The sequence below is a fragment of the Drosophila obscura genome, unplaced genomic scaffold (genome assembly GCF_018151105.1).
Source record: "Drosophila obscura isolate BZ-5 IFL unplaced genomic scaffold, ASM1815110v1 contig_31, whole genome shotgun sequence".
NCBI lineage: Eukaryota > Metazoa > Arthropoda > Insecta > Diptera > Drosophilidae > Drosophila > Drosophila obscura.
In genome coordinates, this window is record NW_024542819.1 from 664,583 (window position 1) to 725,530 (window position 60,948).

The following is a 60,948-nucleotide window of genomic DNA, read 5'->3' on the forward strand; positions in this document are numbered from 1 at the left end:
GGGCTTACGCAATAATGCCAACGAAATTCCTTTCCCACGGTACTGGTGCACACCGATCACCTTACCTGGGACATTGGACACTATTGGGAGGCTATTGCTTAGGTAACTCTCGACTACCAAGCAAAACCCCCCACATGCGCAAGCCAGTCAGCAGTCTCCAACTCGGACATTGACTGCAGGGCAAATGATTAGGTAACCTTCTGTTACCGATCAGCCCGTCTACACGCGCAGACTATACTTTGGCAATATATATTTATGTAAGAACCCTTCCCACATTCTGGACATTCATGGGAAAATCGAAGGCCGGCCGATCTATAAAAGGCACTGCCTTGCATGAAGAAAAGGGCAGTCCACCAGCCATCGTCGGAGGCAGTCCACCAGCCATCGAGGGAGGCAGTCAATCAGCCATCGCGGGCGGCAGTCGAGTCAAACTACCATACGCGTCGTAGCACAATTAAAACATAACATAACCGGGTAGAATAATCATACGGAAGAAGACGGAAGAATAAAGAAAACCATTAAAAATTAAAAGAACCAAAAAGTGTTGTGATTTCTATTTCAGTTTCTGGCAAAGTTCCTGGTTTCCCGATAAAGTCCTCGTGAATTAGAAATATCTTGTAATTCAGGACCCTGGACAGGCTGATGCATACCTCAGCCTGAAATAGGACATTACAAGTGGCGCCCGAGCAGGGACTTTAAAGGATTTTTCGTGGAAACTTCAAGAAAACCGAAATCAGGGACTTCGTGGATTAAAGACCCACTGCCATATAAAAGAAAATTGAATCAATAACAAGTCCGCGCACTTACATAATCCGGGCGCGAAAACAAACGCGAAAGTATACGCAGTGCCGATCCTAAAAGTGCCGTTTAACAGTGACTCATTGCCAAAAATCAACAGAAATCAACATGGAACATCACGACGATGAACAACCAGAGGAGGCATACCCTGCGGGACACTTTTCCAACCCAGGGGTCAGCACCGGCTGGATCCACAAACTCCGTCGGGACGAACTAGAAGTCCTCGCCGAAGAATTCGGATTCGGCAGCGAAGGAACGGTCGATGAACGCCGAAGGAAATTTGCCGCTCTAGTCGCCGGGCCACTCGCGCAAGAAGCCTGGGTCCGCCTAGGAGAGTTTGAGAGGCACTATGCCAAGCCAGCCTCACGCTCTCGTTCCAAGTCACCACTGCCCACTACTCATGGACCATCCGACACTCGCCAAATGGATCCTAAGACCGGACTACGAGTCCCCGCAGCCACCGAATACCGCACTCCTGCCGCCCCGTTTCCAAGGCCCCTAGCTACAGAGACCCACCCAGCACCCGTACCGAGGGTCTTGCCAGCGATCGACCGACCCATGGAAGGGCACCACTACAACCACGCTGCACCAATGGCGGAACGCATCCGGAAGTGGGGAATCCAGTTTGACGGCCAAGATGACCCTCTATCATTCATCGAACTGCTCGAAGAACGCGCGCTCTCGTATGGGGTGGACACAAACCATCTGCCGCGGGCCATGGCCGAACTTCTCACAGACCGTGCCAGTCGTTGGTTCCGCACCAGCCGCCTACAAAGTTCCTCATGGGAAAATTTCCGCCAGGAATTCTTAACGTTCTTCTTGCCACCACGGTATTTTGAACAATTGGAAAACCGGATCCTAGCCCGGAAGCAAGTGGCTGGGGAACTGTTCAAAGATTTCCTCATCGAGATACGTCTACTTATGCGCCACGCTGGGTACGACGCAACCAAGGAGCTAACCAGGATCTACGACAACGCCCTCCCAGCCTACCAGATGTACGTGCGCCGCCACGAACTGCAGGACCTGTCACAGCTAACACTGCTGGCCACGGAATTTGAGAGTATTCAAGAGCGGACCATCCCGAGCACTCTCGCACCGCCACGACACACGCCCAGATACGCACGGCCGGCTACAGATCAGAGGAGCGGCGACTCCAATCAGACACCATTCCGGAAGCTCCATTGGGACTCGGCAGACTCACCAAGAAGACAGCCATCCAACCCAGTGAGTACGGCAAAGCCCGAGGTAGCACATCGCATGATTACGACCCCCATCGCCAACCCACGCGCAGCCTGTCGCCGGTGTGGTGAAGCAGGGCATGCGGCATATGAATGCCAAAATCCCTCGATCCTGTTCTGCTGGGAATGTAGCAAGCGCGGCACCCGGACCATCGATTGCTGTCGCCAGAACACGTCGGGAAACGACTCGCGTCCTCGACTGACACGGGATCAGCCGGGAACGACGTCTGCCCCGACCCACGAATAAAAACCCCGCTACACATGAACGAGAACCGGATAGTGGCAATGGTAACCATAGGAGGACAGGCAACGGAAGCCACCGTCGACACAGGGGCATCCCGAAGCTTTATCAGTGGAAACCTCGCCCGACAACTAGACAACAACACCAACCTACAAGATGCATGCGTCCGCATACGCCTGGCCGACGGCTCGGACAGAGAGATCACCCAGATTCTACTGGCGCACATCAGACTGGATCAAAGAGAAGTTCAAATACCCCTCCTTGTCCTACCAAACAGGTTGGATCAAGTTATCGTCGGCATGGACTTCCTATGCGCCATTGAAACAACGTTCCAGTGTGGTACCACACTTCTACAATTACGAGATCAGTGCCACACACCACATATCCACACCGTTCCGACCAACAGAGTACAAGGCAACGAACCCCGACACCAGAAACTGAAGCCAACGGCGGCCGTCATACGTCCGCAACCTATCCCAACAATTTCGGCACCCAGCCACGCCAACATGACACCCATACAAACCTCAGCGAACACACGACCACGACCTACCCCAATGAACAAAACGACCCAGATCGCCACGAAGAACACGACACCCAGCCCAGCCCCAGCAGAGGCAAAGCGCCGGCCCACGAACATGAAGCCGAAGCCAACAACACGAAACAACAATCAAGCAACCGGGAAAACGAGTCCCACGGTCACTACGGAGCAACCGCGTCCTAGGCCAACCACAGGGGACACATACCCCAAAGAAACTACGAGAATCTCACCCACGAGACAAGCACTAACGCACTGGAACCCGGCGCTCGACACAGGAAGCCCAGGTCCAAGTCCAGCAACAGAGCATGTAAGTACCCTCTCCTCCCAGGAGAAAGTGAACATAGAAACACCCTCAGAGACGACAATCAGCCCTGAACCAAGACAACAACATCGACACCGACAACGGCATCAACAGATCAACAGCCCAGCAACAAGGGAAACAGCCACGCTGACCCCACCCTGGTCGGGGCCCATAATTGAACTGATATCCACAGAGCCTCTCAACACGGGCCCGGAAACCAGTACGATGGCCCCACGATACACCGACCGCAGCCCTGTCGTACCCACGGCCGACGCCACACCGATCCTCGCCCACACAATGGAGTACCTTCCGCGTACTGACATGATTTTTAGCGTCATGCACCGAGCCATGCCTAGAGCCATGTCCGAGATCTTCGTCGCCCATACAAGTCGTTGTTGTGATACCAGAGGCGTCATCGCGACTCACCTGTTCACGTACCAGTCTGGCTGTAGTATAACACGAGTACTACACCCGGCGTACCAAAACATCGTACCCATGGTCGACACCACACCCATCGTCGCCCACATAAGCGACTACCAACGGAGGATCGAAACGCACAGCTCCTTCGACACAACCCTCTTACCCGAAGACCCCAGCCAGCCATTTGACTCCGAAGCCGCCGATCGAACCGAACATGAGCCCGAACCAGTCCCGGAGCCGTGGCCGCCGGACTTGGCCCCACAGACCCAAGCATCCGTCGCCCAAACAAGCCATTGGTCCAACAAAAGAGACATCGTCGAGACCAGCCAGTTCATGCACCAGTCTGGAGACAATACCACCCAAGTGTTCCGCCAGAGCTACAAAACTACTCTACCCACGTCCAACGCCTCCCCGATCATCGCCCACATAAGCGATTACCACCGGAGCATCGATCCGTCAAGCACATTTGACAAACCCATCCTTCCGAAAAACCCGAATCAAACCTTTGACCCCGGAGCCACCGAACCCACCGAAGACGACCAAGAACTACCGATGGATCCTTGGCCACCCGACATAGCACCGCAGATTAGAGAATGCCTGGACAAATAACTACCAAAGAAAACTGCCGTGAAAACCATCGTCATATGGGAAATTCGACCCACCAAGCACCAACTACACCAACTACAAAGCACCCAGAACAGCAGAAAGGCCACGATCACAACAGCAGTAGAAAATATAACGTTACCGACGCCACGCTAAAGTGACGAGATTAACAGCGACGAATCCGGAGACTCGGCACAAGCCAAAGGACAGGATAACCCGGAAAAAGGCGAACCTCAGCACCCGCCAAGCGACGCCACAAATCTCTCCATCACCCACCCGGAAGAAAGGGGGGGTGTAACGAACCATGGATCCCATGGTTCGTCACAAGCAGATGAAGCAGCCAACGCTACTCCCAGGTGAAGCGATCAACACCCAGCAAAAATGCAAACTCAGCACAAGCCAAAAGACAGGAGACCAGCAGAAGGGGCTTACGCAATAATGCCAACGAAATTCCTTTCCCACGGTACTGGTGCACACCGATCACCTTACCTGGGACATTGGACACTATTGGGAGGCGATTGCTTAGGTAACTCTCGACTACCAAGCAAAACCCCCCACATGCGCAAGCCAGTCAGCAGTCTCCAACTCGGACATTGACTGCAGGGCAAATGATTAGGTAACCTTCTGTTACCGATCAGCCCGTCTACACGCGCAGACTATACTTCGGCAATATATATTTATGTAAGAACCCTTCCCACATTCTGGACATTCATGGGAAAATCGAAGGCCGGCCGATCTATAAAAGGCACTGCCTTGCATGAAGAAAAGGGCAGTCCACCAGCCATCGTCGGAGGCAGTCCACCAGCCATCGAGGGAGGCAGTCAATCAGCCATCGCGGGCGGCAGTCGAGTCAAACTACCATACGCGTCGTAGCACAATTAAAACATAACATAACCGGGTAGAATAATCATACGGAAGAAGACGGAAGAATAAAGAAAACCATTAAAAATTAAAAGAACCAAAAAGTGTTGTGATTTCTATTTCAGTTTCTGGCAAAGTTCCTGGTTTCCCGATAAAGTCCTCGTGAATTAGAATTGCTGTGCGTTGACCAAATCCATTTAGCTTCGGGATTGCCATTGCTGCAAAAAACACTCCTTGGATGGTTGTTCTCGGGAGGCTGCAATCGACTGCCACAGTCGTCATCGTTTGTTGCATCGCAAAGATCAACGCCTGCGTCTACCCCAGTTGTCCAGTTAGATGAGTTGGTTCGTCAGTTCTGGGAAGTAGAGCCAATCTCAAGGATGTCCGCAGAAGAGCTTCATTGTGAAGAGCACTTCAAGCAGCACTACAGTAGGTTGCCTACGGGGGAATACTCTGTTCATCTGCCGATGAAGCGTGATGTAGGTCTGTTAGGCGATTCGTATTTGCAAGCCAAAAGGCGATTTGAGAATCTTGAGCGCAAGTTTAGTCGAAATCCAAAGGTTAAGGAGGACAACGCAGCATTCATTAAGGAATATTTGGACCTCAAGCATATGTCGTCCGTGCCTAGCTCGCAAGTACATGAGTGTAAATACTTCTTGCCGCACCATTGTGTATTGAAAGAGGAGAGTTCGTCCACAAAGTTAAGGGTCGTGTTCGATGGCTCAGCAGTGACGTCGTCTGGATTCTCGTTAAAGGAGCTACTAATGTTAGGGCCCACAATTCAGGCGAAGCTCTTCGCCACTCTAGTGCGTTTTCGTACATTTCCTACTGGAATTACTGGAGACATTTGTAAGATGTACCGATGTGTACGCGTGGCAGAGCCAGATTTTCTGTTACAGTGTATCCTGTGGCGTGATTCACCCAAAGATGACATCCAAGTTTTTAAGTGGAAAAAAGTGGAAAAGTTTTATGTGGAAAAGCAAGTTGGACTGGGATGAAAGCTTGCCGCAGGCGTTGGAGAGTGAGTGGACCCAATTCTGCCAGGAGTTTCCTCGCTACATTCTGCAAGTTGGAGCCAGGTTCGAAGTGCATGTATTTTGTAATGCCAGTCTCGCTGCGTTTGAACGCGTATTTATACGCGATCGGATTTGGAGTTCAGACACATCTACTTTGTTCGAAATCTCTTCTGGCATCTCTGAACATGATCGGCATTCACAAATTAGAGCTCTATGGTGCCGCGCTTCTTGCTGGCTTAGCTCGCACAGGTGGACTTCAATACTCAACGCTTGATTATGATGCTCGCCATCCAATTATTTTAGCGAAGGATCATCCGTTGACGTTTGCCGTCGTTGAGCACTTTCACCGAAAGAATCACCATGCAGGCCCGCAGTCACTGCTCGGCTTGATTCGGTTGCAGTATTGGCCGATAGGCGGAATAAAGACGGTTTCTCGCGCAGTGCGGAAATGCATTATCTGCAGCAAATATCGGCCTCATCTCGTGAAGCACATAATGGCAGATTTGCCAAAGGTTCGAGTGGAGAAGTCACTGGCATTCACTGTGACCAGGATTGACCACTGTGGACCCTTCTACTACAAGACCGATGTACGCAAGAAGTCCCCACAGAAGTGTTACATATCGGTGCTTATTTGCTTCGCCACCAAAGCAGTATGGCTGGAGCTTGTAAAGGATCTGACGACAGCTTCGTTCTTGGCCGCCCTCAAACGTTTTACGGCCACAAGAGGCATTTCAAGATGCATTTGGACGGACAATGCGACCAACTTCGTTGGCGCAAGGAATGAGCTGGAGAAGCTAAAACGCCTGCTCTTCAGCCAAAAGAACATCGACGATATTCATGCGCATTGCCTGAACAGTGGCTTCGATTGGCGTTTCATCCCACATCGATCCCCGCACTTTGGCGGACATTGGGAGGCTGCTGTCAAAATGACTAAGCGGCACCTGTACACTTCAGTCGGAACGGGCGTCCTTGGTTTCGAAGTGCTTCGGACCTTGGTATGCCAAATACAGGGAATAATAAATTCTCGCCCTCTTGTTCCCCTTTCAGAGAATCCAGATGATCTTGGCGTCCTCACACCGGTCCACTTTCTCATTGGTCGACCCCTTGTAACGTTTCCGGAGCCGGACCTATCGTCGTCGGCTGGATCGTTGGCAACACGTCACCCGCATTCAGCAGATGTTCTGGAGAAGGTGGAGCGAGGAGTATTTAACTCCGCTTCAAAAGCGCTCAAAATAGCGGTCCTTGGAGCCGTCTGTCAAGGTCAACGATATCGTTTGCATCAAGGACGAACGGCTGCTTCCATTTAAGTGGCTGCTAGCTGGAACCATTTGAAGCAATTGCAATAGAGGTAATCAAATTCAAAATAATCGGCTCGACCCTCTATAGAGTCCAATATGAGATTACTATCAACGCATTAATCAAAAAATTGCAGCTAAGAAAACACTTCCCTCACAGCTCAAATCGCAAATAACGGAATTATGTTCCAAATATAGAGTCATATTTGGGCTGAAACCTAATCAATATCAAACGAGAAGGAACATGTGAAACGCTTCTTTGGACGCGACTCTACTTTTATACCCGTACTCAGTGAGCTTATGATTTATGTAGAATTTCAAAATATTTTATATTTCACATTTTTTTGCTACATCTGTTATCTGCATCTACAATGTCGATTCCACATATAAAATGTAAATTATACATACACAGTGTAGGTTCTACATATTCTCCGCAAAGGTAGCGCGTTGCGCATTGCACAGGGCAGAGTGTGTGCGAGCGATAAAGAGAATGAATAGCGTGGAGGAGGCGGGGGAAGCAACAGAAAATGAATTTATTCTGATATATGTATATGGTCATTCTCTACGATTCTGCGTTTTCAGTTTTATCGTATCTTTAAAAATGTGCCTGCCACAGATTTTCGTTCTTTGATGGGTCGAAAGGGGGCGGGGCGAAATTTTGAAATACACTTGTAGCAGTGTGATATCACATGAGTCTGGAAACCAAATTTGGTTGCCCTAGCTCTTATAGTCTCTGAGTTCTAGGCGCTCAACAAGACGGACAGACAGACAGACGGACAGACAGACATGGCTATATCGACTCGGTTATTGATGCTGATCAAGAATATATTTACTTTATGGAGTCGGAAACGTTTCCTTCTCTGCGTTACACACATCCACTTTTACCACAAATCTAATATACCCCTTAACTCTTTTTTGAGTACGGGTATAATTAATCTCCGACAATATAGTCGAACCATCCGTATCAGAACACAATACTTCTACTTGTTCCAAAGAAAGCCCTTCCGGGTACAAAAGAAACGAAATGGCGATTGCCAGATAAACAAAAAACTCTTGTCTGATAAATTTCAAATCCGTAGAATTGATGATATTTTGGATCAACTAGGTATAGCTAAATCCACATGTTTCTCATACCTTGACTTAATGTCAGGTTTTCATCAAATTTAACTAGAAGAAACTTCACGTAATATAACGTCTTTTTCAACGAGCAATGGTTCATATCGCTTCACGCGACTACATTTTTGTTTAAAAAATTCATTTCTGAGAATGATGACTATTGCATTCTCTGGACTTGAAGATTCTCAAGCATTCCTTCATATCAGTGGACGGCACACACACACACACACGCATATTTTTTGCAGTTCGATTCGTGCGTATAAAGCAGCCAAAACGGAACATTGTATTGATGCCAAACATGGTTAGCAGCAGCGCCATTTCCTAAGCACAACAAACACAAAAAACACAAACTAAAATTACATAATTTTTTATGCATCAATCCTGATTTTATTCGCGCTCTCTTTTTCGGATCTGAGTACTAGGCTCTAACAATTGAAACAGGTAACGAACCTGAATCTACAGTTCCAGAAGCATTTGATCTTATAGACCCAGAAGAGCCTGGAACGGAAGATAAACAAGATACCGATTGTTCGGAGCAGCCGCTGCCAACAAGCTCTTTGCGCTCTTAAATCTAATGCACGCTCGCTTTTATCATCAAACGCTCGCTCACTAATCGTAGATAAAGCCTGAGAGCATAGCGTTGAGCGATCTGAGTGATTTGCATTGCTCCTGAGAGCGAAAGAGTCGAAAACTTGAGAGCAAACGGAACGGATTAATATAGTCTAACGACCCTTGAAAAGTAGGTATATATGTTTAGTAACCCTTCGCCACGAACACACGGATTGAATTTGTCGCTATTGTAAGCTCTGTTTCGTGGAGAGTTTACCGTGAACTAGATAATCACATAAATAAACTTAAAATTAAATAAAAATGAGTGACGACAATATAAACATCACGCCATCCGAGGCACGCCTTCGCCTTGTAGATGAAGCAGATGAAGCAGCCAACGCTACTCCCAGGTGAAGCGATCAACACCCAGCAAAAATGCAAACTCAGCACAAGCCAAAAGACAGGAGACCAGCAGAAGGGGCTTACGCAATAATGCCAACGAAATTCCTTTCCCACGGTACTGGTGCACACCGATCACCTTACCTGGGACATTGGACACTATTGGGAGGCGATTGCTTAGGTAACTCTCGACTACCAAGCAAAACCCCCCACATGCGCAAGCCAGTCAGCAGTCTCCAACTCGGACATTGACTGCAGGGCAAATGATTAGGTAACCTTCTGTTACCGATCAGCCCGTCTACACGCGCAGACTATACTTCGGCAATATATATTTATGTAAGAACCCTTCCCACATTCTGGACATTCATGGGAAAATCGAAGGCCGGCCGATCTATAAAAGGCACTGCCTTGCATGAAGAAAAGGGCAGTCCACCAGCCATCGTCGGAGGCAGTCCACCAGCCATCGAGGGAGGCAGTCAATCAGCCATCGCGGGCGGCAGTCGAGTCAAACTACCATACGCGTCGTAGCACAATTAAAACATAACATAACCGGGTAGAATAATCATACGGAAGAAGACGGAAGAATAAAGAAAACCATTAAAAATTAAAAGAACCAAAAAGTGTTGTGATTTCTATTTCAGTTTCTGGCAAAGTTCCTGGTTTCCCGATAAAGTCCTCGTGAATTAGAAATATCTTGTAATTCAGGACCCTGGACAGGCTGATGCATACCTCAGCCTGAAATAGGACATTACAAGTGCCGGGTGGAGGAGGAGGATAAAGATATCGTACCCTGGAAAACGTTGATCACGCCCTCCATTGGAATTCTGGTCAGGTTAGCAAAGCAGTTAAGTCCGTGAGTACGTATCCTAAAAAAAGCGCGGCATAAGAAGGCCAAGCGACTGTCACTGTGCATTAACTGCTTGCATAAGGGCCATTAGATGCCTGATTGACGATCACATCCCTGCCGTACCTGCCAATCAAAGCACCATACGCTGCTTCATTACATGCCTTCGCCCGTATCGCCCGTTGTAGCTCCGCGGATAACAGACCAGCAGCCTAACCATTCGTTCAACATTGAATCTTGGAGCGTACCGTCGAATATACAGCTTGCTGATCCATCGTTTTTCATACCACAGCGAATTGATTTGCTCATCGAAGCAGATTTATTTTTTGAATTGCTGTGCGTTGACCAAATCCATTTAGCTTCGGGATTGCCATTGCTGCAAAAAACACTCCTTGGATGGTTGTTCTCGGGAGGCTGCAATCGACTGCCACAGTCGTCATCGTTTGTTGCATCGCAAAGATCAACGCCTGCGTCTACCCCAGTTGTCCAGTTAGATGAGTTGGTTCGTCAGTTCTGGGAAGTAGAGCCAATCTCAAGGATGTCCGCAGAAGAGCTTCATTGTGAAGAGTACTTCAAGCAGCACTACAGTAGGTTGCCTACGGGGGAATACTCTGTTCATCTGCCGATGAAGCGTGATGTAGGTCTGTTAGGCGATTCGTATTTGCAAGCCAAAAGGCGATTTGAGAATCTTGAGCGCAAGTTTAGTCGAAATCCAAAGGTTAAGGAGGACGACGCAGCATTCATTAAGGAATATTTGGACCTCAAGCATATGTCGTCCGTGCCTAGCTCGCAAGTACATGAGTGTAAATACTTCTTGCCGCACCATTGTGTATTGAAAGAGGAGAGTTCGTCCACAAAGTTAAGGGTCGTGTTCGATGGCTCAGCAGTGACGTCGTCTGGATTCTCGTTAAAGGAGCTACTAATGTTAGGGCCCACAATTCAGGCGAAGCTCTTCGCCACTCTAGTGCGTTTTCGTACATTTCCTACTGGAATTACTGGAGACATTTGTAAGATGTACCGATGTGTACGCGTGGCAGAGCCAGATTTTCTGTTACAGTGTATCCTGTGGCGTGATTCACCCAAAGATGACATCCAAGTTTTTAAGTGGAAAAAAGTGAAAAAGTTTTATGTGGAAAAGCAAGTTGGACTGGGATGAAAGCTTGCCGCAGGCGTTGGAGAGTGAGTGGACCCAATTCTGCCAGGAGTTTCCTCGCTACATTCTGCAAGTTGGAGCCAGGTTCGAAGTGCATGTATTTTGTAATGCCAGTCTCGCTGCGTTTGAACGCGTATTTATACGCGATCGGATTTGGAGTTCAGACACATCTACTTTGTTCGAAATCTCTTCTGGCATCTCTGAACATGATCGGCATTCACAAATTAGAGCTCTATGGTGCCGCGCTTCTTGCTGGCTTAGCTCGCACAGGTGGACTTCAATACTCAACGCTTGATTATGATGCTCGCCATCCAATTATTTTAGCGAAGGATCATCCGTTGACGTTTGCCGTCGTTGAGCACTTTCACCGAAAGAATCACCATGCAGGCCCGCAGTCACTGCTCGGCTTGATTCGGTTGCAGTATTGGCCGATAGGCGGAATAAAGACGGTTTCTCGCGCAGTGCGGAAATGCATTATCTGCAGCAAATATCGGCCTCATCTCGTGAAGCACATAATGGCAGATTTGCCAAAGGTTCGAGTGGAGAAGTCACTGGCATTCACTGTGACCAGGATTGACCACTGTGGACCCTTCTACTACAAGACCGATGTACGCAAGAAGTCCCCACAGAAGTGTTACATATCGGTGCTTATTTGCTTCGCCACCAAAGCAGTATGGCTGGAGCTTGTAAAGGATCTGACGACAGCTTCGTTCTTGGCCGCCCTCAAACGTTTTACGGCCACAAGAGGCATTTCAAGATGCATTTGGACGGACAATGCGACCAACTTCGTTGGCGCAAGGAATGAGCTGGAGAAGCTAAAACGCCTGCTCTTCAGCCAAAAGAACATCGACGATGTTCATGCGCATTGCCTGAACAGTGGCTTCGATTGGCGTTTCATCCCACATCGATCCCCGCACTTTGGCGGACATTGGGAGGCTGCTGTCAAAATGACTAAGCGGCACCTGTACACTTCAGTCGGAACGGGCGTCCTTGGTTTCGAAGTGCTTCGGACCTTGGTATGCCAAATACAGGAATAATAAATTCTCGCCCTCTTGTTCCCCTTTCAGAGAATCCAGATGATCTTGGCGTCCTCACACCGGTCCACTTTCTCATTGGTCGACCCCTTGCAACGTTTCCGGAGCCGGACCTATCGTCGTCGGCTGGATCGTTGGCAACACGTCACCCGCATTCAGCAGATGTTCTGGAGAAGGTGGAGCGAGGAGTATTTAACTCCGCTTCAAAAGCGCTCAAAATAGCGGTCCTTGGAGCCGTCTGTCAAGGTCAACGATATCGTTTGCATCAAGGACGAACGGCTGCTTCCATTTAAGTGGCTGCTAGCTGGAACCATTTGAAGCAATTGCAATAGAGGTAATCAAATTCAAAATAATCGGCTCGACCCTCTATAGAGTCCAATATGAGATTACTATCAACGCATTAATCAAAAAATTGCAGCTAAGAAAACACTTCCCTCACAGCTCAAATCGCAAATAACGGAATTATGTTCCAAATATAGAGTCATATTTGGGCTGAAACCTAATCAATATCAAACGAGAAGGAACATGTGAAACGCTTCTTTGGACGCGACTCTACTTTTATACCCGTACTCAGTGAGCTTATGATTTATGTAGAATTTCAAAATATTTTATATTTCACATTTTTTTGCTACATCTGTTATCTGCATCTACAATGTCGATTCCACATATAAAATGTAAATTATACATACACAGTGTAGGTTCTACATATTCTCCGCAAAGGTAGCGCGTTGCGCATTGCACAGGGCAGAGTGTGTGCGAGCGATAAAGAGAACGAATAGCGTGGAGGAGGCGGGGGAAGCAACAGAAAATGAATTTATTCTGATATATGTATATGGTCATTCTCTACGATTCTGCGTTTTCAGTTTTATCGTATCTTTAAAAATGTGCCTGCCACAGATTTTCGTTCTTTGATGGGTCGAAAAGGGGGCGGGGCGAAATTTTGAAATACACTTGTAGCAGTGTGATATCACATGAGTCTGGAAACCAAATTTGGTTGCCCTAGCTCTTATAGTCTCTGAGTTCTAGGCGCTCAACAAGACGGACAGACAGACAGACGGACAGACAGACATGGCTATATCGACTCGGTTATTGATGCTGATCAAGAATATATTTACTTTATGGAGTCGGAAACGTTTCCTTCTCTGCGTTACACACATCCACTTTTACCACAAATCTAATATACCCCTTAACTCTTTTTTGAGTACGGGTATAATTAATCTCCGACAATATAGTCGAACCATCCGTATCAGAACACAATACTTCTACTTGTTCCAAAGAAAGCCCTTCCGGGTACAAAAGAAACGAAATGGCGATTGTTAGTTGACTATCGTCAGATAAACAAAAAACTCTTGTCTGATAAATTTCAAATCCGTAGAGTTGATGATATTTTGGATCAACTAGGTATAGCTAAATCCACATGTTTCTCATACCTTGACTTAATGTCAGGTTTTCATCAAATTTAACTAGAAGAAACTTCACGTAATATAACGTCTTTTTCAACGAGCAATGGTTCATATCGCTTCACGCGACTACATTTTTGTTTAAAAAATTCATTTCTGAGAATGATGACTATTGCATTCTCTGGACTTGAAGATTCTCAAGCATTCCTTCATATCAGTGGACACACACACACACACACGCATATTTTTTGCAGTTCGATTCGTGCGTATAAAGCAGCCAAAACGGAACATTGTATTGATGCCAAACATGGTTAGCAGCAGCGCCATTTCCTAAGCACAACAAACACAAAAAACACAAACTAAAATTACATAATTTTTTATGCATCAATCCTGATTTTATTCGCGCTCTCTTTTTCGGATCTGAGTACTAGGCTCTAACAATTGAAACAGGTAACGAACCTGAATCTACAGTTCCAGAAGCATTTGATCTTATAGACCCAGAAGAGCCTGGAACGGAAGATAAACAAGATACCGATTGTTCGGAGCAGCCGCTGCCAACAAGCTCTTTGCGCTCTTAAATCTAATGCACGCTCGCTTTTATCATCAAACGCTCGCTCACTAATCGTAGATAAAGCCTGAGAGCATAGCGTTGAGCGATCTGAGTGATTTGCATTGCTCCTGAGAGCGAAAGAGTCGAAAACTTGAGAGCAAACGGAACGGATTAATATAGTCTAACGACCCTTGAAAAGTAGGTATATATGTTTAGTAACCCTTCGCCACGAACACACGGATTGAATTTGTCGCTATTGTAAGCTCTGTTTCGTGGAGAGTTTACCGTGAACTAGATAATCACATAAATAAACTTAAAATTAAATAAAAATGAGTGACGACAATATAAACATCACGCCATCCGAGGCACGCCTTCGCCTTGTAACGAACCATGGATCCCATGGTTCGTCACAAGCAGATGAAGCAGCCAACGCTACTCCCAGGTGAAGCGATCAACACCCAGCAAAAATGCAAACTCAGCACACGCCAAAAGACAGGAGACCAGCAGAAGGGGCTTACGCAATAATGCCAACGAAATTCCTTTCCCACGGTACTGGTGCACACCGATCACCTTACCTGGGACATTGGACACTATTGGGAGGCTATTGCTTAGGTAACTCTCGACTACCAAGCAAAACCCCCCACATGCGCAAGCCAGTCAGCAGTCTCCAACTCGGACATTGACTGCAGGGCAAATGATTAGGTAACCTTCTGTTACCGATCAGCCCGTCTACACGCGCAGACTATACTTCGGCAATATATATTTATGTAAGAACCCTTCCCACATTCTGGACATTCATGGGAAAATCGAAGGCCGGCCGATCTATAAAAGGCACTGCCTTGCATGAAGAAAAGGGCAGTCCACCAGCCATCGTCGGAGGCAGTCCACCAGCCATCGAGGGAGGCAGTCAATCAGCCATCGCGGGCGGCAGTCGAGTCAAACTACCATACGCGTCGTAGCACAATTAAAACATAACATAACCGGGTAGAATAATCATACGGAAGAAGACGGAAGAATAAAGAAAACCATTAAAAATTAAAAGAACCAAAAAGTGTTGTGATTTCTATTTCAGTTTCTGGCAAAGTTCCTGGTTTCCCGATAAAGTCCTCGTGAATTAGAAATATCTTGTAATTCAGGACCCTGGACAGGCTGATGCATACCTCAGCCTGAAATAGGACATTACAAGTGCCGGGTGGAGGAGGAGGATAAAGATATCGTACCCTGGAAAACGTTGATCACGCCCTCCATTGGAATTCTGGTCAGGTTAGCAAAGCAGTTAAGTCCGTGAGTACGTATCCTAAAAAAAGCGCGGCATAAGAAGGCCAAGCGACTGTCACTGTGCATTAACTGCTTGCATAAGGGCCATTAGATGCCTGATTGACGATCACATCCCTGCCGTACCTGCCAATCAAAGCACCATACGCTGCTTCATTACATGCCTTCGCCCGTATCGCCCGTTGTAGCTCCGCGGATAACAGACCAGCAGCCTAACCATTCGTTCAACATTGAATCTTGGAGCGTACCGTCGAATATACAGCTTGCTGATCCATCGTTTTTCATACCACAGCGAATTGATTTGCTCATCGAAGCAGATTTATTTTTTGAATTGCTGTGCGTTGACCAAATCCATTTAGCTTCGGGATTGCCATTGCTGCAAAAAACACTCCTTGGATGGTTGTTCTCGGGAGGCTGCAATCGACTGCCACAGTCGTCATCGTTTGTTGCATCGCAAAGATCAACGCCTGCGTCTACCCCAGTTGTCCAGTTAGATGAGTTGGTTCGTCAGTTCTGGGAAGTAGAGCCAATCTCAAGGATGTCCGCAGAAGAGCTTCATTGTGAAGAGCACTTCAAGCAGCACTACAGTAGGTTGCCTACGGGGGAATACTCTGTTCATCTGCCGATGAAGCGTGATGTAGGTCTGTTAGGCGATTCGTATTTGCAAGCCAAAAGGCGATTTGAGAATCTTGAGCGCAAGTTTAGTCGAAATCCAAAGGTTAAGGAGGACAACGCAGCATTCATTAAGGAATATTTGGACCTCAAGCATATGTCGTCCGTGCCTAGCTCGCAAGTACATGAGTGTAAATACTTCTTGCCGCACCATTGTGTATTGAAAGAGGAGAGTTCGTCCACAAAGTTAAGGGTCGTGTTCGATGGCTCAGCAGTGACGTCGTCTGGATTCTCGTTAAAGGAGCTACTAATGTTAGGGCCCACAATTCAGGCGAAGCTCTTCGCCACTCTAGTGCGTTTTCGTACATTTCCTACTGGAATTACTGGAGACATTTGTAAGATGTACCGATGTGTACGCGTGGCAGAGCCAGATTTTCTGTTACAGTGTATCCTGTGGCGTGATTCACCCAAAGATGACATCCAAGTTTTTAAGCTGGACACGGTCACGTATGGCACCAAGCCTGTTTCATTTTTGGCCATTCGTGCAATGCAACAACTCGCCATGGATGAGTCTTCGTCGTATCCATTGGGCTGGAAAGTCGTTTTGCGGGACTTCTATGTTGATGACATGATATCAGGAGGCGATGCCGTCGAAGAAGTGCGGAAGGTCATGCATCAAAGCACAAAACTCCTTGGTCGTTGTAATTTTCGTTTAAGAAAGTGGTGCTCGAGCTCTGTAGAAGTGCTTCAAGATGTCCCAGAGGCCGACAAGGAAACCCTTCTAAAGTCTGACGACGGGAGCGACATTACGAAGACTCTTGGACTGGTTATCAGTAATCGCAAGGTGCTACGATACCCTCGGTTTAATCGGACCAACGTTGACAAGGGCGAAGATAATTCTTCAGCAGATGTGGAAAAGCAAGTTGGACTGGGATGAAAGCTTGCCGCAGGCGTTGGAGAGTGAGTGGACCCAATTCTGCCAGGAGTTTCCTCGCTACATTCTGCAAGTTGGAGCCAGGTTCGAAGTGCATGTATTTTGTAATGCCAGTCTTGCTGCGTTTGAACGCGTATTTATACGCGATCGGATTTGGAGTTCAGACACATCTACTTTGTTCGAAATCTCTTCTGGCATCTCTGAACATGATCGGCATTCACAAATTAGAGCTCTATGGTGCCGCGCTTCTTGCTGGCTTAGCTCGCACAGGTGGACTTCAATACTCAACGCTTGATTATGATGCTCGCCATCCAATTATTTTAGCGAAGGATCATCCGTTGACGTTTGCCGTCGTTGAGCACTTTCACCGAAAGAATCACCATGCAGGCCCGCAGTCACTGCTCGGCTTGATTCGGTTGCAGTATTGGCCGATAGGCGGAATAAAGACGGTTTCTCGCGCAGTGCGGAAATGCATTATCTGCAGCAAATATCGGCCTCATCTCGTGAAGCACATAATGGCAGATTTGCCAAAGGTTCGAGTGGAGAAGTCACTGGCATTCACTGTGACCAGGATTGACCACTGTGGACCCTTCTACTACAAGACCGATGTACGCAAGAAGTCCCCACAGAAGTGTTACATATCGGTGCTTATTTGCTTCGCCACCAAAGCAGTATGGCTGGAGCTTGTAAAGGATCTGACGACAGCTTCGTTCTTGGCCGCCCTCAAACGTTTTACGGCCACAAGATGCATTTGCCAACTTCGTTGGCGCAAGGAATGAGCTGGAGAAGCTAAAACGCCTGCTCTTCAGCCAAAAGAACATCGACGATGTTCATGCGCATTGCCTGAACAGTGGCTTCGATTGGCGTTTCATCCCACATCGATCCCCGCACTTTGGCGGACATTGGGAGGCTGCTGTCAAAATGACTAAGCGGCACCTGTACACTTCAGTCGGAACGGGCGTCCTTGGTTTCGAAGTGCTTCGGACCTTGGTATGCCAAATACAGGGAATAATAAATTCTCGCCCTCTTGTTCCCCTTTCAGAGAATCCAGATGATCTTGGCGTCCTCACACCGGTCCACTTTCTCATGGGTCGACCCCTTGCAACGTTTCCGGAGCCGGACCTATCGTCGTCGGCTGGATCGTTGGCAACACGTCACCCGCATTCAGCAGATGTTCTGGAGAAGGTGGAGCGAGGAGTATTTAACTCCGCTTCAAAAGCGGCCAAAATAGCGGTCCTTGGAGCCGTCTGTCAAGGTCAACGATATCGTTTGCATCACGGACGAACGGCTGCTTCCATTTAAGTGGCTGCTAGCTGGAACCATTTGAAGCAATTGCAATAGAGGTAATCAAATTCAAAATAATCGGCTCGACCCTCTATAGAGTCCAATATGAGATTACTATCAACGCATTAATCAAAAAATTGCAGCTAAGAAAACACTTCCCTCACAGCTCAAACCGCAAATAACGGAATTATGTTCCAAATATAGAGTCATATTTGGGCTGAAACCTAATCAATATCAAACGAGAAGGAACATGTGAAACGCTTCTTTGGACGCGACTCTACTTTTATACCCGTACTCAGTGAGCTTATGATTTATGTAGAATTTCAAAATATTTTATATTTCACATTTTTTTGCTACATCTGTTATCTGCATCTACAATGTCGATTCCACATATAAAATGTAAATTATACATACACAGTGTAGGTTCTACATATTCTCCGCAAAGGTAGCGCGTTGCGCATTGCACAGGGCAGAGTGTGTGCGAGCGATAAAGAGAATGAATAGCGTGGAGGAGGCGGGGGAAGCAACTGAAAATGAATTTATTCTGATATATGTATATGGTCATTCTCTACGATTCTGCGTTTTCAGTTTTATCGTATCTTTAAAAATGTGCCTGCCACAGATTTTCGTTCTTTGATGGGTCGAAAGGGGGCGGGGCGAAATTTTGAAATAAACTTGTAGCAGTGTGATATCACATGAGTCTGGAAACCAAATTTGGTTGCCCTAGCTCTTATAGTCTCTGAGTTCTAGGCGCACAACAAGACGGACAGACAGACAGACGGAGACTGTCTCCGCTAGGGGTTGCTCGCGCACTGAACGCGGCAGAGTGTGCGAGCGAGAAAGAGAATGAGAAGCTCTCTGGCTGAAGTACACGGGGGAAGCAACAGAAAATTAATTTCTTCATTCTGGCTATAATTATGATCCGATCTGATTCAGATTCGGAAATCTGGTAGATATGGGCATTCTCTACGATTGTTTAGTTTTATCGTATCTTTAAAATTGTGCATGCCACAGATTTTCGTCCTTTGTGGGGGCGGAAGGGGGCGGGGCGAAATTTTGAAATACACTTGTAGCAGTGTGATATCACATGAGTCTGAAAACCAAATTTGGTTTCTCTAGCTCTTATAGTCTCTGAAATCTAGGCGCTCATCAAGACGGACAGACGGACATGGCTATATCGACTCGGCTATTGATGCTGATCAAGAATTTATATACTTTATTGGGTCGGAAACGTTTCCTTCTCTGCGTTGCACACATCCACTTTTACCACAAATACAATATACCCCTTTATTATACCCGTACTCAAAAAAGAGTTAAGGGGTATATTAGATTTGTGGTAAAAGTGGATGTGTGTAACGCAGAGAAGGAAACGTTTCCGACCCCATAAAGTATATATATTCTTGATCAGCATCAATAGCCGAGTCGATATAGCCATGTCTGTCTGTCCGTCCGTCCGTCCGTCCGTCCGTCCGTCCGTCTGTCCGTCTGTCCGTCTTGTTGAGCGCCTGGATCTCAGAGACTATAAGAGTTAGGGTAACCAAATTTGGTTTCCAGACTCATGTGATATCACACTGCTACAAGTGTATTTCAAAATTTCGCCCCGCCCCCTTCCGCCCACACAAAAGACGAAAATCTGTGGCATGCACATTTTTAAAGATACGATAAAACTAAAAACGCAGTATCGTAGAGAATGCCGATATCTACCAGATTGCCGAATCTGAATCAGATCGGATCATAATCATAGCCAGAATGAAGAAATTAATTTTCTGTTGCTTTCCCCGCCCCCTCCGGCAAGAAAACTAACCACTGATTCTCTTTCTCGCTCGCACACTCTTCCGCGTTCAGTGCGCGAGCAACCCCTGGCGGAGGAGATGTAGAATCTAAATGGTACATGTATAATATACATGTTAGATGTAGAATATACATAGTATATGTAGATGTAGATAACAGATGTAGCAAAAAAATGTAAATTTTTATTTTTTTTCTAAAATTCAAAAAAATTATAATCTCAAAAATTTATATACTGACTGAGTACGGGTATAAGTAGAGTCGCGTCCCCAGAAGCGACTCACACGTTCCTTCTCGTTCTTTTTTGATTACGGGTATAATTAATCTCCGACAATATAGTCGAACCATCCGTATCAGAACACAATACTTCTACTTGTTCCAAAGAAAGCCCTTCCGGGTACAAAAGAAACGAAATGGCGATTGTTAGTTGACTATCGTCAGATAAACAAAAAACTCTTGTCTGATAAATTTCAAATCCGTAGAATTGATGATATTTTGGATCAACTAGGTATAGCTAAATCCACATGTTTCTCATACCTTGACTTAATGTCAGGTTTTCATCAAATTTAACTAGAAGAAACTTCACGTAATATAACGTCTTTTTCAACGAGCAATGGTTCATATCGCCTCACGCCACTACATTTTTGTTTAAAAAATTCATTTCTGAGAATGATGACTATTGCATTCTCTGGACTTGAAGATTCTCAAGCATTCCTTCATATCAGTGGACGGCACACACACACACGCATATTTTTTGCAGTTCGATTCGTGCGTATAAAGCTGTTACGAACCTGTTTTAGTGGTGGGGCAAGGCCGGCTAGCCAGTCATCTCAGGAATAGGTTTTTCCCAGGCCCCCAGGTCGCACAACAAACCAGCTGTTCGGGCATCTCGAACAAATATGACAACAAAACGACGATTCAAAACAAACCAACGGACTTTACACTAAACCTCACGGACAATCATCTCTCCGACGCGGAACAACTACAAATCTTCTCTTTTCCTCAAGTGTAGCGGCCGATCTCCATTTCGTCGCTGTGGTCCCCTTTCCCCCCCCATACTAAACACACTAGCAATTCATATTAAACGTTATAATTTCACTTTAAATAACATTTTTCACACATTCTTTTTGTATTCTATAACTCCTAGCTGGTTTAGGTCGACCTCCTAATCCCCATCCTAACCTCTTCCTTTCTGTGACCTAAATTATGGGCATGGGCGTATCAAATTAACTATGATTAAATAAATAAATAATTATAAATAGTGACAATTACATATATAAGAACAAATAAATAACTATAATTAACGGTAAATAAATAAATAAGTGTATACACAGATATGCGACGGCCTAGTGGGTTCTAAATTATATGTAGGTATTTAAATAGGGTTTAATAAAATCTTTGCTGGAGGACGGGGACGATATTCCGGGGTCCACTTCCAGGCCGGGCGAAGGACCATGCCGCTGTGGACAGGACGGCGGAACTGGGCACAGTTCTTAGCAAATTTACAAAAAAAAAGTGGAGTGTAAATTGGGATTTTTCTCCCCCATTGGAGCGGACTCACTTTGTTCCTTTTTTTTCAGCTTTTCTAGTCTATCCGCATCGGTCCCGCTAGGCAGCTCTACTTCCTCCTTGCTATTCGAGGAAACGTAAAACAAAAAAAATTCACTTTGAGTGATGACCACTACCCATCCTCATTTCACTCACTTTATAAATATTTTTATTTATTTTTTTTTTTATTTTTTTTTTTTTCTGAGACCCGATCCGTAAACGATTTTTTTTTGTACTATCTTCCGCCAACGATTTTTTTGATCTGTCCTAAGCCTAAGCCTAAGCTTCCCATACCTCTATCGTTGGTCGCCAAGCCCCATCGATCTCTTCTATTGCCCTTGAACCAGGTTCAAGGGCATGGCCTACTCTTCCTGTAACCGCTCTCTCTCCCCTTAAGCGTGTGTGGGTGAATTGGCTCCGGGACACCGGCTCTCCTCTCTCCACAAGGGAATTCAAGAGCGCGCGGATCTCATAGTTTTAAGATCGCCCGACTAGGGGGCGCCACTATCCGCTCACCACTATCCCTTCAACCTCGGCCTTGCCACCCTGTCTGGAAACCTTCCTCTCTACCATGCAGATTATTTCAATCGATTACCCTGAAATGCAACACCTAGTGAAAATTCGGGGGACCATGGACGCGAAGAATTATTCACCAACATTGAAGGACCTATAAGTTTGCGTCGGCCTTGCCTACAGCGCCCCAACGTAGGCTTACACCCACTCTTCTACCAGTTAATACGTGAGTACATCTTGGTGTTAATTTTGCTCCTACAATTTTAGGTCTTTGGCGTGAAAAATCCCCACCGGCTTCCCCGCCAGGTCTTCAAGTTCGTAGGCATTATTTCCAACCGGGCGTACGACTCGGCACTTCAGGAACTTCCGGGCGAACTTAGCGTTGTAGCTCTTCCCAAAGTCACTGAGGGTGAAGTTGCGCCTGTATACTTCTTGCCCAGGTTTGGCGAAGAATATTCGGGCCCGTTTGTTGTAGCGCTGGCTGCTGCGCTCATACGCGTGGTGAAGGTTGGCCTTAATACGTTCCCGGATGATGTGGCATTTATCCGCGGGGTCCAATGCGTGCACCTCATGCTCCGTCAGCGACTGCAGCTTCCTCGCCAACTTATAGCAGTTCCCATTAAGGAACATTTGCTGTCCAAAAACTGCAAAAAACGGCGTCACGCCTGTTGCTTCGTGCACTGAGTCACGGATCGACACTTCAATCTCCGGTAGGTATATATCCCAGTCTCGATGATCCTTCTCTAAATACGTCCTGATTGCAGTTAATATTGTCCGGTTCACCCTCTCGGCGGCATTGCTCTGTGGTGAGTAGACTGCTGTGCGCAGATGTCGGACGCCAAAGGTGCTGATCATGTCCTGGAAGATCTTCGACAGGAACTGTTTTCCGTTGTCGGAGTGGATCACCTCGGGCACCCCAAACTTGTAGAACACTTCCTGTACTAGGAATTGAACTACGTTCGCCGCGGTCGCCTCTCTCATCGCTTTCAGGAAGGTGAATTTAGAGAAGTGGTCTACGACGACAAATATCCAGGCTTGTCCCCTTTTTGACCGGGGATACTTTCCCAGAAAATCGATGTATAATTTCTGGAACGGCCTCTCCGTTACGACTTCCTGACCGATCCCTACCTGGCTTCGATAATTGGGAGCTTTGGACTCCTTACATGCATCGCAATTCCGGACATACTCCCGCACTTGTGTCGTCATCGCTGGCCAGTAGAATTGCCTTCTAAGCCGATGCAGGGTCTTCTTAAGTCCGCCGTGTCCAGCTGTGTGGTCTTCGTGGGCCTTGGAGATGAGAGTTTCCGTCAGTGACGCGGGAATCCATAATTTCCAAAAGGACCCTTCCACTTGGTCGTCCATTTGCGTGAAGGCTATCCGCTTGAATATCAAATCCCCTTCCACTCGTAAGTCGGGCAACATGTCTTGATTCTTGCCGATTTCTCCTTTCAGCTCCTGATATTCTGAAGACTCAAACTCTGTCGTCTGGAACCCGAGGATCTCCGTTGGATCTATCACCACTTCGTCGATGCAGCGTGAGAGCGTATCCGCCACGACGTTATCGACTCCTTTCCGGTGTTCGATCCCAAAGTCAAACCTCTGCAGTCGCAATGACCACCTCGCAAGACGTCCGTTTAGGTCCTTCAACGACATGAGCCATTTCAGGCTGGCGTGATCCGTGATAACCGTGAAGGGCATCAATTCAACGTATGGTCTGAATTTCTCAATGGCCAACACCGCAGCTAAACACTCTTTTTCCGTTACAGAATAATTTAGCTGATGCTTGTTTAACTTGGCGGAGAAGAATGCCACCGGACGCTCGGCTCCTTCGACGTCCAACTGAAACAACACCGCTCCCACTCCGTAATTCGATGCGTCGCACTGTACGTAGAAAGGCTTCTTGAAATCCGCATGACTCAATACCGGAGCCGTGGTGAGTGCCTTCTTCAGGGATCCTATCGCCGTTTCGGCCTCCGTGGACAGGAAAAACTTTCCACGCGGATGCTTCTTCAGCGCGTCTGTCAGCGGCACTGCAATGGAAGCGTAATCCTTGATGAAGCGCCTGTACCATCCTGCGGTTCCTAGGAAGCTTCTTAGTTCCTTCACTGAACTCGGATTGGGAATCCTTTGAATGGCCAAAACTCTCTCAGGATCCATCTGCAACGTGCCACCTCCGATGATAAATCCCAGGTATTTCAGGGACCTAAAGCAAAATTTTGATTTTTGTAAGCCTATTGTTAAATTTGCTTTTCGCAGGCACTGGGCCACCAACCGAAGGTACCGGAGATGTGTCTGGAAATCGGGAGCTATCACCAAGAGATCATCTAGATAGACGAAAACGTTTGATCTCAACTGCGTCGGGATCACTTTGTCCATCACCCTGCATAGCCTCTGTGCAGCGTTACACAGACCGAAGGGCATCATTACAAACTGGTACAGCGGACGACCTGGAACGGTGAACGCGGTACACTTCCTGCTTTCTGGATCCAGCTTAATTTGCCAGAAAGCAAATTTGAGGTCTACACTGGAAATGTAGTGCGTCTGGTCGATCCTGGACAGTATTCCCTCGATGCTAGGAAGAGGGTATGCGTCTTTGACGGTGAGTTGGTTCAGCTTTCGCGCGTCCAAACAAAATCTGTTTTTGTTAGGCTTCCGCACTACCGTCGTCCTGTTGCTCCACGGACTATCGCTAACCTCTATCACTCCCAGTTCCAGCATCTTGTCCACTTCGGTCCAGACCACTTCCTGCATCGCTGGGGATTGAGGGTAGTGTCGATCTTTAAAAGGCTCCGCGCCCTCTACCAACTGGATCCGATGCTCCTCTACCGTCGTTGACCCTAATCCGGCATCTTCGTAAGTTAGGAACTCCTTCTTCACCTCCTCCAGTTCTTCAGCTTCTTTCTCTTCCAGGTCCCACGCGTCCACATGTACGTTCTCCTGATGGTCTTCGGCATATTGGCTGATCTGTGACATCTGGACTTCGGATATCTTGGCATCGCTGGGCGAACTTGGATAAGCTCCGAGGACTGTGGGAGCCAACGCGAACGACCTCCAAAAATCGACACCCAAGTACATGACTTGCTCCAGGTATGGACAGATGTAAAAGAGAATGTCCTTGCTGATTCCTTTGTACTCCACAGGGATTCTCGCCTTGCCGATTATGGTCCGGTCCTCTCCTGCGGCGGTTTTGACGATCGAGACATAGTTGTCCATCTCCACCCCGAGGTCGTCTAGGAGCTCACGACTGCCCTTTCCGAGGACACTTACGGATGCCCCAGTATCCAGGAGTCCGGAAATCTTCCGTCCTAGGATTTGCACCTTGGCAAAAACCCTTGGGTCACGTCCTGCTCCACGCCTGACTGCTTCAGCCACCTCCTTGCGAGTCTGTCTCCTTTGCCGGAAGCGTGCCCGGGCCTTCTGGAGTCTACGGCTGACACCTCGCATTCCACTCAGCTGATGTCCGTCAAAGATCCTATTTCGGACTTGTGTATATCTCCTCATCCTCTCTTCGGCCGGTAAGAATTTTAAACTATATTTTTCTACACTACTTGGGTTAATATGCTTAATTTTTACAAACTCCAACAGCGCATCCTTCACTTTCTCGCGGGCCTTCGTCCCGAGCTCTGATGTCCCGCCTTTATCAAGCCCGTTCTTGCGTTTCCCGAGCAGTTGGGACACTTCGGCGTGTACGTTTCGGGCTTTCCGCAGAGGTAACAGAATACTCTGCGTTCCTTTGCCATACACTCTCGGAACCCGTGGTCAACTTCTCCGCAATTCCAGCAACCCAGCCTCGGCTTCGCTGTCAGGTGGGTTTCCCCAACCATCAACTCTTCCTCTCCTTCCAACAGCTCCGAATCTGGCTCTATCTCCTCGACTCGCTTCCCGGATTGTTGGAATTTTGTCGTCGGGCGAAAAGCTGACCTTCGCTCACGTCTGCGTAAATGGTATTCCACCTCTACACACTCTTCCCTCAGCTGCTCCAGGTTCCGGACTCGGATCGCGTACACATACCGAGCGATCTCCTCCTCGAGTCCCTTCTTGACGACTCTGACCATCTCGGAATCCGCTATCGGTGTGATAAGCCTTGCGTCCAGCCTCCGCATAGCTCGGAAGTAGTCTTCCACCGATTCTCCAGGTTCTTGGCGTCGCTCATGCAACGCACGCAGCCGCTCGTACTGCCCACCTACTGCACGGAATCGGGTCACCAACTCGTCCTTTAAGTCCTCCCAGACTTCTGGAGGCCTCTCTCGGACAAACTGCCAGTACCACTCGGCAGCCCGTCCTCTCACCAGATGGTGAAAATTATTGAGGACTTCGTCCCACGAGCGTCGACTCTGCCTCTGGAGAAATTCGACCCGAAAGACAAAATCCTCCACCGTCAGTTTGGCTGGGTCTGGATCGCCGTCGAAATGGATGTCCCACTTGTCGACGCGTCCCCATCTCGGCTCTCTCCACTCGTCTCGCCTCTCGTAGGGCGTCGTGAATCGCCGAGCTCCGCCGTCTCCTGCTGGTTCCCGTGCCAGTTCCATCGGTCTCGTTTCCAGACCGCCATCTTCCACCATGTGGGCCCAACTTTGGCTCCGTCTCTCCGGCTTCCTTGGAGGCGCTTGTGGAATATGCTCCTGTTGTTCCACGGAACCTTTGGGTCTGGTGCCGGTACTCTGTCTTCGCCATTCTGGAGCCGCTGGACCGCCTTCTCTGCCATTTGGACCCTTCTCCCAGCCCAGATCATGGATCAATTCTCCCTTCTGGCGCAGGGGCGTCATTGCCTCCGTTATGGCACCCATCAGCTCCATAAATCCACGACGGATCTCTTCTTGCAGCGTCCTGCTGATGGTGTCCGCCATAGCACCTCTCTGCGTCTCCTGCGCTTGTGCTATGGCGACGTTTATGCCCGAAAGAATTTCCGACGGCAATTCTTTTGGGGTCTTCGGCGGGTTCCAGCTGTCGTTCTCGCCTCCTTCCGCGCCCTGACTATCTCCTCCTCGCATCTGTTCAGGCAGGTTTCCTGGCGGAGGAGTCCTGTGAGTCATTTTCCCTTTTGACCGTAAGTTGTAGCTGCTCATAAACTTTTCTAACTACCTAACTTTCCTTTCTTTCACAGATAACTACCTAACTCCAACAAAACTCAACACAAAAAAAAACAAATAAAAAAACTGCAAGATCAACCACAAGAGGGGAAAGTAACCACAACTGCTACTGGAGCCATCTGCACTTGGTTCCCTACGTCTTTGCTTGTCCAACGTCTACCTTCTTAGTCGCGAGCGCTGTTGACTTCTCATCTTCTACAGAAGATTAAGTGTCAAGGGCGCTCACTCTTCTACCTAGCTGCTTCTGTCCCACTACTCTACTGAAGGATATCCTCGGGATCCTGTAGCTGCTCCAGGTGCATCGCGTGACCGACTAAATGTCCCCACGGGCCACCTACAGCAAAAATCTCTACGAGATACTACCTTCCCGCCTCCTCCAGCGGTAAGTAGGGGAAGCAGCACAAACAAAAACTACTCGACCTTAACTAACTTTGGGTATTTTTTCTTTCCAGGCTCTCTTTCGTCCACCAGGCAACGGGTCGGTTGCTAACTGGCTTGAGGATTCTCCTCCGTCAGTGCCAACCTCACCCCCTTGAGAGCTCCGGCTTCCCTCTGTCAGATAAGTTTAAACACAAACTAAAAAAAACAATTTACTTTGTGGATTCCTACAATTTCAGATCCCTCAGTGCCGTGCATCTGCGAGCCAACCTTCACAGCTCCTCCCAGGCCACCGGAACACAGACGGACCCTTACTGCAGACTACCACTCGAGATCGTTCCTCTCGGCTGGACATTTATAACCTCCTCGACTTTTGTGATTCGCAGCCGTACTCTCCCACTTTCGTGTTCGAGAACGGACTGCGACTCACAAATTTGTCTTAGATTGGGCGCCATTATTGTTACGAACCTGTTTTAGTGGTGGGGCAAGGCCGGCTAGCCAGTCATCTCAGGAATAGGTTTTTCCCAGGCCCCCAGGTCGCACAACAAACCAGCTGTTCGGGCATCTCGAACAAATATGACAACAAAACGACGATTCAAAACAAACCAACGGACTTTACACTAAACCTCACGGACAATCATCTCTCCGACGCGGAACAACTACAAATCTCCTCTTTTCCTCAAGTGTAGCGGCCGATCTCCATTTCGTCGCTGTGGTCCCCTTTCCCCCCCATACTAAACACACTAGCAATTCATATTAAACGTTATAATTTCACTTTAAATAACATTTTTCACACATTCTTTTTGTATTCTATAACTCCTAGCTGGTTTAGGTCGACCTCCTAATCCCCATCCTAACCTCTTCCTTTCTGTGACCTAAATTATGGGCATGGGCGTATCAAATTAACTATGATTAAATAAATAAATAATTATAAATAGTGACAATTACATATATAAGAACAAATAAATAACTATAATTAACGGTAAATAAATAAATAAGTGTATACACAGATATGCGACGGCCTAGTGGGTTCTAAATTATATGTAGGTATTTAAATAGGGTTTAATAAAATCTTTGCTGGAGGACGGGGACGATATTCCGGGGTCCACTTCCAGGCCGGGCGAAGGACCATGCCGCTGTGGACAGGACGGCGGAACTGGGCACAGTTCTTAGCAAATTTACAAAAAAAAAGTGGAGTGTAAATTGGGATTTTTCTCCCCCATTGGAGCGGACTCACTTTGTTCCTTTTTTTTCAGCTTTTCTAGTCTATCCGCATCGGTCCCGCTAGGCAGCTCTACTTCCTCCTTGCTATTCGAGGAAACGTAAAACAAAAAAAATTCACTTTGAGTGATGACCACTACCCATCCTCATTTCACTCACTTTATAATTATTTTTATTTATTTTTATTTTTATTATTTTTTTTTTTCTGAGAGCCGATCCGTAAACGATTTTTTTTTGTACTATCTTCCGCCAACGATTTTTTTGATCTGTCCTAAGCCTAAGCCTAAGCTTCCCATACCTCTATCGTTGGTCGCCAAGCCCCATCGATCTCTTCTATTGCCCTTGAACCAGGTTCAAGGGCATGGCCTACTCTTCCTGTAACCGCTCTCTCTCCCCTTAAGCGTGTGTGGGTGAATTGGCTCCGGGACACCGGCTCTCCTCTCTCCACAAGGGAATTCAAGAGCGCGCGGATCTCATAGTTTTAAGATCGCCCGACTAGGGGGCGCCACTATCCGCTCACCACTATCCCTTCAACCTCGGCCTTGCCACCCTGTCTGGAAACCTTCCTCTCTACCATGCAGATTATTTCAATCGATTACCCTGAAATGCAACAAAGCAGCCAAAATGGAACATTGTATTGATGCCAAACATGGTTAGCAGCAGCGCCATTTCCTAAGCACAACAAACACAAAAAACACAAACTAAAATTACATAACTTTTTATGCATAAAGTGACCTTTCTTGGTCATAAATGCACAGATAAGAGAATCTTGCCAGATGACAAGATATATGATGTCATAAAAAACTATCCAATTTGCAATTATTACTGACTGGTTATTAAAAACTGCGCCGACTACTTCCGAAACATAACTAGATTATGTAAAAAGAAGGTTCCTTTTGAGTGGTCATCGGAATGCCAAAACGCATTACGGTTAGAGGTGGAGAAACCTCGATGTTCGTGGACATCGATGTTTTCAAATTAAACATCGATGAAACATCGATGTTTTAATAAATAGAAACAAATTTTTTTTTCTGTAAATTAAATTAATTGAATTGAAAAGATTTGTTTCATTTTATAACAAAATAAAAAGCTTTATTCGTAAAAGCAAGAAAACAAAAAAAAATTTAATTAGATCAAAATACAAATCTTATTCTATAAGTTTAACAGAACATGGTTTGGTTCTTATTGATACATGAGTTTAGCTACGACATCAACTTTAAGTCTGGTGCGACGGTCCGATATGATCTGTCCAGCCTTGTTGAAAAACCTTTCGGACTCGCACGATGTTGGCACCACGTTGCCTACACCACAAGTTGAATACCTGAAAACATCTAAATACAGTTAATAATTCAATTTATAAATATATTTTTGCACACACCTTCTGCGCTTCCCTTACTTTACTTACCATGCAAAAACATCGATAGTCGTCATAAAACATCGATGTTTCCAAAAATTTTAAAACATCGATGCATCGATGCACCTCTAATTACGGTATATGTTCAATACACGAGCCTATGCTTCAAAAAAAAAAAAAACCGATGACCGATCGCGAGTTACTATTTGACGGTCGGACATGGTTCTCTTTTAATTGAATTTCAAAGTTTAATTTTGGCTACACAAAATGTATAGATAACTTTAGTCGACACGACATTTACGCTATGCATTTACCATTCCCCCGGGCACAGTTTGCAGAGTATATACAAAAAATATAAGGACACAGGATACTTTTCCTGGAATTTTAATATCAAAATTTTGAAAAAATACCGCACAAAAATCATCACTTTTGCTTTTGAAAGCTTAATATATTCCAGACCCTAAAAGGGAACCACAAAGTTTTGCGTCCAATTTAGCTGCGTTAATTAACTTTTCAGAATGGTAAAGTTTATTAAAACTAAATTTGAGAAACTGAAGTTATATGAGAAAAAAAGCTCTAACTCTGGAAAAAGCATAATAAAAATTATACAATAAAATAAACTTCTGATCAGATTGTACACATGGCACAGGTCACACTGTAAAAGGCGGGCGCGCCTTTTTCCGCTTTCCAGTTCCTAGCTATGCTTCGACGATCTAAGAACACTCTTGTGCCAAATACCAGCTATAGTTAAATCACGATTTTGGATTGGATTTGGATTTTTTTTGGATTCGCATAACCAAATTTTACCGGATTAAACTTCAATCAATTCTTTATTCTATATTTAAAGGAAATTATCATATAAGCAATGTATATTAGCGAAAGAGGGAATTGATTTTGTGAAGTTCTTCTTCAAACCATGAAAATTATCGAAGTTCTGCTCCAGCAGTGCCTAATAGCCTTTTCACACGACCATCCATGATCCATTTCGGGGATGGTCCGTAAGGTTTTGCCGTTCCGAAAATTAACCAGTTATTCCACCATCCATCTGGGATGTTCCTAATTCGCACGTTACTATGCGATAATTTTCAATTGCAACCATAAACATTTGAATTCACAACGAAAAAGTGCAATTCACTACGAAAATGTAAACAATGACAAACAGGAAAATGGGGAAAAAAGAACAACAATAGCATCTGATATGTCAAAATTGTCTCAGTCACAAAAACTCAGACGTGAAATAGTTTGTAGACATGTATTCTTCTGAAAATTCGTTTAAGAACGCTCTGCAAAACTCATTCATGATATTGCACACGCTGTTGGCTGACAGGCTTCCGATTGCTCTGTACTTCGTTCGTTGTTCGTTGTTTTTGTTGTAAGTGTATGCTTTTAGGTGTGTATTCGAGAGAATTATATCGATATCTGTATTACAGAATATTTGGAATATGCTTAACCTATGTAAATCTGCGTCTTGCCATGAATACAAAAAACAGGTGATCTAAGAAAACAATTGTGCTGGCTAAAATATTTCTGAGGAAGGAAAAGGTCATATATGTATATAATATTTAAAACAAATAGTTTTAATCAATTCGGACATTAGATAGGATATTTTTGTGGACACCTGCGGCCATACAGACTCTGCTCGACCAATGTGAGGAGTTTTCGGCGAGTTCGCTAAAACTCGCATATATGTATTGTAGGGGTACTTGACGGATAGGAAAGATAGGAAACAAAACGAACCGAAAGTTAGGTAGTAATATTAACAGATTTATGTGTTGATTCTTAATTATATTCACCATAACTAGTATATCTGTTGCTTTCTCGTAGCTTCCGACCAAATAAGTTGTGGTTAGAGAAAACCGCCGATTGGAAAAGTGTTTCTCAGTGAAAAAGTTACAAGCTATTTTTGTTGTGCCTAGTTGGTGGAATGTCCACTGAAAACCCTGGAGAAAGAAGGGCTAAGCATAAATTCAAACCCAAATTCTCATATTGGTGGTCTGGTGCCAGTTCCAACAGGGTAAATGTGTATTTTACGTAACGTACATGGTCTTCCGATAATCCTATTGGGCTTTGATATGGCTCAGAGTGGGCCTAGTTAAGGCCTCCGGACGGGTCGCAGGTTGCGGATAGCGAATGGCCTATCCCGGTGGGCCGCTGTTAATAAGCGGGCATCCCAAAGAGAAGCAACTAAGTTGGCTCTGAGGGAGAGTATCGAAATAAGCAGTCCCAGTCAGCGGGTGTTCGCATAGTAAGGATATGAATAGGTAGAAGAGAAAGTCGGAATGAGTTCCAGACTCTGGTTTTCTCCACAGCATTGGAGTAAAAGGAACTGTCCATACCCAAGACTTGGTAAAACCAAAATGAAAAATAGAACACTACCTCTGAAAAAAACATGAAAAATACCAGATTTTAAAATTTACTGAAAAGACTTAAAATTACTGATTTTTGTACGGGCTAAGGAATGAAATTCTATATCTCAGGTATTTCTACTTTGGTTTTATTGCAATATGAATAGGTAGAAGAGACAAATGTCTAATTTGTGGGGACCAGTAGTTGTGTAAAAATAAAGGCCAACTTTTAACCTGAACAGGTATCCATACCTCAGATTGGGCACATGGGCCAATACATGTTGTTTTTATGCGCACAAATGTGATGTTGAGCGGAAAACACAGGGCTGCTTTGATTATTTACTTTCGTTAACGACGGGATTTTTGGAAAAATTTCGAATAATAAAATATACCACTATGGCACGAATTTCCGGCCGCCGGTTGGAAGTTCACTCTCCCATGAGAAAACAAATTTTCGTTTTCGGATACCGATCCGATTATTGTTAACCCGAAGTCGAGGTACCGGCCCCAAACGCATTCTTTGAACACTTGTTATGTGTAATCGACGATGTACTGAATTTTTATGCGGACCAGAGCAACACTTCGAAGATTGAAAATTCAGGAGGAGGAGCCATCCGGTTCCCAACTTATACGTCGTCGTGTTGTCACTATCGTCGAAAAACTACAGGAAGTTGAGGAGAAAACGATTTTTATTTATAAAGGATTGTTATTTAAGAAGCGGTGTGAAAGAGCGCTCCTTATAGCTTCAGCCCGTGTGTTCGAGTTTCCCAGCCAACCTTCATGCTCAGGTTGTTCTGTCAGCGACTTCGCAATTATGGGTGGAGCAGAAATTTTAAAGCATGCAGCAGCAGATAATTATCTTTGTAGTGTTTTTACCGTTTTTGTCTAGTCCCTTTTCTATTCTCCGATACCGAGGCTTGAGGTGGCCGAAAGCATTTTCCACTACACGTCTAACCTGTGACAAGTTGTAATTAAACGCCTAATGTTCTGGAGTAGATTCAACGGATAATGGATAGGGTTTCATTACCGTTTTGGAAAATCGAAGTGCAGAATCTTCTAAGATTAATTCTCATCGAGTCAACCAGTTTTCTTTTTAGGCTGGATTTTTAAAAAACATTTCGAGTCATGAGCTCGACCGGGTCACCCTATGTATGTGAAACTGCAACTATGAAAGTAAAAAACTTATATATTCATCAGCAAGTTCAGCAATTTGACGAAAAAATTCCATTAAAATACTACAACCAAATGGATTTGAATTCTCTATCGTGCGATACTCCGCAGAGGATCCCAGGAAATATAGTGCTACCGCTACCGAAAATTGGTGTCTTTCTTTCGGAGATTGGTTAGCATTCCAACCAGAATATTGAAAGCACTCCTTTCTATACGGAAGTCATCTTTAAAAAACGCGTCGGAGCTTTCGACAACATCTTTCAATTTCAATTTGGAGTACCATAGAGTCCAAAGTAGACTCCAAACGCTTTTGGACGTTGCAGTTCTAGGATCAATTTTAACTTGGCTGCAGACAAGCCCGCCACTTCCATGCATTTTAAAACAACCTCTTTATTTTGCTGTACCGCAGACAGGTGTGTTTCTGTTAGTTTCTCGTGTTTTTTATTTATAATTGATTTGATCTACAAAATGTGTGTTGTTTTCATTAGCTGCTCTCAGACGTGCGTCTGCCAATGTAAACGCCTATTCTGCGTCTTTTCTTTGCGTCTATTGCGATATTGATAGCAGACGCGCATAGTGTGATATAGAGATCTGCATGAATTATAAAAAACAGTCGAATTAACAATGCTCAAAATTAACTGAGTGAATTCGAATGCTATGCCAACAGAGTTTTAGTGAGTGAGTGCGCTGACGTAAAACGCATACACACAACATTGCAGCGACAGGGCACGAATTGAATGAGTGAGAGTGAGGACTGTGTCCGAATTCATTAGAATGAATTCTATTTTTGTTTGTTGCTGCTTTTGAGTATATTTGTGTACGTATGGGGAGCAAAAGAAGCAAGGATATTTTATTTTTTTGCTTTGCTGTTCACACTGTGAAAGTGATATAATTTAAGACAGATCTAAAAATTTTTGATTGAAATTTCATCTATTGCTGCACTGCTTACTCAATCAATTTAAAATAATTAATAAGTGACTCTTCGTAATAGCCTTATACCACATGCGACCATCCACCAACCATTTAAGGGGTGGTCCGTAAGGTTTTTCCGTTCCGAAAATTAACCAGTTATTCCACCATCCATCTGGGATGTTCCTTATTCTATGCGATAATTGTTCGATAATTTTCCAATGCAACCATAAATATGTGACATTAACAACTAAAATGTAAACAATGACAAACAGGAAAATGGTGAAAAAAACAACAAGAAAACAACTGATATGTCAAAATTGTCTCAGCCACAAAAATTCAGAATTGAGATGGCTTGTGGACATGTATTCCTCCGAAAATTCGTTTATGAATGCTCTGCGACTCTCACTCTTCGACTGTTACGTACTATACACAACGTTTTTTAAAACACGCCTCGTTTTCGGGTACATCATTCCTCCAAAATGTCCCGAACCGCTTCTAAAAAAATATAGCATATGTATTTTTATTTAAAACATTGATTGAATTTAGTAGAAGTAGTCACAAACGAAAATTCTTCAGTGTTTTCTATTCGTTGTGGTATTTATTTGTGACTTAATATGAAGGGCAAAAAGATGTCCGACAAAGGCAGACGGAATACAAATCAAAAAGGGAGAAAAGGGAGACGAGAAAACGCCGCTTCATTGCGACTCATACATACATATTTACTTATGCTGGATAATGCATAACAGAAAGGAAAAATAGAGAAGACACAGTGCGTTGTTTTAGTTTACATATTCAACATTTTCAAAACAGATATCAATTCTAAAATCTTCTCGTCAATGTTTTCCTCATCATCCATGTCCAGAAACATGATTTGTTTGTGTAAGAATACATTTTTGTACTGAATCACATTAACAACCATTGCAATATTATGAATATTCATTTAAATTATAACAGTAAACAAATTTTCCGACTCACCGAATTGTGTACATCAGCTGTTTTTCATGGATGGGGAATGGTGGATGGTGCCAGTGGGAATTGGAGTTTCAAATCTGTAAAAAATTCCTACCGTTCCTCATAGATGTGCTGTGTGGGAAAAGGCTATTACAACTAATATATACGGCCTGAATAAAATCAGCGATAAAACACCAACGGGAATACCATGGTTTCAAACACCATTTTCCTCATACCATATAAACATAAAAAACTTTGCAACACCACAGTCATGAATTCAGTTACAATTTTGACTTGTAACATAGTTGAATGTTTCAATGTTTTTTCACCTGAAGGTGATTTTTACTGTTCAATGATAAAGTAGTGATAAATATACATATTAATGTATAATTGAGTATATACATATGTATGTATTTCCCACGTATTCTATTTTTTCAACTTTACTATGGACGTGCATTATGCGCAAAAACAAGTTTTACACTATATATTGATACGTGCATATTCTTGGTTAATAAACAGGCCCTCATAGGTCCCTACACAAAATATAATAGCAGGGTTTATTTAAGATACATGTATATATAATTAAAAAGTTCTTGATCAAAAGACTTAAGCAAAAAACTTACATAATTCCAGAAAAAATGTCCATGTGTAGGTTTGTAACAGATATGATATGCATATGTATGTAAAGACGTGGCTATATCACAACAAAATAATATGTTTGTGCATTGTAAATAAATATGTAAATATTTCTTGGTTTTATATAAATGGATAATATCAAGGTTCCAACTAAATCGAAAATAATATTTAGCTGCCGTAGAATATTCATTAGAAACTATGTGTACGTGTTTGTGTACTTGCAGTGAACTCAATAAGTTCGGGCACAAGTATTACTATTGAGAAAGAACAGTATCCAATTATGTATGTTTGCTTGCATCGGTCATTGTAAGGTAGTAACATTTTTAAATTTCATTCAGAGGGCAATCAAATATCACATTTTCAGTACTCAGATCGACAAATTATTCGGCCTGTGTCCAGATAACGGCTAGTTTACCCATATTTAGTTATCCATAGTAAAAACAAACATTTAAAATGATAAATGCGATAAATGAGCGTGCATACATACGTGCAAAATAAATATTGCCACGAAATTGGTAAAATGTACATACATATGTAAATGTAATAGAACTGAAACCCCTACAGTTTAGGCAAAGACAATATAACAAGATTCATAACACCATACGAAATTTTGGCACACGATTTTTTCAGGCTGGCTCTAGAGCTGGCTCCAGGCTCACTCGCTCTCTTCTATGCATACAGCATACGAAGGAACACGAATTTGGTTCTCTGCCGCTGCGGCAGCCGAGCCGAGTCGTCGCGACGACTGCATGTGTGCACACGTATTCTTAAGCAATCTAGATCTGCCAGCATGCATACGTTTTTTACAGGGCTGGCGAAATATACCCTTCACTTAATAAGCTTAAGTTAATTTTGCAAGACGCTTACCACCCCAATATTAAATAAAAACTCTTATATTGAATGTCCCTTAGTTGATAATTTCTTTTAACATGGTATATTCGACATGCGGATATACATATATATATAAATACATAATATATTTAAAATATGACTTCACATGGAATAATTGTCATTAGGGTATTCAGCGTGCGACGTGTGAAAAAGAAGCAACGACTGTAAATAAATTCGTGTCTCAATTCATAAAACGGTTTTCGTTTCGAAAATCGTCGGCTTCGCACAAGTACGCACACATACGCACTAGCTGGTTCTGTGTGTACTCACATATGCCAATTATGGCAATTAAAATGAGCGTTACGCATCTTATTATTGTATTGTCTTGGTTTAGGGATATGTATGTACCCAGTGGACCAAAACTTCGTAAACGATATCGCAAACGTGAGTTACGCGAAACTCAAGCGGGTAAAACTATCGAATTTAGATCCAAAAACGAATGAAATGAAATAAAATGAATCACTAGTCGCTCACTTTGTGGCAGTGAAAGTTTCGTTTTCGGTAGCTCGAAGAAGGTATCGTTTGCGGACCTTTTATAATATCTTTTGCGAGCCTTTTATGCTATCATTTACGATACGTTTTTAATATCATTATCGAGCCGAAAGTAATCTTAAAAGTAGCCCACTAGTAATATTAAAAGTAAATTAAAAATAATATTATTTTTGACTCGTTTTTCATATTAGAACTGGATCGTAAAAGATATCATAAAAAGTCCGCAAATTATACCTTCTGCGATAGCTTAAAACGTTTCATTCCATTTTGTTCCGATAATAAAAATGTTTTTGTTTTTTTCAGTTCTTGGTGTTTATTTGCCAATATTGAACATAAAGAAAATAACAATATATGAGCGTATTTCAATACGCATATATTTGATATATATGATGATATATATTGAACAAAAAGAAATTGAAAATATTTAATATTAATATTTCAATATGAAAAAACTTAAAAGTAAAAATTAAACACTCGGTTCTGGGGATATTTCAATATGAAAAAAATTTAATACCTAAAAAGAAAAACTTTAATCTAAATTTTCATTAGCTTTTGAGTCTTTGAAACTCGATCCTGTGCGTATTGAAAGCATTTTTGAGTCACCCTATCAAAATCGGCATCCTCAAGTGCAAACCTTTCTTTAAATCCCACTGTAAGAAACAAATTGGATGTTATTATGTTGTAATATAAATATTAATTTTGAAACAAAACTTACTACGGATTGCTAGGGTCACACGCAAGCCCCTTATGCACTTTTTGGCATCTGTTCCACGCCAAGAGCACTGACGTGCGACCTCGTCCGACACAATCGAGCGCCAAGTGCTCCTAATCCATTTATCAAAGGCTTTCTCGCTCGACATGCCTAGGTCTAAGATCTTTACAAAATATGTTAGTCAAATGTAACTTGTGAGCTGCAAAAAAAAAATACTTACCAGCTTTTTAAACACTGTTTCTTCCTTTAAACTTTCTTCAAAGCTCTCCAGTTCACCTATTGAACTTAAGGGCTCATTGGGCATGGTCTCTTTAGTTTTTTGGATAACTCCAAAAACCTTTGCCTTTATGGAGGACATTTCCGTGCGAAGAGCGACCAGTTCCGTTGTGTTTCTGTCTAATTTTTGTATTATTAGGTCCATTTTTTGCTCTAATTTATTCCTTGTACCTATAAATAGAAATAATGGTTAATATTTATTTATTCAATATAAATGGATTTGCTTACATTGCTGCTGGGTCTCTGGAATATTTTCGATACTGGCGACACTGCCAGAATCCATATTAAATAAAGTGGTGTAGTTGTTCATGTCTTTCTGGAATTAATGAATTAATGGAAAGTAAATGTGCACATCAGTATCAAATATATGAATGATTTTTCCTGAAATTGTTTCTATTGGATGCTGCACTAAATTACAGTCGTAATTAATATTCAGTGAAGAAAATATGCCGACAAGTGTGGAGTCTATTGGGTAAACAAAAAAAGGTTCAAGATCAACAACTAATCGGCTATGCAAAGTATTATTTTTAATGTCACAAATTTTATAAATGTTGTATGAAGTCCTATCTTTAATAAAGTAAAAACTGTTTGATACTTTTAAATCAAAAAATAGATCATTGTGGGAAATTTTCTTTGTGACGTTTTTAAAATCCAAGGATTTCGTTTTAGGCACAACTTTCAAAATACTTCGCTCTACAATACGATTATACAATTGCTCTATTACAAAATCGGAATTTTTTACCATATTTTTTAACTGACCTAGAAAATTTTCAAATGGAAAAGAACTTATGGTGTCTAAAGAGCCGAAGGCAAGACACTGTGCGCTTAAATGCGTTAGGCAATGAAAATTGAATGTAAGCATGGAAAATATGTATAAGGAGGGAATTTGTTTTACAAAATCAAGTAAACTGCAAGCAAGTGCATTTTTAGTTACACAATATTCTTTGTGAAGAAGAAGTCGTATACCAAGGCTAAGTAATAAAAAATGTTGGTAACGGGCTGTGTCTAGAGTTTGTTTCAACACAATGGGTCCAGTATAGAGCAAAAATGTTCGGAATTCTGTCGCCTTGAATCTTTCAAGATCATCAAGAGATCTCGGCTTTCTATTAAATTCCCTAGGTATAAATTTACGAAAAGAAATCAATTTGGAACTAATTGAGCTGATTTTATGCCGATCCAAAGAAAATTGATGACCTTTAACTCTCACTGAAGCCACTAGTAGGGTTTTCACAATACCAAGGCAAACTACATGCATATAATTATATTCGATTATAATCGAAGGGAAACTGATTGACCATATCAATTGGCAAGTTTTCTAAAACTAATTTCTCCTGTAAGTTGTGATGCTCTGGCTGTAAACGATTTCTAAAGCTAAAATCTGTTCGAGAGAGGTTCTCAGAAATTTTGAAAACTATTCGCCTTTGAAAACTTTCTCCCCTTTGAGTGCATTTGTTGCAGGAATAAAATCCAGAGTGATGCTTAACACCTAAAATATATGCGCGCGCTGGTGCATCGCAAACAATGGATCTAATTCTAATGTGAAGTTTTCTACCTTTAAAATGTATCCCATCCTCAATCAATTCTAATACCTCGCACACGAATTCTTCTAACTAAATATTGGGATTGCTGGGCTTGGAATTGCCAACATATATCCCAGCTACAAGAATTGGCTTAGTGCCATTTACATTAATTAAAATAGGCCAGGCTTGTTTAAGTGAACTTTTAAATAATGGAAGTCCATCCACATTGATATTGAGGCTTAGGTTATCTGCTTGAAATGCAAAATTACTGAGAAAATCAGCTAGCGCATCTTTTACACCGTAGTGCACATAGCTTCCCGGAGCCACATCCCTTTTAATAACCCCCCGAGGCGTGCATTTCAATGCTCGAACATCTCGTGGCAACCCTGGATTTTTTTCGGACAAAAGCTGAAGCAAATCATTACCTGGTCTTTTGCTAATACTTTTTTCGGACATCCACTGCCCTAAGCGCGTACTAAAACAAGTTGGTTCGGAACTCTTAACTAAAACATCGGACAAATTAGGAAAATCTCTACAAGGTGTGGGAATACTAAAATCAGCTGCCTGTTCTTCACTAATATTAATACTATCTGTACATTTATTTGCTTCGATTCGCATATATATTTCCTGCTTTTACGTCTAAATGGCATTTCTAATAATTATACTCCTCTTTGTGTAGAAAAATGAAGCGCACAGTCAATTCCAGCGTAAATTCGCAGAAAATTCCAGAAAGATGGCTGAAAAACAAAATGTGTGGACATATGTGTGTAGATTGTGTTTTTTCTGTTGTTAGCTTGCTCCCAATCTTAAATTCTGTTCACAGTACAAATTAGACAGGATATTAAAATTTGTACTTACCGATTTTATGATTTTTCACACAATTTGCACTTTTATGTCGTCAACACGTCCGTCTGCTGCAGATTTTCAATCACAAAGAAACGAACAAACGAAAAAATGGATGATACCGAACACGCGACGCGTGCCGAAACATACTTCGGCGTTTGTCGTGTGCCAAAAAAACACTTCGGCATGCGACAAAATCGGTACGAACTGTTGGTCGATGACGTCATCCGGTGTTTCTTGCGCATCGTACTCCTTTTTAAGTCCGTTTGCGATCCACCGACCGTAGCTACCTATTTTTCCGTTACCTTTTTGTTGCTATCCACGCTATATGTCCGCAAGCGGACTCAAAAAAGAGCATTGAGCGAAAAAATCCGCGAGCGACGGCTAAACTATCGCAAAATGATCGCAAACGGACTTAAAAATGAGGGAAAACTGGTCATGAAGGGGGGTCATGAAGCGAGGCTTCAGTAACAACTCACGGATTTTTATCATTTCTAAGTCCGTTTACGAACATTTTGCGATAGTTCCGTTTTACTATCGTCTTGTGGTCCACTGGGTACATTAGGCTGGGCCAAAATTTGACCAACAAATTTTTGTTCTGTTTTTTCAAGTGGACACCCTAATTCTGTTCTTTGTTATTCAATAAAATTATAATAAAATTTTACGGTGACCTCTATTTTTTTGTGTATAGGTGCATTAATTAGGCGTCGTTTAAGGTATTGTTTATTAAAATCTATGGAGAGACAGTGAAGCTAAAATTCGTTAACCAAACCTATAAAATGAAAATATGTACAAAAAATACCTTTTCGAAGGTTTATATGTATATACCACAGAATATAATTTTTTCGACTTTTCCCTAGTTTTTAAAGTCAAAATTTCGTAAAAAATACCACACAAAAATCATAATTTTGCATTTCAATGCTCTATATTTCCCAGACGGTAAGCTATAATCACAAAGTGTTTGGGCTTACCTTGTAGCTGTTTTTAATTATATTTTCAAAATAGCAAAGTTCTTTACAAGACGTAATATACTAGAGTTTCGTGAACCTACCTCTGAAAAAAGCTTTAAAAAAAATACCATACCATATCAAAAATTCTTCAAATAAAAGTTCTGACATAGAAAAAAAACCATAATTCTTTAAAAAATTTTAAAGCCCCATCTTTCAGAAAAAGTCGGTTTGGATCCTTGAGCAAAAAAAAAAATTGGATTTTGTCCAACTCATTCAGCAAAATTTTTTTTTGGAATATTCTTGATTAAAATTTTTTTTAAATTCGGTAGCAACCTCTAAAAAATAAAAAAAAATAAAAATATAAAATCATGTAAATTACTATTAAATCCAAGGTAACAAAACTGAGGGGTGTCCCGTTTGAATTTCGAAAAAAAGTTTTTTGGCCCAGCCATATGTAAATATATTACTTTTCAATTGGAAGTTGATGGTGTGTAGAAGAAAACGTTTCCGACCCCAAAAAGAATATACATAAGTATGTATATATTCTTGATCAGCATCAAAAGTCGAGACAAAATTGCCAAGTCTGTCTTTCTGTCCGTCCGTCCCGATGAGCGCCTAGATCTCAAAGACTATAAGAGCTAGAGCCACCAAATTTTGTTTCCAGACTGATGTGATATCACACTGCTACAAGTGTATTTCAAAATTTCGCCTCGCCCAAAGGACGAAAGTCTGTGGCAGCCACAAAAAGAGTTAAGGGGTTTATTAGATTTGTGGTAAAAGTGGATGTGTGCAACGCGGAGATGGAAACGTTTTCGAACACATAAAGTATATTTATTCTTGATCAGCATCAATAGCCGAGTCGATATAGCCATGTCTGTCTGTCTGTCCGTCCGTCTGTCCGTCTTGTTTGTCGTCTAGATCTCAGAGACTCTGAGAGCTGGAGCAGCCAAATTTTGTTTCCAGAATCATGTGATATCACACTGCTACAGGTGTATTTCAAAAGTTCGTCTAGCCCCCTTCCGCCCCCACAAAGGATGAAAATCTGTGGCAGCCACAAAACTAAACTAAAGCGCAGTACCGTAGAGAATGAATATATCTACCAGATTGCCGAATCTGAATCAGATCGGATCATTATTGTAGCCAGAATGGAGAAATTAATTTTCAGTTGCTTCCCCCACCTCCTCCAGCAAGAGACCACGCTACTCATTCTCTTTCTCGCTCGCACACACTCTGCCTTGTGCAGTGCGTGACCTTTGCGGAGAAGATGTAGAATCTACATTGTAGATGTATAATCTACATTGTAGATGTATAATCTACATTTCAGATATATAAAAAACCTGTTAGATGTAGATGTTAGATGTAGAAAAAAAAGGAAAATGTAAAATATTTTAAAATTCTAAATACTATTAAATTTTGTATTCAATATTTGGAATCTTTATACCCGTACTCACAAAGAGTTAAGGGGTATATTGTATTTGTGGTAAAAGTGGATGTGTGCAACGCAGAAAAGGAAACGTTTCCGACCCCATAAAGTATATATATTCTTGATCAGCATCAATAGCCGACTCTATGTCTGTCTGTGCGTTTGTCCGTCTTGATAAGCGCCTAGATCTCAGAGACTATAAGAGCTAGAGCAACAACATTTTGTTTCCAGAATCATGTGATATCACACTGCTACAAGTGTATTTCAAAATTTCGACCCGCCCCTTCCGACACCACAAAGGACGAAAATCTGTGGCAGGCACATTTTTAAAGATACGATAAAACTAAAAACGCAGTATCGTAGAGAATGCTCATATCTACCAGATTGCCGAATCTGATCGGATCATAATTATGGCCAGAATGAAGAAATTCATTTTCAGTTGTTTCCCCCGCTTACTTCAGCAAGAGACCCGCTACTCGTTCTCTTTCTCGCTCGCACACTCTGCCGCGTTATGTACGTGCGCTCCCTCTAGCGGAGGAGATGTAGAATATAAATGGTACCTGTAGAATATACATGTAAGATGTAGAATAAACATTGCAAATGTAGATAACAGATGTAGAAAAAAAAGTAATATGTAAAATTTTTTGTTTTAATTCTAAAATTCTAAAAAATCATAAGCTCAAAAGCGTATATTCTGACTGAGTACGGGTATAAGTAGAGTCGCGTCCCCAGAAGCGACTCACACGTTCCTTCTCGTTATTCTTCCGGCCCTTTTCTTGATCGGTCCGTCTTGTCTGACGCCTAGTTCTCAAAAACTATAACAAGGACTTAGATAATAGTTTTTAAGTTAAACCTGATAAAAAAATAAAAATATTTTAAGATTTTAATCATATTTGTCGTTATGAGGAAAGGGGATAAACGAAGTGCAAAAATTAACATTACAAACTTGCAAGTGGTCGTTCGGCTTCCCCGCATTATCCAATAAATCATTTCGCACATTTTGTGAACAGCGATATCAAAAGACACACTTCGGCGATTACGAATAGCGTTGCAGTTTCACTAGCTTTGCAATTTTACGATTCGAAGGAAAGGTGTATTGACGAATGTGCACTCAAGCAGACTATAATTTATTAAATGTTCGTATATACACAAAAGCATATTTCCGGCACACGAAACATTTGCGCATTTAAGAATCCTATAATATACGTTTTGTTGTATAAAAAGCCCTTTACTTTTCATGTTAGCTAACTTTTAACTTTAAACCGATGGCGCGAATTCAAATACGTTTAAGTCGGGAAATATTTTGCAATATATAGATTTATTAGCTGTTAATTGATGACTTGTTTTCATTTGACAAAGCAAACAGTTTCAACAAGAAGTTAAAAATATAAAAATGTCAAAAAACTGAAACCGAGAATGCAGCCATTTTGACCTTGATTTCAAATAATTTTTGTTTTGGCACTATAAGTACCAAAATTCGTATGAGTCTTCATACACACAATTTTCTAAAGGATTCTAAACGCTGTTCGGTAAAACGACCACCCGCCGCAGGAAAAACGAGAAGGAACGTGTGAGTCGCTTCTAAAGACGCGACTCTACTTATACCCGTACTCAGTCAGTATTTACATATTTGAGCATATGATTTTTTAGAATTTTAGAAATAAAAAAAAAAATTTTACATTATAAATTTTTTTTCTACATCTGCTATCTACATCTACATCTACAATGTATATTTTACATCTAACATGTAGATTAAAAATGTACCATTCTGATTCTACATCTTCTCCGCTAGGGGTTGCTCGCGCACTGAACGCGGCAGAGTGTGCGAGCGAGAAGGAAAATGAGTTGTGTTGTCGTGGACAGGATGGGGCAGGGGAAGCAACTGAAAATTAATTTCGTCATTCTGGCTATAATTATGAACCGATCTGATTCAGATTCAGCAGTCTGGTAGATATGGGCATTCTCTACGATAATGCGTTTTTAGTTTTATCGTATCTTTAAAAATGTGCCTGCCACAGATTTTCGTTCTTTGTAGGGGCGGAAGGGGGCGGGGCGAAATTTTGAAATACACTTGTAACAGTGGGATATCACATGAGTCTGGAAACCAAATTTGGTTGCCCTAGCTCTTATAGTCTCTGAGATCTAGGCGCTCATCGAGACAGACAGACAGACAGACAGACAGACAGACAGACAGACAGACAGACAGACAGACAGACGGACAGACAGACATGGCTATATCGACTCGGCTATTGATGCTGATCAAGAATATATATACTTTATGGGGTCGGAAACGTTTCCTTCTCTGCGTTACACACATCCACTTTTACCACAAATCTAATATACCCCTTAACTCTTTTTTGAGTACGTGTATAAAAAGAGGAAGACCACCCAAAAAGACCTTGAAAGTAGGATCATATTCGTAAACGCTTGAGCGTCGAAGATCGGTTCAAATTGGCATAACATATGAGAAGGGAGTTTAGTTAGTCTGTAGGTATCCATATTAGCATCGAAACAGTCCTCTGAAGTGTCACGACCGTTAAGACATCAAAATTTAAACTTTTAGCACTAAAAAATCCAGAAAAAGCTCAAATTGACAAAAATCAACCAAACTTGGACTGTAAACTATTGGAGAAACGTAATGTTTGTAATAATAGTTAATAAACCAGTTTTGTTTGGATAGTATGATGAATGATCGCCGTAAAGTCGGTGAAGGCTTTACAAATTAGTGCCCAAAACAAACGGTGTGGCAAGGAGGCAGAAGGTTGGTGAGGAGATTTTTCTTATTATAGTATCTGGCATTAACTGGCTGATAGGTAAACACGGTCGGCAAAAAATATTTTAGAGAAAAAACCTCATACCGTCTATTGAACAGTACTGATGCCCTCATCTTCTAGGACGATTCTGCTCCTTGCCACAGTGCAACATTTGTCAATATTAATTTTTTTTAACTTTGTTATTGAATTGTGCTATGAATTATTCAAATAGTTTGATTTTTAAAGCAGACAGCTAAAACTGTCTGTCTGTCTGTCTGTCTATCCGTCTTGTTGAGCTTGGGCAAACAAATTTGGTTTCCAGGCTGATATGATATCACACTGCTACAAGTGTACATTTTTAATTTCTTGTTCAAATTGTTTGCTTTTTCAAATGAAAACAAGTCATCAATTAACAGCTAATAAATCTATATATGCAATACAAATATTTCCCGACTTACTTAAACGTATTTGAATTCGCGCCATCGGTTTAAACTTAAAAGTAAGCTAACATGAAAAGTAAAGGGCTTTTTATACAACAAAACATATCTTATAGGATTCTTAATATGCCGCATCATTGTCGAAGTTGCGGAAAAAAAAGTAAATCGGAAAATTTTTGGCGAGGGTGAAAACCGGAGCCTGCCTGAAAATATGTAAAAATCGAAAAAAAATATATGCGCAAATGTTTTGTGTGCCGGAAATATGCTTTTGTGTATATACGAACATTTAATAAATCATTGTCTGCTTAAGTGCACATTCGTCTATACATCTTTCCTTCGAATCGTAAAATTGCAAAGCTAGTGAAACTGCAAAGATATTCGTAAATCGGCCAAAAATATTTTAGAGAAAAAACCTCATACCGTCTAATGAACAGTACTGATGCCCTCATCTTCTAGGACGATTCTGCTCCTTGCCGCAGTGCAACATTGGTCAATATTTATTTTTTTAAACTTTGTTATTGAATTGTGCTATGAATTATTCAAATAGTTTGATTTTTAAAACGATCAGTATCTTAAAGCAGACACCCAAAACTTTATCTGAATTGAAAAAAAAATTTAAAGAGGGTAGTTTAACAAAATAATCAACGAAACATTCTGAAAGCTAGTGTATACCAAGCTTTCGCGTAGAAAACTAGATCTCAAACACACAGGATGTTAACAAAAGTATGACTCTAGTTCACTGCTAGGCAAGCATACAGTGACACGTTTTAAAGTGCGCTTGTGTGTGTAGCAAAAACCCGAAGATGCCTGCGACCGAAAACGTTTTATGCGACAAACGATACTGTCGTGTGAAATAAAAATTGAAATATAATAAAATGATGTACAAAAATAATAAAATAATATACAAAAAAATAAAAACAAAATTTTAATTTTTTAATTTGAAAATGGAATTCGTTTTCAAACTGGAAAAAAATATGCATGCTCGCATTGATGAAAAAATATCTCATATATCTCATCTCATATGTTACAATGTCCAAATCAATGTCTCCGTTATATTCTTTAATGCGCAAAAGGTCGGCGAAATGTTGGTCAGATGTTTAATTGCGTAGTTTAGTTAAAATGATTTTCATACTAGAAAATGCCACTTCGCAATTGTATGTCGTTCCGAACACTGAGTAGAGTTTGTACATTACATTTTTCAGGCTCGGATATGTTATACCCGTACTCAAAAAGAGTTAATAGTATATTAGATTTTTGGTAAAAGTGGATGTGTGTAAGAAAGAGAAAGAAACGTTTCCCATAAAGTATATATATTCTTGATCAGCATCAATAGCCGAGTCGATAGAGCCAGGTCTGTCTGTCCGTCTTGTTTGTCGCCTGGATCTCAGAGACTTAAGAGCTAGGGCAACCAAATTTGGTTTCCAGACTCATGCGATATCACACTACTGCAAGTGTATTTCAAAATTCTCTACACGCCCATTCCGCCCCCACAACGAACGAAAATCTGTGGCAGGCACAATTTTAAAGATACGATAAAACTAAAAACGCAGTATCGTAGAGAATGACGCATTTCTCGCCTATTTCATTTCATTTCTGCTCAACGCGCGCTTCGCTGCTTACTAAATGCATTTGTCGCGTCACGACGTGACCTTTATATTTTTGTTAAATTTTTGAAGTCTAGTGTAAGTTAGTTTAGGGCAAAGCGGGAGCGCAAGAAAGCTCGCTCGCTCTTGGCGAATTCGCCCGCTTCGCCGCCCTAGATAAGTTAGGCTTAAGAATATGTTGTAACGAAAATGAAAAGAAGTCGAAAATTATCATTGAAATCGAGCGCACGTCTCTTTTTTTTTAGTCTCCCTCCTTTTTCGTTATAAATATAAAATTTTCAGCCCCCAAACTCGGTTTTTTGTTTAAGTTTAATTTAGAAAAAACTATTCTAAAATTTCATGGCGCCCCCGGGTGGACTCGCAAATTAGTATAAAAGGTATTAAAGGTAGTATTAAAAAGCAGAAAGTGACAGTGACACGAGTGGTGAAAAACATATGTGAAAAAAATATTGAATATTTAAGTGTATATAATATACACCTGCCCGCGTCGCGTGTGTGTGCAGCAGATCAATCCCCAAATAACACACCTAAAGCTACCGCGCCGGTCGGCTCACAAGCATACACGCCAAAAATACCCAGAGATCCCAACCGCCGAGGAATATCCATTCCTAAAGACGTTTGCCACCTGGCAAGGAAAGTGGAATTCCCAGGATGACATCTTATATACATACATAGAGGTATTTGTGCAAAAAATTGAAAGCTCGAGTAAAGACAAAATCATTAAAATCTCGCAGTCTCCGTATGACAAATATTGAATATTTAAGTGTATATAATATACACCTGCCCGCGTCGCGTGTGTGTGCAGCAGCTAGATTTGCATGTATTTAGTAGAGTTTGTACATATATTACATATATCACATATTCACATACATCAAACCATCTTGGACGCAGAACATATAAACGTATAATTTATAACTGCAATCACTGTCGCCCCTTTCCCCCTTTCTCGTTTTCGTTGAGCAAATATATAGTTGGGTCATTGGCCAAGCGCTCACATACCAACATAGGAGCTGCAGCGGTGAATTTTCGTTCTCGCTTTTGCTCGTCACCGTTGCTGACCGTCGTTGTTGTCAAACCGTTCGCCAAGCGACGCGCTACCCTGTAATCGTCGGGTATATAGTTTCAGTGCCAGTAGGATCCAACTGTCAATTTGTAAAAGCGTGCCTCGCAATTCAATTGGGTGTCTATCGGTCGGTCAGCCAGGCCCAGCATACACAAACGCCAACACAGCTTAGACACACACACATGTGCATACGTTCATAGCTGCAGCGGTGAATTTTCGTTTTCGCTTTCGCTTGTCACCGTTGCTGTTTGTTGTTGTTCTTGTGGGTTTTTGTGTTGGCACGCCTGCGCCAACAGATCGCCAAGGGCCTCGATACCCTTTAATCGTCGGGTATATCGATTTTTCGCCGCATTTGGCATCGACACCCTAGGTCCGTATTAAACAGATCGCCAAGGGCCTCGATACCCTTTAAACGTCGGGTATATCGGTTTTTGCCGCATTTGGCATCGACACCCTAGGTTCGTATTAAACAGATCGCCAAGTGCCTCGATACCCTTTAATCGTCGGGTATATCGGTTTACCGAATTTGGCATTGACACCCTAGGTCCGTATTAAACCGATCGCCAGTGATGCGATACCCTCTAGTCGCCGGGTATATTGTTTTCGACCTCATTTGGGTACACCTTCCTGTTTCGACAATTTGCGCCGTGATTCACTTAAGCATCGAGAGTCAAGATGAATCCAAAATCAGATCATAAGCCTATTCTTGAAGAGCTGAAAAAGAAGCTCAGCTCCCGTGTCAAAGGCATTCGCCGACTAGCGGACCGGCTGGAAGCTGGGGAGATTCCGCTGCAGTTGACAGAGCTCGAGTGCAGACTCGACGTACTGAAAGCAACTATAGCCAAGGCAAGCCAAGTTCAAGAATCAATCGAAGAAATAGATAGTGACGAATAGTTTGGAGCCGAGTTGGAAGAACTCTCGATTGTAACCAAGGCAAAGATAATGTCGCTTATCGACGCCTTGAAGACAGCCAGTGATACAATGCCTTCAGTATCAGCTTATGTTGCCCCAACTCGTGCTCGACTTCCGAAGTTAGCTCTGCCAAAGTTCAGTGGCAAATATTCGGAACTGAAAAGCTTCATTAGTTTATTTGAGACTCTTGTTCACAATGACGAAAGCATTCCACTTATCGAAAAGTTTAACCATTTGCTTTCAAGCAGGCAAGCAAGCATCACAATCGGAGCTCATTCGCGTGTTCTACTGCGGATGCTAAAAACCAACAATGTAGTTACTGCAATGCAAAAGACCATTTGTAGACTACTTGCGGTCCATTTGCGCGGCTTGCAGTGATGCAAAGATTCGAATTTGTCAAATCGGCATCGCTCTGCATCAACTGTCTGCAACAAGGACACACTGTGGTACGGCGCAAAGCTAGCTGTCGAGTGTGTGGCCGCTCACATCATGCTTTATTGCATAGGTACACAGTTGTGGATAAAAGCGTCCGATCCAAAAAGGGAGAGTACGTTTTGACCCGAGCACTGCTTGACTCTGGGTCACAAACTAAATTCATAACTGAGGACCTGGCACAGCGCTTACAGATCTGTAGGGAGGAGTCGTGCATCAACTTGCTTGGAATTGGAGAATCTAGTTCACAAGTCAAGAAAAAGATACACACGGTGGTGAAGTCGCGAATCAATGGTAGTGAGTTCTCGGTCGATTTCTGGATTCTGAAGTCAATCTCGGGATACCACCCTGATCACGCACTTAATGTGAGTGACTGGAAAATCCCGAAGAACCTACCTCTTGCAGACAATTATTTCTACAAGCCACAAAGAATAGATATGTTTATAGGTGCAGAGTCATTTTTCGAACTCTTATCGGTTGGTCAAATTAGACAAGGTCCTGACTATCCAACTCTGCAGAAAACGTTTCTCGGTTGGATTGTGTCTGGAAGATACAGTCCAAAGGTGACTGTCACCCAGGAAGCGAGGAACTGTCTGAGTTGTCGGGAAGAGTCAGTGGGGTCTATCGACACACACAAAAGTTTTGGTCACTAAAACAATTGCCATCTTCTAAAAAGTCTTTATCTCCTGAACACAAGTTATGTGAGGAGCATTATAGAAAGACTACTCAAGTCTTGCCTTCAGGTCGGTTTGAAGTACGGCTACCGTTTAAATCCGATCCAAACTGCTTGCGCAATTCCTTCGTGATTGCTAAACGGCGGTTTTTGTCGCTCGAAAGAAGATTGTCCCGCGACCCTGAGTTGAAGAAAATGTACTTGGAATTCATGGAAGAGTACCTCTCCTTAGGTCATATGTCGCCGACTGACAATACTGTTCCTTCTGCTCCACACTACGTTATTCCACATCAGTGTGTCCTTCGGCCCCCAAGTAAGTCCACGAAGCTTCGCGTCGTGTTCGATGCGTCGTCGAAGACGTCCTCTCAGGTGGCCTTGAATGACATTCTGATGGTCGGACCGACTATTCAAGAGGAGTTATACTCAACGCTGCTCCGCTTCCGTCTGCACAGGTTCGCCCTGGCTGCCGATGTAAAAAAGATGTATCGCCAAGTGATGGTAAATGGAGCGGATAGGCAGTTTCAGTTGATAGTGTGGAGAAGAGTCCTTGAGAATATACCAGCTCAACACTGTAACATATGGGACTGAACCTGCCCCATTTTTGGCTTTTCGGTGTTTGAAAAGGTTGAGTGAGTCTGCAAAGCTCTCATTCCCAAAGGCTGCTAAAGTTATCCGGTCCGACTTTTATGTCAATGATATGTTGACTGGTGCTGGTTGCGTGGAGGAGTTAAAGAAAATTAAGTCTGATGTGGCTCAGGTTCTTCCAACCGCAGGATTTGAGCTAACCAAGTGATTCTCGATCTCACCTGAGGGCACAGCATCCGAGAGAACAGTTAAACCGATAACGATCCCGGACTCCGAGTCAACCAAGGCGTTAGGAATATCGTGGCTACCGCACGAAGACGTTTTTCGGTTTCAAATTGACAGTTCAGTCATGGGTCTCCGAGCGACAAAACGGAACATATTATCGGTGACATCAAAGCTGTTTGACCCCCTTGGTTTGTTAAGCCCCTTGGTAATCAAGGGAAAGATCCTACTGCAGGAGCTGTGGCTTAACAAACTAGATTGGAATGAATCAATCCCAAGGAATCTGGAAACATCTTGGAACTTTCTAAAAGAATCCTTGGGTCAGCTGGAGAAGATTGCCATACCTCGCTTTGTGCATACTGATCCCATGTCACTGATTCAAGTACATGCCGACATACTGCAGGAGGTGGGGCTCAACAAACTAGATTGGGATGAGTCAATTCCAAGGAATCTGGAAACATCTTGCAACTTTCAAAAAGAATCCTTGGGTCAGCTGGAGAAGATTGCCATACTTCGCTTTGTGCATACTGATCCCATGTCACCGATTCAAGTACATGGAGCATGCGTCTATATCCGTAGTAAGACTGCAGAAGGTTTCAAAGTCTCGTTGTTGACTGCAAAGTCGAAAATAGCGCCGCTCAAGACGAAAACGCTTCCAAGGCTTGAGTTATGTGCCGCTCACCTTCTCGCAGATCTCTGTCAACGACTCAAATCGCTACTCGAGGTGCCGCTTGAACGAATAGTATGTTGGTCGGATTCGGAAGTGACCCTTCCTTGGATCCGATCACACCCTTCGTCGCTATCAACATTCGTTGCGACCTGAGTAGCTTAGATTCAGGAGTGGTCAGATGATGCTACGTGGCGGCATGTTCCAACTAAACAAAACCCAGCAGACATAGTTTCGAGAGGTTGTGACACTGAGGAGATTTCGCAGTCGATCTGGTTTAGTGGACCAGCGTTTTTGAAGGAAGAAGAAGAGATCTGGCCCAGAAACACTCAACTTCGAGCTTTCTGAGGAAGAGCTGAAGCTGGAAACTAGGAAGACAGCGGTCGGACTGACCGTGGCCGCTAAATCAAATGATTTAGTGGGGATAATCGAGGGATACTCAAGCTGCTAAGAGTGTTCGTTTACGTGTTCCGCTTCATGCAAAGACAAAAATCTTAAATTTGAAGTCGCTCCGTCACCAGTAGACTACGATGAGGCTTTTCACAAAATTGTCGAGCTGATCCAGAAAAACGAGTATAAGGAAGAGATCGAAAGGGTTCGTTAAGGCACCAGGTTAGGTTAGAACCATGCGAAGTTTTCGCTGCTGTTGACAAAACGCTCGCTGTTTGTGCAGACCTATATTTGCTATCTGCATCAAACGAATTTTCATGCCGGCCCTCGAGCACTTGTGAGCATCCTTAGGCAGCGTGCTTGGATAATAAACGCTCAGGAGGTCTGCAGGGCAATGGTCAGGTCGTGCATTCGCTGCTTTAAATGCAAGCCTCGACTCCAGACCCAAATGATGGGAAATCTACCCGCAGACCGGCTCCGTGCTCTCCGCCCATTCGCAGTATGTGGCGTTGATTTTTGAGGCCCAGTCTATACGACACTAAAAATTCGTGGAAGGCCCCCTTATAAGTCCTACCTAGCGTTATTTGTCTGTTTTGCGTCCAAATCGGTTCATCTAGAAATTGTCTCCGATCTAACGACTAACTCCTTCTTATTGGCTTTTCAAAGGTTCGTTGGTCGTCGAGGATGACCGCTTCGCATGAACTGCGACAACGCGACAATCTTCGCCGGTGCAAGTCGCCACTTTTACGAGCTGAGGAGGACGATAGGACAGAAGCGGACGCAATACGCGAGTTCGCAGCGAGAAGCGGCTGCGAGTTGCCTTCCTGCCACCTCGAGCTCCGCACATGGGCGGACTGTGGGAGGCAGGAGTGAAGTCGGCCAAAAACCTCCTGCTGAGGTCGGCCGGAAGCGCGATCTTCACCGCCGAGGAGCTGGAGAGCGTAATGGCGACGGAGACGCCCTGACTCCCGCGCACCTGCTGACAGGCGGGCACCCCCAGCACCCCGGACCAGGAGGGTCTGAGTTGCTTAAGGCGATGGCGGCATGTCTCGTCAGCCAGGCAAATGTTCTGGCAGCGATGGTCCCGGGAGTATGTGCTGGGCTTGCAAATACGATGCAAGTGGCACCAGGAGCAGCCCAACGTCGAGGAAGGCGACCTCGTCATCATCGCAGAGGACAACCTTCCGCCCCAACAGTGGCTCCTGGGAAGGGTCGTCGCAACCCACGCCGGGCAGGACGGAAAGATCAGGGTGGTCGACCTCAGGTCGGTTCATTTATTTTTCATTAAAATCTATGGATAAACGGTGGAGATAAAAATCGTTAACCAAACCTCAAAAGTGAAAAAATAGACAAAAAATACTTGAACTGAACACACATATTTGGACCAAATTGGACCAAATTTATCGTATCTTTAAAATTGTGGCTGCCACAGATTTTCGTCCATTGTGGTGTCGGAAGGGGGCGGGCGAAATTTTGAAATACACTTGTAGCAATGTGATATCACATGAGTCTGGAAACAAAATTTGGTTGCTCTAGCTCTTATAGTCTCTGAGATCTAGGCGCTTATCAAGACGGACAGACTCACAGACAGACAGACATACATAGACTCGGCTATTGATGCTGATCAAGAATATATATACCTTATGGGGTCGGAAACGTTTCCTTCTCTGCGTTGCACACATCCACTTTTACCACAAATACAATATACCCCTTTACTCTTTTTTGAGTACGGGTATAAAAAATAAAACAAAAATACCAAAAAAGCTTATTTGAATACGTTTTCATTCATATCAAAATTGTAAGTTGTCGTGATTACATGTATACCATAATTTCGCAACAGAATTATACGGAAATGTGTTTTAATTTAATTAATAAATTGAATTGCTTGGTCTCGGTGGACCTCGTCAGAGAAATGCCCATATATTATGCATATTTTTGGCATACATTATGAATATGCATTAGGCTGGGCCAAAATTTGATCAAACCTTTTTTTGTTTGTTTTTTCAAGCGGACACCTCCTTGTTCTGTTCTTTGATAGTAAATAAAATTATAAATTTTTTTTCAAATCTTTAGTTTAATGTTTGAGGGTTGCTACCACGAAAAGAAAATATACTTTTTTGGTTAAATATACATTAAAAAAAATTGAATTCGTCGGTTTTTTTCAAATAATATTAAAACTTAGAAACTAGTTCATATTTATAAAAAGGTATTTTTATTTTTTTTAGGTACTGTTAACTGTTGGTGAAAATCAAGAAGTTCAGCTAAGGTTGATATATTTAGTTAACTAGTTCGCAAAAAGTTGTGCAGGTTTTTTACTGCCAATAACTGATTAATGGCGATATTAATAGTATCAAGAAATGCAAAAAATGTCACAGCATTATACAATTCATTCAGTAAAATTTTATTAAATAGTAGCCTTCTCTAAAAATGTGTTTAAAAAAAACTAAAAACCTTAATATTACTATCAAACCCAAGATAACAAAATAAAGTGGTGTCACGTTTAAATTTAAAAAAAATAAATTTTTCTGGCTCAAACTAATAATGTATGTTATATGATCACAACTGATTGCTGATCATGGAAGGTTCACTGTGTAGGCAAAGCCTTATTATTAATTTATTTTTTAACAATATTTAATACAACTTTATTTCATATTTTCTCAATTCAACGCATACTTAAGTAACTTCATAATGGTTTACCCTGAGGAACCCTTTTGGGTTTTACCCACGGTAACTGGATTTTACGAAGATAGAGATTATAGAGGTACGTTTGAATTTAAAACTTTGTACGAAAGTGTCTGTTTATGTAAGAATGTTATGTGTTTTAGTTAATGTAGTGGAAGCACTTCAAGAATTTTGGCAAATGAAACAGTCACGAGGAGCGGACCTTAAAAACGGCGCACTTGTTATATACGAATCGATTCCGTCCAACAGCCAGCCTTATGTATGTTTCGTAACACTGCCTGGGGGTAGTTGCTTTGGTAGCTTTCAGGTACATAGAATTTTTTATATAAGAACCAAACTTTATACTGGGATATGCTCTTTTAGAACTGTCCAACAAAGGCGGAAGCAAGACGTAGCTCGGCTAAAATTGCTTTAATGAACTCTGTATTTAATGAACATCCGTCGCGTCGAATCAGTGACGAGTTTATTTTGAAGGCAGTACAGGATGCACGTGCTTCTTTCAAGGCAACACTACAAGGCAATGATGGAACAGAGTCTGGAATTGAAGCTTTCAGGTAAAATAAATTCCAAAAGAATATACATAGTATATAGATTATTATTAATTTAAGCTTTTAATTTTCTTTTATTTTTAACATAGAAAAAAAGAATGAAACTTTTAAATATAAATTAATTAATGTCATGTTATGACGGATTAGGTATGAACTAGCACCTCATCGCTAAAAAAAATATCAATTGAAAACACGTTCTACTACCCTGTCCACAGTTCTGCTTATTATACATCTTATTATTTATTGATATAACTTATACATTTCATATTGATATACATATACTTTTTATTTAATTGTACATAAACGAAGTCTATTGTTTTGCACATATACCAATATTCTAGTTGGTCCCACAGTGGTTTGTTTCTATGTACCATATGTATGTTTTGTATGAAATTGTTAAAATTTTACAACTTTGATTGCTAGTTCTGGCAAAAGTTTATATAAAAGTGAAAACGATTATCCAGGTATTTAAAACTATAATTAACAAATATTTGTGTCGATGTTATATGTTTCTGTCCAATTGTGACATGTTTTGAGTATGTGTAGTTTTAGAATGTCCTTAACAAATGTAGTTGTGTTTCGAGGATCAGTACTTTTGCATGGCAAAGAGTTTTAAGTGAGTAGTTATTAACCAAAGTGTGCAGATACGTTTTCGAAAAAATCAATTTTTTGTAGTACAATATGTGTAGACATTTGGATCAACAACAATCGTTCATAATATGCAGTACATCAGCACATATTGCAACCTATCACTCAAAAACATTTAAATGAAAAGCATTATTATGTTAATAAATAAAAACGTTAAAGCCCTCGGTCATCTTGCGACCGTAAAATATGTACACAAATCAATTTTCACTTCAATAGCTTTATAAACAAAGTTGGGGTAAGTTTATATGATTTATTATATGGCAGCTATATGAAATATGGCCCTAAATCAAATGAAACTTGTTAGGTCATTTCGGTTTTTTCGTATCATCTAGATTGTGGATGCCACTGATTCCGATTTGGGAGGTACTCAGTTATTGATGCTGATCAAGAATATATATATTTGTATACCCCATTCCTAATGGGGTCGAAACCTCTTCCTTCTACTTGTTACATAATCTAAACGAGTCCAATATACGCCTATAATCTTTCCGCATCATACTAATGATGCGTTTTTATTTAGGGTAATGTCGCAAAGTTTCACTAAATATGTATATAGCTTAGTAGCATAGTATTTTGGAATACGATTTTACGGCTCGCACTTAATGGCTCGTACAAAAAAAGTTTTATTTAAAAATTAGTTGAAAAAACAAATTTTTGCACACATTACAAGTATCCAACTGGTGGAAATATGGCAACTTTAGAGATGCCATAACAACGACATATAGATGTGTAGGGACAGGGTTTTCTTCGCAGACTAAAAGCCTGTTATATATATAAAGATTTATTGGTCCTCTAACTGCAAGGGTATGTACCTATATAATCTTCGGCGCCCCGAAGTATCTTGTTTTATCACACAAATATATCTGCAAGGGTATTTCAAGCTTCGCCCATTAACTGAATAATTCCTGTTTTAATTCAGGTTTATGCTGGAAGCAAATAAGGGAAGAACCATGCTGGAATTCCAAGAACTGATGACTGTATTCCAACTCCTGCATTGGAATGGATCTTTAAAGGCAATGCGAGAACGTCATTGTTCAAGGCAAGAAGTAGTGGCGCACTATTCGAACCGCAGTTTGGATGACGAAATGCGTGCACAGATGTCTTTAGATTGGATAGCTCGTGAGCATGAGAGCCCTGGCGTTATCCGAAGGGAGTTGCTTTTGGCCGAACGAGAGCTAGAGACTTCTCGCATGGCTGGTCGGGAATTACGCTTTCCAAAAGAAAAAAAGGACATATTAATGATAGCTCATAATCAGCTGGGTGGAAGTAACTTAAACTCGGCATCTATTGATCAATTATAATAATAATACAAAAATGAATCATTGCGAAGTCAAATTGAACCGACATTTAGAAAACAAATAAAAATCTTTCATTGGGTACAAAATGATAATGCGGCACGTTTTTCAATTTCATATTTTCTATATTATTAAAAGTTTACTGTAATAATACGCATCTGAATAACATAAAAAAATGTTTTTATTTGATTGAAGTTACTTACAATTTCGTTCTTGTCGGTAATCTAATTAAATTATTTGTTTGACCAAGCCTCAGATATGTGATTTGGTACGTTAAGTGTGATTTACGTCAGAAGCGAAGTAAAAATGTAAATTGGTAATCAAGAAGTTTTAAGTCTCCTGAAAACTAATTAAAATTATTTTGATCAAATCGCAGCACGATAAATTAAGTGAAAATGGAAGCATGCGTATATATTTATATAATTGGCATACCATATGATCTCCAATAAAATGGACAAGTCGATTTAAGATAGAACACATATTATACATCCCATGAAGCCATTCAAAATAAATTTCTTCTGTATGTAACAAAATATGTACCATAATACTTTACATAATCATTATTGAGTGGTTTGGGGTGTGAAACATTTCTGGAAAAATTGACCAACTGATCATGGATGCTACCATGGAAAAAACATCAGCTGCATTTAAATATCTTTGACATCGAAATTTCAGGAACGAAACCGTCGAAACCAAAACCGCCATCATACGACCAATCATGCTCTACGAAGTCGTGGTATGATGTTCACTGGACATTGTCCAGTCCTTAACAAGAAGAATGCTATTGATCACCTCCCAAAGACTATCCAGATATTTATACCGAGATAAGACTGGGAGACTCGGGCGACTCACAACCTGAAAATGCAGTCCATTCATGGCTTAAGACTGGTGTAGTTACTCTGATGTGTCAAACACTGATTACACTACACGACTCGATTTTTCCTCAAGGAACCGAACCATGATGACCATGATGACAATTCTTTTTTCTCCTGCAGAACTACGGAGTGGTTGTATGCCGTGTCCAACGCATGGCAGAGCTATGCATAACGGGCGGACTACGCACAACCCCAAGCGAAGCCCTCGAAACCATGTTGTACCTTCTCCCTGTAGAACTCACGGGGAAAAAGGTGGAAAAAAGCTCTCAGAATGAGAGAATCCAAACTCTGGAAAGCATCCACGTTTGGACACTCGGGAATCTTGACAAGACTCCCGCAACTATCGGAGGGGACAGTTTACGGTATACCGAGTGATCACCTCTCGACGCCCTTCCAGGTATCAATCCCACTCAGGGAGGACTGGGAGAGGGGCGAACCTGGACCCGCAAATGCGATCCACATATACACTGATGGCTCAAAGTTAGACGGCCGTGTGGGTGGTGTCGTCTACTGTAACGAGCTCAACATTAGTCATTGTTTCAGACTCCCGGATCACTTTAGTGTGTTCCAAGCGGAGGTTGAAGCAATAAACGAGGCTATTTCTATCGTCTCAGCAGAGTACAGTGCTCTACCGTATCAGAGCCATCACGTGACACTGTCAGATCGGCACACATGCTGCCAGACTGTCAATCCCTCATAACGACTTCTGTTGAAGCTGCAGGTACGAGGAGGAGGAGGAGTCGGTCCCCCACTTCTTCTGTCACTGTCCGGCCCTGGGAAACCGTAGGCTACGGCCTCTTGGGGCTCCCTTCTTCACCGACATTTCGGACCTGTCCGAAATCAGACCAGGGATATTGTCCAAATACATCCGAGCCACCGGATGGGACTGTCCTTAACTCCGAAATCAGATTGCTCACCACGGTGTTGGGGAGAAGGGGTACACACCCATGCGGCATCACAACGGTCCTGTGGCAGGACCAAGTGGGTTGTCGTGGGGGGAATTTCCCCCTCTCCCCAACTACCGCCTTAACCCTAACCCGAAAATCACATTTTACTGTTTGGAACGAGCCAATCAAGCTTTTTTCTTGAGAAACACCAAAATTGTATAAAACAAAAAAATGCACTTATTTTTGAGTGTCCGGATTTCTGTGCCCGCTACTGTATATTCTTGATCAGCATCAATAACCGAGTCGATATAGCCATCACACGGCTGCAAGTGTATTTCGAAATTTCACCCCGCTCCCTTTCGCCTACATAGGACAAAAATCTGTGGCAGCCCCAATTTTAAAAATACGAGAAAACTAAACTAAAACTCAGTATCGTAGAGAATGACCATGACCATCAGTTATTTACCCGCTCCAACTGCACACCAGACGCTACTCATTCTCTTTATCGCTCGCACACACTCTGCCCTGTGCAGTGTGTGACATTTCGCTGAGAATATGTATAATCTTGTAAGGTAGTCTTTTCGAAGGCTGAGGTAAGCTCAGCCTCTCCAGGGCCACCTTACAAAGAAATTTATAAAGTGCCGGGACCCGAGATTGCGGAAATGGAGACGCCGTGTGTGGAAAGGTGGGCGTATGGGGAGAGAAGGGAACCTGATCGACACCGGTCATCCGGTGGTTAGCGGAGGCGCCTTCTGGCAGTGTAGCCGCCCCTGTCGGCTCCGACTCGAGTGCCCCTGGTAG

General features: G+C 42.8%; 4 protein-coding genes across 5 annotated transcripts; all 4 read left to right on the forward strand.

Moving 5' to 3' along the window:
- Nucleotides 1-6,510: 6,510 nt before the first annotated feature.
- Nucleotides 6,511-7,323, forward strand: LOC121404677. The gene is made up of 2 exons (XM_041594671.1): nucleotides 6,511-6,988; nucleotides 7,064-7,323. The coding sequence occupies exons 1-2, from the start codon at nucleotides 6,511-6,513 to the stop codon at nucleotides 7,321-7,323; spliced, it is 738 nt and encodes a 245-aa protein (XP_041450605.1).
- A 4,564-nt stretch (nucleotides 7,324-11,887) lies between these two features.
- On the forward strand, nucleotides 11,888-12,699 carry LOC121404678. Its single transcript, XM_041594672.1, has 2 exons — nucleotides 11,888-12,365; nucleotides 12,440-12,699. Exons 1-2 carry the CDS (start codon nucleotides 11,888-11,890, stop codon nucleotides 12,697-12,699), a joined length of 738 nt encoding a protein of 245 aa, XP_041450606.1.
- Nucleotides 12,700-16,169: 3,470 nt separating this feature from the next.
- On the forward strand, nucleotides 16,170-17,180 carry LOC121404679. Its single transcript, XM_041594673.1, has one exon. It carries the CDS (start codon nucleotides 16,170-16,172, stop codon nucleotides 17,178-17,180), a length of 1,011 nt encoding a protein of 336 aa, XP_041450607.1.
- Nucleotides 17,181-36,016: 18,836 nt separating this feature from the next.
- Nucleotides 36,017-58,918, forward strand: LOC111079596 (protein limb expression 1 homolog). Of its 2 annotated transcripts, none has more exons than XM_022374830.2 (5): nucleotides 36,017-36,137; nucleotides 55,891-55,973; nucleotides 56,038-56,201; nucleotides 56,258-56,448; nucleotides 58,010-58,918. In XM_022374830.2, exons 2-5 carry the CDS (start codon nucleotides 55,901-55,903, stop codon nucleotides 58,389-58,391), a joined length of 810 nt encoding a protein of 269 aa, XP_022230522.1. In that variant the 5' UTR covers nucleotides 36,017-36,137; nucleotides 55,891-55,900; the 3' UTR covers nucleotides 58,392-58,918. The 2 variants fall into 2 exon arrangements, with proteins under 2 accessions (XP_022230522.1, XP_022230524.1); XM_022374832.2 differs by lacking the exon at nucleotides 36,017-36,137 and adding an exon at nucleotides 55,689-55,803.
- Nucleotides 58,919-60,948: the final 2,030 nt, after the last annotated feature.

Excerpts from the sequence above, each read along its gene's own strand:
- LOC121404678 (XM_041594672.1), top strand. The coding sequence starts at position 11,888 with ATGGCAGATTTGCCAAAGGTTCGAGTGGAGAAGTCACTGGCATTCACT. Across the intron at positions 12,366-12,439 it reads AGTCGGAACGGGCGTCCTTG|AGAATCCAGATGATCTTGGC; the intron begins GTTTCGAAGTGC and ends TTCCCCTTTCAG.
- LOC121404679 (XM_041594673.1), top strand. The coding sequence starts at position 16,170 with ATGTCCGCAGAAGAGCTTCATTGTGAAGAGCACTTCAAGCAGCACTAC.
- LOC111079596 (XM_022374830.2), top strand. The coding sequence starts at position 55,901 with ATGGTTTACCCTGAGGAACCCTTTTGGGTTTTACCCACGGTAACTGGA. Across the intron at positions 55,974-56,037 it reads CGAAGATAGAGATTATAGAG|TTAATGTAGTGGAAGCACTT; the intron begins GTACGTTTGAAT and ends TATGTGTTTTAG. Across the intron at positions 56,449-58,009 it reads TCTGGAATTGAAGCTTTCAG|GTTTATGCTGGAAGCAAATA; the intron begins GTAAAATAAATT and ends GTTTTAATTCAG.
- LOC121404677 (XM_041594671.1), top strand. The coding sequence starts at position 6,511 with ATGGCAGATTTGCCAAAGGTTCGAGTGGAGAAGTCACTGGCATTCACT. Across the intron at positions 6,989-7,063 it reads AGTCGGAACGGGCGTCCTTG|AGAATCCAGATGATCTTGGC; the intron begins GTTTCGAAGTGC and ends TTCCCCTTTCAG.